The sequence below is a fragment of the Ruditapes philippinarum genome, unplaced genomic scaffold, assembly GCF_026571515.1.
Source record: "Ruditapes philippinarum isolate M1 unplaced genomic scaffold, ASM2657151v2 ctg1445_1_1_1_1, whole genome shotgun sequence".
Classification (NCBI taxonomy): Eukaryota; Metazoa; Mollusca; class Bivalvia; order Venerida; family Veneridae; genus Ruditapes; species Ruditapes philippinarum.
This window is the reverse complement of record NW_026854427.1, coordinates 198,873-261,980: the sequence shown is the minus strand read 5'-3', so window position 1 is coordinate 261,980 and position 63,108 is coordinate 198,873. Positions and strand designations below refer to the sequence as shown.

General features: G+C 31.7%; 3 protein-coding genes across 3 annotated transcripts; 1 reads left to right on the top strand and 2 right to left on the bottom strand.

The window, feature by feature from the left end:
* Positions 1-3,524: 3,524 nt before the first annotated feature.
* LOC132740115 (lysosomal alpha-glucosidase-like) lies at positions 3,525-15,345 on the bottom strand. Its single transcript, XM_060727968.1, has 15 exons — positions 15,190-15,345; positions 14,025-14,687; positions 12,913-13,064; positions 12,320-12,488; positions 10,021-10,117; positions 9,388-9,626; positions 9,013-9,144; positions 8,418-8,528; positions 7,982-8,095; positions 7,612-7,722; positions 7,129-7,140; positions 6,061-6,300; positions 5,025-5,176; positions 4,310-4,574; positions 3,525-3,629 (listed from the first exon to the last, which is right to left on the bottom strand). Exons 2-15 carry the CDS (start codon positions 14,676-14,678, stop codon positions 3,525-3,527), a joined length of 2,553 nt encoding a protein of 850 aa, XP_060583951.1. The 5' UTR covers positions 14,679-14,687; positions 15,190-15,345.
* A 7,078-nt stretch (positions 15,346-22,423) lies between these two features.
* On the bottom strand, positions 22,424-53,140 carry LOC132740114 (lysosomal alpha-glucosidase-like). The gene is made up of 12 exons (XM_060727967.1): positions 52,931-53,140; positions 44,021-44,119; positions 42,175-42,259; positions 40,568-40,756; positions 37,395-37,546; positions 36,128-36,279; positions 35,018-35,102; positions 33,038-33,222; positions 32,650-32,738; positions 31,666-31,715; positions 30,787-30,933; positions 22,424-26,047 (listed from the first exon to the last, which is right to left on the bottom strand). Exons 1-12 carry the CDS (start codon positions 53,138-53,140, stop codon positions 25,979-25,981), a joined length of 1,512 nt encoding a protein of 503 aa, XP_060583950.1. The 3' UTR covers positions 22,424-25,978.
* A 4,977-nt stretch (positions 53,141-58,117) lies between these two features.
* LOC132740106 (short-chain collagen C4-like) lies at positions 58,118-61,489 on the top strand. Its single transcript, XM_060727962.1, has 4 exons — positions 58,118-58,269; positions 59,871-59,937; positions 60,693-60,770; positions 60,978-61,489. The coding sequence occupies exons 1-4, from the start codon at positions 58,141-58,143 to the stop codon at positions 61,466-61,468; spliced, it is 765 nt and encodes a 254-aa protein (XP_060583945.1). The 5' UTR covers positions 58,118-58,140; the 3' UTR covers positions 61,469-61,489.
* Positions 61,490-63,108: the final 1,619 nt, after the last annotated feature.

Below are 63,108 nucleotides of genomic sequence, written 5' to 3'. Positions count from 1 at the left end.
CTTTATACTATATGTTTATAAATAAGTGATTTGATATTGGCCCTGTTATTTGTCCGAGAGCAGTCGTATTGGTCCAAGGCCGGAGGCCGAGGGCCAATACGACTGACCCGAGGACAAATAACAGGGCCAATATCAAATCATTTATTTATTGACAATTTTATTAAATAACTACATGTACTTATAATATTTCACATTTAATCCTCGGATATTTCTTCTTATTTTAATTCTAACATATTTTAATTATAACAAAGAACAACTGTAAAAATAACTACAATTTATCAGTTTGTATGGAAAACCTACATTTTGTAACTTATATTGTACATGTACAACACAATGTTAGACTGTGCATGTTTAGAAATGAGAATATTTTTCTTCATTTATGCAACCTGTCGGCGTCTACACATAGACCGAGTTAAAACAAAATGGCTGCCATTTCCCAGTTTCTTGCAGATATCTATATCATTTATGGCCCTGCTATATAAGCCAATCAAATTACTTTAAATGCGGGCTTTATATCTATATCACTTTTCGGCCCGGGGCCGAAAAAGTGATATAGATATTGGCCCTGTTTTAAGGCTGGCCATTGTGTTAATGAACATGGCAGGTGCTTTTTTATAGGACTAATAACGTATAGTTATTTAAAAAAGGAAATAAAATTTAAGTTTTCTTTTGTAAAATTACAATGCAAAGACCTTAGATATTAATATTTGGCATGAATCATTGCCATTTGGACCTCTACTATTTAAAGTTATATGAGTCATTCCCCATGCCCCTAAAGTTAAAATGACCCCGCCCTAGGGGTCACTAACGTACCAATAATACAGCCTGGAGAAGAATGTGACAAACCAGTGTGACCTCATTTAAACCTTTTCTTGCAATGTATCTCTTCTTTTTTTGCGACCCAGGGTTGTTTTGTCCACAACGTAACTCGAACAGTTTTTTGGAATATCAATTTTGACACTATATGGGAATAGTATAGTTCACTAAGGAGCAGTGTAGTGCTCAAGTATAATAACTCTTTGCTTCATTTATGTTATTTCTCCTGAATTATTTTTGTTCAGACCATAACTTATAAAGCTTTACATATATTAATCCGAAACTTCATTGGTAGATAGATGACATACAGTAAGAAGGAATGGAGTTGACCATAATAACTCTCCTCGTAAAAATTTTGAAGTTATTGCCCTTTATTATTTTTTCATGCTTTATTTGCATTTTTTTCTGGCTATAACACAAAATATGTAAGAGATATAAGCTTAAAATTTCATTACAAGCCATGTACTTTTTGGGTTATTGACCTTTGATACGTATTTAAATGTCAGAGTGTGGAAGTGGACTATCCTCTTTGTATTACTTCTCTCCAGGTCTGCAGGGAATTTGCCATCAGTGACTTTTTCATTTACTACTACATTGATACTTAATATTAAGCTTTAATCAAGTGATTTTGTATCATACAGTTGGGACATCACTTAAAAAGTGTGCTTATTCTATAAAAATCATCATAGTTTTACATGTAGTAGGCAATGAATAAACTGGTCTACCCATGTATTAAATTTATTTGTTTTTAATATAATACATATATTTATGTATAGTTATATCCAGTTAAAACAGAATAAATTGTAAATGATTTATTATTACTTGTACTCGTAACATGAACATTTTGCTATATTTAAGTTGGGACAAATATTGTATCACTATGTATGTTGTGCACAACTAGTTCTGTATATAGCAATATGGAAGAGTTGAAACTTCCCTTATATTGGCAGATATTTAGATAGCAGTTAAGTCAACTCAGTAATTGCATCTTGCTGGGGATATACTTCTTCTATTGAGTTAAAGAGGCGGTTGGGAAGGTTACTTGGTTAAGTGTAATTATAAAGTTAAGACAAAATAATACACAACACCTTTATCGTGAAAACACCACTATTATAGACATGTTGCATTTGTTTCTAAAATATTTAAAGCTTAACATCGGTACAATTGCACCTGACAAAAATATTGCAAGAATTCAAACAAACGAAAAATCTTTGATCAATACATGTATAAATCAAATGGCATACACATTAAAATGCATATAAGATATATAAACTCATAAAATTTCAGTAGATCCAGATAAATGTTAGTGGGTGGGGATTTCATAAAAATATCACAAAACACATCTATACAATTGCATTTGGAAACAAAAGTTGGGCTTTATATTCCGTTCCATTACTATCACAATTTATGTTTACTATACACTGTACGTACTTTATTCACTTATGGCAAGTTTTTCCTGCATCCACATGTACGACATTATCAAAAAGACAAAAGTCAAGTATATATTTGTAGATAATTGAGGATTTCATCAATGAAGTATTAAGCACAAAGTTTTATGGTTTATATTCCCATTTCATAATGAATTCCTTTGACAAGCTGACCTTTGGTTTTAACTCGGAGATCACAAAAACCTGCAATTAAAAACGGAATCTGATTTACATACTGGTCTGCGTACATTAAGCAAACCATTCTATACTGCATAAAGCAAACAACAATATTCACGTTTATGTCCTACTAAAATTTGCATTTATATAAATATCAAAATATTTTGAATTTCAGCGAGTGTCAAATACAAATTTTATTTAATTTCAAAAGCACAAATGTTTATTATTATTTCAATACAATTAAAATGCACGAGGCAATTATGATTACAGACTCAATATAATGAGGGATTATAACTTGCCTTATTGTCTACATTGTATGTAAACGCCTGTGGGACCCCGTCCACTGATACGTTAAACGGAGTCTTGTTTACTCCATATACTGTAACATTTTTAAGCAGTTGGTCCACATATCTTGCCGCATGCACTTTTGACTGCAGCAAATTCCCCTGAAATATTATTGTCGTGACAGGTTATATGTACAGAGACATATGAATACATTGTAACGTCTCAACGTACAACATTTTTGTGAGAATATTTTAAACATTACACAAATTATTCCTCGTTGTAAAAAGATCATTACAATTATTTAAATATAATGGCTATCACTGGAAACTTGTTATTTTTCAGTGATGGTTTCCTTAAACACCAACATAATAAATACTAAATGTAATTTAGCAAACGTTCTGGATAACCGTATTTAATTACTAAAGAAATTAAAGTGCGCCTGAGAATATGCTTTAAATATACTTTAAATATGCTTTGAATATGCTTTGAATAAACTTTAAAAGTATACCTCTGTCAGAGCAAAATCTACCAGGTTATATGTTTCCTGTTCTAGAGATGCTGTAAAATGAATGGACAATATTGTATATCTTAAGTTACCAATAAAACATTGAACGAGTGGTATACAAATCAAATTAAAAGAAGATAAATCATATAATGTACTATTAGTTAGTTTTATTGATATAGGCATTTAATGTTTTCATTGATTGTTATTTGCAGATTATCACGTTGTCGAGATGTCTTATTAAAATAGCTGGACATCAATAAAAATGTCAATGTTTGATAATGGTACTGACAGTAATTTTATCGTAATAGAAATTTTCAGTGTGTACCTTGTGTTATTCCATCATCCCAAAACAGAGAGCCGAACGCTGTACCATTGGTTCCCATTGATACCAAGAGAGAGAAGTCATTCTTTCGGCTGCAATATTAACCGTTACTTAAAAAGTTAACTAAATCATACATTACGTTTTGAAATAGCTCATACTTTCATCTGTTCATGTTATCAAATCTTAACTCTTAATCTTCTTTAACCAGATTTGAATAGCATTGCCACCAAAATATAAAACTAAACTAGCCCGCACATCAATGAAATTTGACTTGTTTCTAGACAACTGCTTTTATTTTTAAAGAATGGTGTTTATTGCAAAAAAGACAGTACTGCATAATGGTTTCTGTTATTTTGTTGCAATTTATGTTTTAGTTCTGATCATTTTCAACTATCTAATTCGTTAGTTTAGCTTATTGAAATATTAAATAACTTCTAGTGTGGTAATTGCGGTTCCTGTAGCGGAGTATAACAGTTCAGCCTGTAAAGGAGATTAAAAGTTAGAATGGTGCCGGCAATGTCGAACTTTTATTGACCAAGTATTCGTTTCACCAGCAAGTAGTAAAATTGTACCATAGCACTGTTCCATGGGCAAGAATTAAAAAACGTTTTCCACCGTTTGATCCTGGAATATAAAATACACGACGTATATTATCATTTAACATTAATTCTGTAGAAAACCAAATGTCGAATGAAGCACAAGAGACCACTTTTTCAGACTTGTTAGAGATGTTACAGGAAAAGGAATCATTTCAAATGCTGTTCTTTGCAATCAAAATAACTGCATGGATAAATAAAATGCATAGTTAGTTGCTTTAAACCATAAACAAATCTTCAACAATAATTTATTAAGTACCTTATATTTTACCAAAGTATAAGAAAGGTTATAAAATAATATGATTGATTGATATAATATATAGGTCAGTAAGAGTAATAAAGTGTAGGATAAAATAGATACATTTATGAGAACAGGAGCAATGAGAAGTGCAGATCCCCACATAAACTGATAGTCAATCTGATATGTCTCTTTATTTTGTGGAAACCTGAAAACATAATCAATCAATTCTAGATTATTAACTCTAACTTTTAAAGATCCTGTAACTCAATATTTTTATGGTTTTATATCATAAATATACAATGCGCAAATGAATATTTTTTCATATTTTTGGATGTTTGGAAATTGTTTTAGAAGAATAATTATATACATATAGAAAAAAATTGACTTGAGTGTTTTTTACATCCTTAATTACAAAATACAGGATCTTTAAGGTTATATGAATAATGTAAACGTTGACAATAATTATATTATATTGTTTGAATAAAATATATCATTAGTTATTGTGTTACGTTCTCTTCAAATACATAGTTTAAAAATAAGATGATTAATACTTTTCTTTAAGCAACTTTACACAGGTTGTTTCTTTTAAAAAGACACTGCAATTAACCCTGCTTTAGAATACACATTCGGTGAGTGACTAAATTTTTAATCTTACTCATAAAACATTGCCCTGGCAACTGGTGTCCCTGATGTGTGGCTTTCATAAAACAATGTATATAAATAAGGCAGTAAGGCATATCTTGTCCTATAAACTTCCCTTACACTCACAGCAAAAAATTCATCAAACGCACCCGGATCCTGGTATATCTATAAAATACAAATTGCCGAATAGATTGAAATTCTCAAAATGAGGTAAATGCTAAATGACATATGAGTTACCTACTGATGTGTTCTCGAACAATCGCTTAAGATTTCTCATTTGAAATAAATTATCTTTCAGAGTTGGAAAACATAATTAACATTTTGTTGTTTTTTCTGACTAAAGCTGGTAGAATGAATTTTATGTATACCTTATGGTATTACACATGTACGAGTATTTGTACAGTTAGTGTCAAAACGTAGTTCTCTCGTAAGCTAAGTAATATACTTAAATGATACGGGCATGGTCAAAAATTCGAATTTAATTATATAAGAAATTCTGGAACATGAACAAAATATTCAGATTCAATTCTTTAAGATATTCCAATAAATTTGTAGCACAGCCTTGTATTATAATCACTCATGGATTTAAAAAAAGAACTGGCCATTTTTACCAGTTCACAATATTATTGGATATATATGTACTTATAATACTGCACGTTTGTAACGTCCTTTTTCATTGGATAATCGTGACGTTTATATATAGTTTTATAAACACGTCTGCATGCTGTCAATTTATAAAGAAATCTCACTTTTTTCTCTGAAAAAGGAAGTTTGCAGTATTGCAAAATCGTCATAAAGATTGCTGTCAGGTTATATGGCCGAATATAAACGGTTGTTTGCAATATAACCCTCGACTTGTGGCTCGGGTTATATATACAAACAACCGTTTATATAGGGCCATATAACCTGTCAAGAATCTTTATAACTAATAATATATTTAGCATGAAAGGAGGAATACAAAGTTTAATTGTCGTTTCAGTTTTTATGTTATATGTTTGTGCTTAAATATCGCGCAACTGCTTGTTTATGAAACATGTTATATGATATACCGTTATTCTATCACTGTGAGTACGGGAAAACGGATAGAATGCTCCGAGTTGATACCATCTCAAACACAGTTCGTAAGTTGTATCATGCTGGAAACCGCAAATGTCAGCTCCAACCATCGGTATACCGGCCACATTGAACGTGAGAATAACTGAATAAAAGAAATATGAGCCGCGTTTGCGACCAGCATGGATCAAGACCAGCCTGCGCATCCGCGCAGTCTGATCAGGATCCATACTGTTCGCTTACAAACCCTATAACAAGAAGAGAAACTAATAGCGAACAGCATGGATCATGATCAGAGACTGTACGGATGCGCAGGCTGATCTGGATCCATGCTGGTCGCAAACGTCATTAGGTGGTGTTTCAGTGGCGCGGCTCATAAGATATTTATTTTTAGGTTCCTAAATATTATAGGAGTTAAGATCCTACTGAAACTGACTGATATTGCATTAACTCCTTGGAAATGATATTGATGGTTAATTTAAGAAATTTAATCTATAGCGCAGTATTTAATCATAATCTACTTAATATATAATAGATGAGTTTTTTATTTTTTTTTAGATTGGCTGCATCATTGTTTTTTACTGTGCAGTTAATTTGTAACTTCATATTTTTTTTATATTAGCAGTCCTCTGTAAACTTTGGTAAAAATTGTAACCTGATTTGATTTGTACATATGAAAAAGTAGCTATGTTTAGCCAGTCCATTGACTCATATTATGACTTTGAAACTGAGATAAGTTGACCTTGAGATGACGAAGGGTCTCCTTAAGGTAAATGCTTTTTATTTTCACCACATATTTTGAACGTCATGTATATAATAAAACTACATGTTTGCATACTAGAAATTATATAAAAGAGATATATATGAAACGGTTACAATTCGTATGACAAAATACCTGGCTACAAAATATTCATACCTTGACGGCTAGCCTCGGTAAATTGTAAACAAAATGTACAAATCTTTTTGACCAATAAAAAGCAAATATTAAAAACTTGGTTGTTATGTTACATGCAAAGCACCAACACACAGTGATTATTCTTTATTAAACTTAGTTCATAAAATACCATTAAGTCAACCTGTAATATAATTCAGTAAATTCATGCAATGGTGCTAATATTAACAAATAATAACATGAATACAACAAAAAATGTATATTAAACAGCCATTACATGCTATTATGGTAAGAATAAGCGTTACTGAATAGTTTAAGCGACTTACTTGATATTTGCTATAGTTTTCCATCATGCATATTCAAATTATGAAAGATTAATGTTGTAGATAGTTATGCCTTGCTGGAGGGACAAATTTGTCGCTATAAATACATGTGTCACGATTTACAGTGGAATTCATAAATGAAAATGAAACATGCTAATTAAATAAAACATATAAAGAGTTTTAGTATTGAAACTACTATTCTATTTGCAGGCATTGCGACGAGTATGACTTGTGATGATAAATTGTTATAAAGATGTACTGAGGAAATACATGATTAATTACATTTTTAAAAGGGTATCATGGCATATGTGTCTTTCTAACAAGTCAGTTACAATCGTTAAATCGCTATATTTACCAGGTAAGTATGGTGGTGAATTTAATTCTGAGCTGGTATCACAACCATTTATAGAACCATCAGCAAATGTTCCAAGTTCATCCATATCCTGAACAAAACAAAACATATATGTTAAGCCGTTACTTGCAATGAAGACATAGAATATGTAGAACTTTTGCAATGAACAATGATTAGACTAATTTCCTCGACAGTTTTCCTTAAAAGTTGAGTCTGAATAGTAAGGATTTTTAAGAAAACATAACTGACGAATTATTGCAGTAACATCAGCTATACTTCATACTTTAACAACGTAATCAGTATCAATCTGACTATAAATGCAGCGATACAAGTAAATTAAATATACTTACAATCCACAAACCATCAATAGCTATGTATTTCCAAAATTCTCCAATCACAGTTGCCCAGTATAGCTGGGATTTCTCATTGCTCCAGTCAGGAAACACCGTGGGTCCTGGCCATAACTAGAAATCGTAAAAGACATTCATTCTTGACTTATGTTGTACATATATAAAGTTTATATTTTAAGTTACGTTCAAATAGTTTTGGTCGTTTGGCATCGAAAACATTTGCAAAACTATAAGTCTCCATTCATACTTGTTAACATCTGAAAGAGGAAATAACTGGCAATAACTTTAACAAAAAAGTTACGTTGTTAGTTCTTGGTGAATAAAAACGTTATGTAAGATCGCCATATTAAATCAAAAGTAACTGCTTAAACGCAACGGAAGCTTTAATTGGAAGAAGATATTACAAAGATTATATCATAATAAAATTAATACTCACCCGACCAACGAAAAGCTTGTTCAATTCATTCTTTATGAAAATGTCCATCTCAACTCCAAGGTCGTACGGACGATAAGCTCCTCTTGGTTGGGTATAGCTAATACCGGGATCCTATTATATAAATGATTTTACTTTTAACCTTTTTATAAACGCAATATGTGTAAATTGACATCAATTATTAATCACAAAAGTCACCTTACGTATTTTTGGAACACTGCTTCAAATGTGTCTCTAAATCATTTAAATCTAATATTGGAGTAAAACGTCAACGTTTGATTTGCTTTTTACAAATTGATTAGATTTAAAGATCCTATTTATTTATATATCTTGTTTTTTTTTTATCTTTCTTTTTGCTTTAAAGTTGTCTTTTTAAGTTAAAATATGAAAACAATTGGTATCGCGGGCGTGTTGCAATGAAGTCCTATGGATAATATGACAACGGTTGTACACGTGTTAATAATAATACATTACAGTCGCACATTATTATAAGACTAAGAAAGGAAGTGAAGAGAAAAAACTTTTTATTTCCTCAAGATACAAAACGTTGTCAGTTTTATATTCTATTCCTACCACATTTGTTAAAGCTTAAACATACCGTAATTATTATATATTTCATCCCTCGGTTATGGAGTTCATCTATCATGGCTCTTTGGTCACCAAATCTTTCTACATCTGTAGTAAAATCCAGCTGTCCCACAGCATAATCAATGTCGTTCCACTGTGTATCCTGTTTTATACAAATGGTTAAAATAGTGTTATATGAAACATTAATATCGTTCCACACAGCACAAATGACATACATTTGCGTACAGATTGTTTTATATAAACGATATATACCTCTAATCACAGAAGATATCTAGTCATATAAGAGTATATAATATGGTAATAGTATAGAATCAGTTATACAAGTATGGTAATAGTACTAGTAACGGATAATGCTCTATAAAGTCCTAACATTATCTAGTCTTACATGAGTGTAATCTCCGCTTTCTACTCTGTTAACAACCATCATCGTGTCATTCACAGACTTGTATCCAAATTTACAAATATGAAATCCGAGACTCCAATATGGCGGCATGAAAGTGCGACCCACTATATTTGTATAATCTTTGACGACATCAGCAGGCCTATCACCAACAATAACATAGAAATCTAGTATACCACCGATAGTTCTCCATGTTACAGCAGGATATGGCTGCAGTATCACATCTAAAAAGAACAACACACAAATACATTACAAACATCAAAATCTTTGACTTTATGTAACGAGTAAAATTCATTCAGATATGTAAGAACACTCAAAAATGGTTGTGACAGCAAACTTGATACAATATTCTTGCATAAAAACTGCGCACGCATGTATACATTTACGCAGAAGAAAACACGAATTAATGGATAGACTCTCATGACCACGCACCGTTGGTGCACGTGCTTAATATCTCGGGGCACGGGCTTTAAATGCACCCTCGTGCTTCTGCATGTGTAACTGCACAACAAACTGTCAACGATTAAGGCAGTGTATTGAAGTAACTCGGACATATATAATAATGCGTTTTCTTTTTAATGATAGAAACCGTCAAAGCATCATTACAAATGATCTCACCCATTCCATTACTGTTCAACAGAAAGAAACCATTTGCTTTTCCACTTTCTTCCATGACTAGATAGTAAGGATGTGATCCATACATGTTCCTATTTTCCTAACAATAGAATTGCTACATTATGTACATGCATGTACGAATGTTAAAAGGATTAAAATTAAATGCATTTAAGGTTTAAACTCATGTCTTCATAATAAAGGATGAACTAAGCGTAAAGTTTGAATCGGCCCCGAAGGGCGTTTTAAATGCATATACATCTGGCCTTTATCGTAATGAAGTCTACAAATTTCCTGTACTTTTTTTCTTTTTATAGATACATAATTGTAACCTTACACGAACGCTTTTATGATACACTATCACGTGAAACTGCAATGACCTTGATAAACTAAAACTTCTCTAATTTCAACATATTAACTTTTATAACATAATGTTACTATAAATAAATGAAGGTAAAGTAGTATTTTACAACACACACTTAAACTTTACAATAAAACGTAGAATATTGTTTATAACCATCATTCATTAAAACAAGAGGGCCATGATGGCCCTGAAGTCGCTCACCTGTACATAGGCCCCCGGACCAGGGCTAGTTTAAAGCCCGGGGCTTTTATTTGAACAAACTTTGAAGACAACCATTAGAAGATGTTTCATGCTAAACATCTAAGGTCTAGCTCGTTGGGATTTTTAAAAGAAGATTTTTTAAAGTTTTTTCTTTACACATATAGTTAAAAACAATGACACAGCTGGGGCAGGGCCAGTTTTGACCCCAGGGCTTTTATTTGAACAATCTTTGTAGACACTTACTAGAAAATGTTTCATGCTTAATATCTAAACTCTAGCTATTGGAGTTTTTTAAAAGAAGATTTTTAAGTTTTTGCTATACTCATATAAGGAAAATCAATGTCCCCCGAGGCGGGCCAATTTTGACTCCAGGGCTTTTATTTGAACAAACTTTGAAGACACTCACTAGAAGATGCTTCGTGTTTAATATCTAAACTCTTGCTATTTGAGTTTTTTCAAAGAAGAATTTTCAATTTTTGCTAAGGTTTTACACATATAGGGAAAATGAATGACCTCCGGGGTAGGGCCAATTTTGACCCCAGGGCTTTTATTTGAACAAACTTTGTAGACAATCACTAGAAGATGTTTCATGCTTAATATCTAAACTCTAGCTATTTAGTTTTTTCCAAAGAAGATTTTTTAAGTTTTTCCTATACACATATAAGGAAATTTAGAAAAATCAATGACCCCTAGGGCCGGGCAAATTTTGACCCCAGAGCTTTTATTTGAACAAACTTGGTAGAAACCCATTAGAAGATGTTTCATGCTAAATAACTTAGCTCTAGCTCTTTGGGTTCTTTAAAAGAAGTTTTTACTATATGTATAAATGGAAAATCAATGACCCCCTGGGGTGGGGCCAACTTTGACCCCAGGGCTTTTATTTGAACAATCTTGGTAGACATCCATTAGAAGATGTTTCATGCTAAATATCTTAGCTCTAGCTCTTTTGGTTCTTTAAAAGAAGTTTTTTTTTAGTTTTTACTATATCTATAAATGGAAAATCAATGACCCCTGGGGTGGGGCCAACTTTGACCCCAGGGCTTTTATTTGAACAATCTTGGTAGACATCCATTAGAAGATGTTTCATGCTAAATATCTTAGCTCTAGCTCTTTTGGTTCTTTAAAAGAAGATTTTTTAAAAGTTTTTACTATATGTATATAGGGAAAATCAATGACCCCCTGGGGCGGGGGCCAATTTTGACCCAGGGCTTTTATTTGAACAAACTTGGTAGACATCCATTAGAAGATGTTTCATGCTAAATATCTTAGCTCTAGGTCTTTTGGTTTTTTAAAAGAAGTTTTTTTAAGTTTTTACTATATATGCATATAGGGAAAATCAATGACCCCCTGGGGCGGGGCCAATTTTGACCCAAGGGCTTTTATTTGAACAAACTTGGTAGACACTCACCAGAAGATGTTTCATGCCAAAAATCTAAGCTCTAGCTCTTTGGGTTTTTTAGAAGAAGATATTTTAAGTTTTTTCTTTTGGTTGCCATGGCAACCAGAGTTCTGCTTGGAATTAAATTCTTTGAACAATTTTCAAAGGTGACCACCAAAGGAACATTCCTGTGAAGTTTGGATGAAATTGGCTTAGTGGTTTATGAGGAGATGTCATTTAAAGTAAAAGTTTACGGACGCCGGACGGACGCCGGACAAAAAGCGATCACAAAAGCTCACCCTGTCACTTTGTGACAAGTGAGCTAAAAAGGGATTTATAAAAGTTTGCTTTTATATACGAACAATTGGATACTGGTCCCTGTTCCACAGTGTTTTCCTAGTCCAGTTTACATTCAACATGAGATTATTTCTATGTTCACCAATACCATAAATATATGATGAGGGAAGTAGAGATGATAGTTGAAGAAATTGATCTGTAAAAATCAATGGTGCCGCTCCTTTTGTTGAAAATCTGTAAAGAAAAAATCATTACAGCTAAGAAAATACTAGTAGTGCCAAGTGAAAATACAAAGCGCGAATTCATATGGTCTGTCATTCTCTATTTGTAGACCAGTAGACCAAATCTTGATTTACTAGTACCTAATATTAGCTGTTTCTATAATAAACTTTAAAATCAGGCAAATTACAATAGTTTTGTGTAATATATTAATAAGTTGACTTTTTAAACCTTAAACATGCTTTTCAAGAAATTGGCATTTACAGCGTTCAATTCCGCTTCCTCGTTTGCAATAGAACTGTGATCATGATGAAGCATGGTGGTGACCAGCCTAGGATTCGAACCCTCGATCCTTGTACAGAGTGAATATAATGTAGTGAGAACTGTTATAAGTTTTAGAGTTTAGGAAGCTGAAACATGCTTCTAGTATATTACTTACATGACAGTGTTATCAGATCGTCTAGTGACACTAAGCCAAAAAGGTGTTCCTGTCTCACTTACATTTACTACATAGCTGGGAGCAGTTGCTTTTTTGTCAGGTCGGGGAACTCTTATGGGAACTTCATAACGTTTGTTATTGGGATCATAAACCTTCGATAGAAATGATAAAACTGTTATTCTTCAACAATTACATAACAATTTTATGTATGCAAATTGCATTTTTGTTGTCCTTTCGATTGCCCGACATGGGAACAAGAACAATTCATTTTCTCTGTTTATTTACGGCAGAAAAATAAACATTAACAGATATAAATTTGACATTTTAAGTTCCTGTGAAACAAGTACTTATGTGTTTAAACTTGTACTTTCACAAAATACAACTTTATCAGCTTTTTATAGGTTTATGCACCTTAAAAGCATAAATGATCTCTCATAAAACGTTTCAATAAAATGGATGAATAAAGAAGGCGATGTGAATAAAGATATGGACATATAAAACAGGTTCACTTACTGAGGGAAGTCACTTGATATCTGATGACATGTAATAACTACATGAAATGTTGAGCAACAATATTTGAGCCGAGCCGCGTCACGACAAAACCAACATAATGGGTTTGCGACCAGCATGGATCCAGACCAGCCTGCGCGTCCGCGCAGTCTGATCAGGATCCATGCTGTTCGCTATCAATTTTTTTTACTTGTTATTGGGTCTTAAGCGAACAGCATGGATCCTGATCAGACTGCGCGGATGCGCAGGCTGGTCTGGATCCATGCTGGTCGCAAACACATTATGTTGGTTTTGTCGTGACGCGGCTCATTTTATAAATACAGAAAAAGGATAACAAACACCTGTATTGATCGTGGTTTGAGAATACATGTATATGGGAAACAATATATTGTTACAGTGCTATGCTGTTGGAGCTGAAAAATATAAATAGCTCCTTGAATATCTGAGACAAAAAAGTCCGAACATATTCTTAATAAGATATGTGATTAAACTTCCTGAATTAATTTATTTACAGAGATATGCATGCTTATAAATAAATAAATATATAAATAAATACAATGTATTTAGTTTCAATAAATAACAAAATAAATAAATAAATTTACCTTGACATGTAACCTTTGATCCGTCTCATAACTAACGTCTACAGCCAGTTGTGTAACACCTTTAGGATAATATGTCGGAGGTTTCCCTGTAAGTTTCATACTAAATCCTAGTGGTGTATCTGTTCTTTCATCCACAGAATATCCAGGAAAGTTTCTGGGATAGAAGCAGTATGGTACGTCTACAGGTGATTGTGTGTCATTTTCGTTCATTGACTGTATGGGTAATCGTCTGCTTAAATCTTTTTGCCAACAACATCCCCTATCTAAACAACCCTCTTCAGTAACAGACTTCTCAGGGAAACAGTCAAATTTCTGTGATGGGATTTGTATGTCGCATTGTTTTTCTGATAATGTTTGATCTAACATATAACGTTCCTTATCTTTAATGTTACTTGTGTTTACGATATTAAAACGTAAGTCTTCACTCACGTGGTAATATATCGTATTTTCTGCTGAATCACCCCCGTACCTTGGTATTTGAATAGTGAGCACTTTGTTGTTAACGTTGTCTTCTTCAGAATTCTGAGATGTTGTCTTTGTCATCCATGTTACATCAACAGTCATTCCAAATAAAAAGTTAACCATCAGGAAGGATACCATTACACCTATACCTACCAACGTCAACCTTTGGATATCTATAGAACTTTCTGTCATGTTTTACACCTAAAATTTATTGACCTGAGATTTAAGTTTAGGATAGGATATTTTTTTAATACTCTAACATTAAATGTATATGTATAAACAATAAACGAAAATAAAATGACGAGGAGAAAACGAAATAAGTGATGAAACGTTTATTAATAGTTGTAAATAAGGTGTTCACTTCCTGATATTACTAATATTGAATATAATATCGAACATATACTGTATATATATGTATATTGAACATTTCGCATAACTATATAACATGCCATTCAACTTTTCACCTTTGATGGTGTTTTGATATTTACATCATATATACTATGTACTACATGTACTAGAGCTACTGTAAGTACTGTTTTCCAGTACATTATATAATGTAAACAATCTAATTACTTCCCTCCCTTTCTGGTTAGCGTGCATGACGAGGTTAAACCTGCGTTGATGTTAGATCTAGTTTCCGAATCCTATCTATTATATCGTTTTTAAAACAAAACAAAAAAACTGCTTGTAGAACTGCACATACCTTTGTTAGTTAAATCCACAAATAAGATACACAAGAAGTTAAACCATATCATACGTACAGACTCTCTATTTGTTTATCTTTATAGTTGAAATTACATATACACATATATGTTTTACTGTAATATAATGTAGTCAACATGTAATTTATAGCAAACAACCATCATGCCCCACTGATTAGCTTGACTGTTTAGTTCATCGATTTCTACCGTCACGCTGAAACTACACATAGAAATTGGTGTTAAGTTTCACAAATTGTTTTAATAAACCAATGTATTCTTGTATCTCTTATTTGCAACATAACAATGTATAGATACATATTTAATAAATGCATATTAAGGAACTTAAAACCCGTGTCAATTAACAATGCTACATGTAAAAATCGATGAATTAGCTATTTTCTCTTTGTCATAAAGCGTTTAATATCCTTTAAAGCTACATTAAATAAAATTTCATAAAAACAGAAATAGCGACATTTCATTAACAAATTTGGGGTTTCGACCCCAGATCTTACTTTGGTGTCCAGACAACCAAAAAATGAGTTTTTATAAGCATAAAAAGGGTGCATCCTCATTGTGGCGAAATTGGAAGTACAATTTCAGTTTGCATGAGAAACTCCGCCTGTCAGATCATCTGTACATCAATATCAAATCAACAAACATGACTATTAGTAGCAGTCCTAATTTATAGTCTGATTTTATTGACCTGTCAATTCTGAATACATTACAGGACTCATTTAAATATTCGATCCCACTTCGGTTTGGTCCGTGTAGTTTACGAGAATTAATGTGGAGTATATTAGTCATGGATTGAAAGTCACACCAGCTTAATGTGAAGGTTTTCGTTAATTCACAATAGGACAGTCGGTTAAGAGAATGCCTGATAATTGAGAGGTCTGTGGTTCGATCCTTACTGTTGCCACTAATACTCTTTCTTTATTTTTGCAGTATATTTTAATGGAACAAATTTGTAGTGTGTTTTACGGCATTGAAAAGACATTTATTGATTTTAATCCGTTCTAATTTTTTAACATGAATTCTTAAAACATGTTATTTAAATGATTATAGAATAACAAAATTAAGTAAAACATAATAAAACAAAACGGACAATATAAAATAATCATATATAGCATCAATAATGCTGAAAGTATTAATTAGAAAAAAAAACATGGACCAACGCGGTCTCGAACTTAAAACACGTGTGGCAGTTAGATTATAAACTCGTGCCTTACCCTATTGCGCTATAACGCTGAGTTCACTTAGTTTATGGATACAAATTAAATTAAATTCCATCGTACAACGTACATCTCACGGAACTTACCGAAAATCTACAGAAGATTAATATACTGTGTGCATCGACCGTGTAATCAGTATGTAATTGACAGGTTAATAAAACCAAACAATAACGGTACTTTTCAGCATTGTAACGGATGTTTTCATACAAATTTAATCTTTTTTTTATGAGATGATTTCTTTTTTCTGAACCCCAGGCCTAGTGCACCGTGAAGCTAAAACGGTTTAAGTGTAATCTCATATTTGTTGTGTTCCGGATAGCAGCTATAAGACCGTGACGAAGCGCATACACGAGCTGATTATAGTCTTCATTTGCATGTTAAAATTCGTATACGAACTTTAGTGTTACCGTGTAGTTTTCCGTTTAAAATCCCAATTTATGAATAGTATTTGATGAAATTTACATAATTATTGTTAAAAAGGTTAATGAAACTGTAGAATGCTTGGTTTTTAGGCAGACGGCAAAATAATTTTACATATTTATTTAATGTAGCTTTAAACATGGACAGATTGCGAATTTACTATTGATAGCTTACTTCTGATATTGTTTTTTTTTCATTTCATTTTCTCTTTAAATTACTTATAACAAAAACAGGTTAATCCTGGAACGTGAACAGTTACACCAATACTATTACTCTGTGGCAATAATGAAAGATATGAGATATGTAAAATCATTTCTAAGATGGGAGCAGAATGGTCGGGGGGGGGGGGGGGGGGGGAGAGTGAGGGAGTGAGGTGTGGAAGGATTATGCATCATTTATCTTTGCATGAAGCATATATCACAACGTGGAATGTAATTGGAGAACTATATCCTTACAGAAGTAATTGTTTCTTTAGAAGTATTCATACTTCATGATATTTTAAAAGATAATGTTACAATAAACTCTAAAAGTACAAAAATACAGGAACACAATGACAGCTATAAAATCCATCCTCTATAAACTTTTCTACAAAGTTTAATTTTTGGATTGATAGTAATTCTGGAATAACGGCGTGAGCAAATGATCAAATTTTTTGCACAGAAGTTATTTGTCCATACCTACATCAATTAAATGGTACACAATTCTCAAAAAATAATCCAGTCTCGTCATGTCAAAAACAAGAGCGAGTAGTGATCACATGTGTCGCCTTATGATAGCCATAACTCGGCAAAATATCATTCCACCTAAAAACTTATGTAATATGCATAAGGACTTAATTAAGCTACTGATCACTCCTGAAAAGTTTCATTGAAATTCAATAAGTGGTATAATAGGAGTAGTCCGAACAAATTTAAAAAAATTAAAATCATTAACTCTGACAAAAGAACCGGAAAATGTTGAAGAGATGCACAACTAGACATATGCATTGTATTGATCATTCCCCTAAAGTTTTGATGAAATTGCACCAGTAGTTCATTAGGAGTAGCCCAGTGGCTGGCAACACAAGAAAACAACACCTTTTTAATTCAAGGGCAATACCTCAAAAAGTCAAAAATCGTTCAAGTGCAAAACTTGTATATTATGCACAATAACTTGACCTACCAATCAATCCTGTAAAGTTTCAATGAAATTACATAAGTGGCATAAGAGGAGCAGTCAATAAACTTTATTAACACCCTTTTCATTCAAGGCCCATAAGTCAGCCAAAAATCATTCAAGCGGAGTATCCGTGTAATATGCGCAAGTACTTAACCTACCAATGAATCCTGTAAAGTTTCATTGAAATTGCTTTAATGATATAAGAGGAATAATCCGGGCAATCATTAAAAATAAAAATAATTAAAACAAGAGGGCCATGATGGCCCTGGATCGCTCACCTGACACAACCGCATCCAAGCAATGTCTTAAACAAGCATCATGGCCAAGTGTGATGACAACTGAGTCAAACATGTGACCTCTAGTGTGTTATAAAGATTTTTACATATTTGGGCAATGTGACCTAATTTTTGACCGGACACGACCCATATTCAAACTTGACCTAGAAATCATCAAAACAACCTTCCTGACAAATTTCTTGAATTTTTGACTCAATACTGCAGCCACTAGAGTGTTTACAAGCTTTTTCTATTTTTAACTCCTGTGACCTAGTTTTTGACCGGAGATAACCCATCTTTGAACTTGAATTAGAAATCATCAAAACAACCTTCTTGACAAATTTCCAGAATATTTAGATGAAAACTGCAGCCACAAGAGTGTTAACAAGCTTTTTCTATTTTTTGCTCATGTGACCTAGTTTTTGACCTGAGATGACCCATCTTCGAACTTGACCTAGAAATCATCAAAACAACCTTCCTGAAATATTTCCAAATTGTTTGGATGAAAACTGCAGCCAGTAGAGTGTTAACAAGCTTTTTTCTATTTTTAGCTCCTGTGACCTAGTTTTTGACCGGAGATGACCCATCTTCAAACTTGACCTAGAAATCATCAAAACAACTTTCCTGACAAATTTCCAGAATATTTGGATGAAAACTGCAGCCACCAGAGTGTTAACAAGCTTTTCCTATTTTTAGCTCCTGTGACCTAGTTTTTGACCGGAGATGACCCATCTTCGAACTTGACCTAGATATCATCAAAACAACCTTCCTGACAAATTTCCAGAATATTTGGATGAAAACTGCAGCCTCTAGAGTGTTAACAAGCTTTTTTTATTTTTAGCTCCTGTGACCTAGTTTTTGACCCGAGATAACCCATCTTCGAACTCGATCTGTATTTCATTGAGACAAACATTCTGACAAAGTTTGATGATGATCCAATCAAAACTGTGACTGCTAGACTGTTAACAACCCAATTGTTGACGACGAACAACGCACGACGACGGACGCCGGACATAGCCCCATCACTATACCTCATCATGACCACTTCGTGGTCAGGTGAGCTAAAAATCATTTGAGTCCCCTCAATATTGAAATCAAGGGAGTCAGCTTATCACATATAAAATACAGAAAACACGAAAATATTTCTATAGTTTGTTTATTGCTCGTTTTTCATATACGTGTATTACAAAAATAAATGCATTCCCAGCTCAAATAGCGTATATTTAACAGAAAACTACAACAAGTAGATTTTATTACAATTATTCCAGTATGAATATGATAAATGAAAAATATTTCTTTAAGATACAAACATGAATAAATGCTCTTAAATCATGAAGCTTTAAATACCACTTACAACAGTTAGTGTAAACACTTATGTGGCTAATAAAAGAACCTGTTTTTGTTTTCAATGACAGAGCTAATGTCTAACGTGAAATATAGAATATAAACAAGAGGGCCATGATGGTCCTGAGGTCGCTCACCTGTATATAGGCCCCCACCCCCGCAGGGCCAATTTTAACCCAAGGGCTTTTATTTGAACAAACTTGGTAGACACCCATAAGAAGATGTTTCATGCTAAACATCTAAGCTCTAGCTCATTGGGTTTTTAAAAGAAGATTTTTTAAAGTTTTTACTATACACATATAGTTAAAAACAATGACACCCCTGGGGCCGGGCCAGTTTTGACCCCAGGGCTTTTATTTGAACAAACTTTGTAGACACTTACTAGAAGATGTTTCATGCTTAATATCTAAACTCTAGCTATTTGGGGTTTTTAAAAGAAGATTTTAAGTTTTTGCTATACACATATAAGGAAAATCAACGGGGCGGGGCCAATTTTGACCCTAGGGCTTTTATTTGAGCAAACTTGGTAGACACCCATTAGAACATGTTTCATGCTAAATATCTTAGCTCTAGGTCTTTGAGTTCTTTAATAGAAGATTTTTTAAAGTTTTTACTATATATGCATATAGGGAAAACCAATGACCCCCTGGGGAGGGGCCAATTTTGACCGCAGGGCTTTTATTTGAACAAACTTGGTAGACACTCATTAGAAGATGTTTCATGCTAAATATCTTAGCTCTAGCTGTTTGGGTTCTTTAAAAGAAGATTTTTTAAGTTTTTACTATATGCATATAGGGAAAATCAATGACCCCCTGCGGCAGGGCCAATTTTGACCCCAGGGCTTATATTTGAACAAACTTAGTAGACACTCACTAGAAGATGTTTCATGCCAAATATCTAAGCTCTAGCTCTTAGGGTTTTTTTAAAAGAAGATATTGAAAGTTTTTTCTTTCGGTTGCCATGGCAACCAGAGTTCTGCATGGAATTAAATTCTTTGAACAATTTTTTAAATGTGACCACCAAAGGAACATTCCTGTGAAGTTTGGATGAAATTGGCTTAGTGGTTTATGAGGAGATGTCATTTAAAGTAAAAGTTTACAGACGGACGGACGCCGGACGGACACTGGACGAAAAGCGATCACAAAAGCTCACCCTGTCACTTTGTGACAGGTGAGCTAAAAATGTATCAACATCAATCATACCCAATCTTCTATTTTACCTTCATTAAGCCACTCTTCAACCAAATGCTTTTATCATTGCATTTTCAAATTAAACAAGTCAGTCTGAAGGACAGCTAAATCCCCTTCTGAAGTGGACATGCATGTGTTCTTCTTGACCTTTAACAAACCATAACCTTGATGTTGTGCAATGCATATCATAAGTACATAGTCCTATGATGGTAATTTTTTGTGCCAAGTTTTTAAAAATGGGTCAAAGACAGAAAAGGCCGGGTTGCATTTGTACACCAAATATCATGAGGCTGTGATGTTACGAAAAAAATTTTCCACTGACCCATTAATGTCGAAAATTTAATTCAGTAGGTAAACAGGAAGTGGACTAGCTACACACCTAAAATCGAATCCCAAAGTATGGGACCATGTGTTAATGCTGTATGCCAAATATCAAGAGGCTGTGATTAGTAGTTTCTGAGAAAAATGTTAGGAAAATTTCCTACCATTGACCATTAATGTGAACAGGAAGTGGATGAGCTGCAGACTTGAAATCGAATCCCACAGTATGGGACCATGTGTCAATGCTGCATGCCAAATATCAAGAGGCTGTGATAAGTAGTTGCTGAGAAAACTGTTACGAAAATTTCCTAGCATTGACCATTAATGTCAAAAAAATCTAACTAATTTAACTAAGTGGATAAACAGGAAGTGGATGAGCGACAGACCTGAAATCAAATCCCACGGTATGGGACGTTGTGTCAATGCTGTATGCCAAATATCAAGAGACTGTGATAAGTAGTTGCAGAGAAAACTGTTACGAAAATTTCCTAGCATTGACCATTAATGTCGAAAAATCTAACTAATTTAACTAAGTGGATAAACAGGAAGTGGATGAGCGACAGACCTGAAATCAAATCCCACAGTATGGGACCATGTGTCGATGCTGTATGCCAAATATCAAGAGGCTGTGATAAGTAGTTGCAGAGAAAACTGTTACAAAATTTCCTAGCATTGACCATTAATGTCAAAAAATCTAACTAATTTAACTAAGTGGATAAACAGGAAGTGGAATAAGCAACAGACCTGAAATCAGATCCCACAGTATGGGACCATGTGTCAATGCTGTATGCCAAATATCAAGAGGCTGTGATAAGTAGTTGCTGAGAAAACTGTTACGAAAATTTCCTACCATTGACCATTAATGTCAAAAAATCTAACTAATTTAACTAAGTGGATAAACAGGAAGTGGATGAGCGACAGACCTGAAATCAAATCCCACGGTATGGGACAATGTGTCAATGCTGTATGCCAAATATCAAGAGACTGTGATAAGTAGTTGCTGAGAAAACTGTTACGAAAATTTCCTAGCATTGGCCATTAATGTCGAAAAATCTAACTAATTTAACTAAGTGGATAAACAGGAAGTGGATGAGTGACAGACCTGAAATCAGATCCCACAGTATGGGACTATGTGTCAATGCTGTATGCCAAATATCAAGAGGCTGTGATAAGTAGTTGCTGAGAAAACTGTTACGAAAGTTTTTTTCCCCGCCAGCCCGTCGCCCGGACGCCCGCCCGCCCGCCGCCCAACATTCACCATACTATAACCCGGGTTTGCACCAGTGCAACCCGGCCAAAAATATTCCATAAAGTCAAACAATTATGGAAAACATATAACCTTGACCTTGGGGGTAGCAACATGGATGTAACTTGGGGGTAGCAGCCTTGATGTTGCCCTCTGCATATTTTGTCATGATGGAATCATTGGTGGGAAGTAATTTAAAAACCTTTGAATTATCAGTAAGCTACAGAGTGGACATGAAATATAGATGTTTTGAGTGTACCCCGGACCTTAAAGGTAGTGACTTGATTGTTGTATTCTGCACATGGTGTCATACTGGTGATCACTTGTTCTAAGTTATTTCAAATTTTTTACAGTGGTTTAAAAGTTCAAGGGAGGAAAAGAAATGTAGACTTTTTAACACTTGACCTTTAAGTGTGATCTTGACCTTGTGGGTAACAACCAAGATATTGTGCTCTGCACATCATCCCAGAATGGTGACACTTGTGCCAAGTTATTTCAAAAAAATTTCAGCGGTTTAAAAGTTATGGAGCGGAAATGAAAGTGTTATGGATTGACAGACAGAGGCCATTCCTATAATTTGCTCCCCTCTTTGTAGAAGGGGATTAAACAATAAATAAATGTATGACAACTAAAGTAAATAGCCTGTTAAATTATATACTGTAAAATGTGTGCTTTCATGTATGTATATGCAGTTAACATAAACCTAGCACCATAAGAATAAACAAACATTTAATCATATATCATTAAAAAAACAAATAACGACTCAAACCACATTAAAAGTCGCTAGATGTATATGGCACAAACAATTCTAGGCAAATAAAGAAACAGATCTAACAGTAATTGTAGATCATTATAAAGACCAAAATCACTCATACACACACCCATGTGAGCAATGTAAACTCACACAGACACACACTTGCACAGGCACTCATATATACAATCAAAACACCTTATATCATATAAAACAAGCATTTGATAGTATTGCGGGCAATACAGTAGTCCCCTACCGGTCCCTCAAAAAGTTCTTTAATTGTCATACACTCCTGTGTATTGCCATTTATAATGAATTTGAGGATGAAGTCTGTATTTGAAAATATCGACCACAAAACATAATAAAATAAGTTTGTCTATATCACAGTAATGTGTTAAGTTTCCATGCTTAGTAAGGAAATTATGTTTATACAACCTTGTCATATTATTACGATGTGGGATTTTAAAGTAAATCCTATAAGGATTAAAGAAGTTGGAGTGAAAATACCAGTTTCTCGAAAAAAATCTAAGTTCAAGAGGGACATAATGCTGGAAATAGTCTTGCTAGAGTATTTAACCTTCTCAAAAATGTTGAGTGATAATAAGAAACATATATATGAAGTTTGAAGTAGATACATCAGGAAATAAAGAAGTTATTTAAACAAGAGCTGTCCGTAAGACAGCGCGCTCGACTTTTTTATTGCTTGCCAATAAAAAAAGTTTTTGCAGTAAAAGGCAATACAAGAATCTCTGTATTTTTAAAGTGAACAATGGCCATGAGCATTAAGATATTTAGTGAAGAATTATTTTATTATGACATAATTTATGGTAAAGTGAACAAGTGGATAGGAATGAATTTTTTTAGATTTTTTAAGTTTTTTAGTGCTTGCCTATAATACAAAACATTGACAGTTAAGGGCCATAATTCAAATAAAATCTTTGACAGAATTACCTTCTCCTGGACATGTTTGGGAATCATGATTGTAAACAAGTATTCCAACTTTCAAATTAATATCTCAAACAGTTCAGTCAAAAAGTGGACTGGTACTAAAAACTTAACCAAGATTCTAAGTCGATAAAAGGCCTTAATTTTTAAAACAAATCCTTGACAGAGTTACCTTCTCTTGCGTACAGATGGGGGTAATGATGTGAAATAGCATTAAAAGTTTCAAAGCAATATCTCAAAGGGTTAAGGCAATAAGTGGATTTTACCCATATTCAATGTATTTTCTAAGTCAAAAAAGGGCCATAATTCTGTCAAAAACCTTGACAGAGTTATGTCCTCTTGTCTGTTGATGAAGGTCGTGATGGTAAACAAGTATGGTCAGTTTCAAAGCAATACCTCCAATGGTTTTGAAATAAAGTGAGGTGGTACAAAAAACTTAACCAAGCTCAATACACTTTCTAAGTCAAAAAAGGGCCATAATTCTGTCAAAAACCTTGACAGAGTTATGTACTCTTGTCTGTAGATGGAGGTTATGATGGTGAACAAGTATGGTAAGTTTCAAAGCCATACTTGTAATACTTCTGAAATAAAGTGGGGTGGTACGAAAAACTTAACCAAGGTGTGACGCCAACGCCGACGCCGACGCCGGGGCGAGTAGGATAGCTCCCCTTTTCATAGAAAAGTCGAGCTAAAAAGACAACATTTTTTTCCCCTAAAAAATCTAAGTTCAAGGGAGGTAATACTGATATTTTTTGTGCTAGAGTTATAAACCTTGTCACATATGATGTGGTTGATGACCAGAAACTTATATTTAAAGTTTGAAGTAAACACCTTAAGAAATAAAGAACATATAGTGAAAAAGCTGAAAAATTTAAATCAGAAAATCTTGAAATTCAGGCTATTTGTTGCCATAGCAACCAGAATTTTCAACATAGGAAGAAAAAAAAGATGTGCATAATCTCCAGACTGCCATCTACCCATATTTCAAGTTTCATAAAAATATTTTCAGTACTTTTTGAGTTATCACTGGATCCAGTTTATGTGTTAAATTTGCCATATTTTCAGACTATTTGTTGCCATAGCAACCAGAATTTTCAACATAGGAAGAAAAAAAAAAGACGTGCATAATCTCCATACTGCCATCTATCCATATATCAAGTTTCATAAAAATATTTTCAGTACTTTTTGCGTTGTCCCGGGATCCAGTTTTGTGGACGGACGGACTGACAGACAGACGGACGGACAGACGGACGGAGGGTAAACCTAAAGTCCCCTCCGGTTAAACCGGTAGGGGACTAAAAATAAGTGAACATATACATTATATACATATGAAGTATGAGCATTGGCTTGCTATCTGCAATTTACGACAAATTAAATATAAAGATAGAAAGAAGTGGGTCATGATGATCCCAGATTGCTCACCAAGAGAGCCTACTAAACATCACTTGTGAAGTTTGGTCAAAATCTACTGGTGGTTAAGAAGATGTAGGTGGATTGCTACATGGCTGATGCAGACAACTAAGAATGGACGGCAATCAGAAATGCTAACCTCTGTTCTCAAATGAGCTTAAAAGTATTATTTTCATAAATTTTGCAAATTTAATAATGCATTGTGTTGAACACAAGTATTTCTATTGTAATAAGTAAATAATAAATGTTCACAAATGGTTAATTTAAAAAAGCTGCTAAATTGTTACATATAACACAACTGATAAAACAACCCTTATTTAATGTTAAACCATATACAACTGTAAACAATCAATCATTCCATGTAATTCAGTTTTTTTCTCTTATGAAGAAATAGAATGGCCCCAAAGCAATTTTTGTTAACAAAATTATGAAATAAAATGTTTAATGTTATTTCTATCACAGATCTCTGATTATCAAATTACACACTTGGATACACTGTTTACATCCAATCCAGTACAAATGGTTTCATCATAAACACTTTAGGATTCAAGGAAGGTACTTTTAAAACCTGTAATATAAGATAAAGTCACAGATTATTAATGAATTATCAATAAGGATATCTGAAACAGTAATTATATATTTGTCCATCAATAACACATTACAAAATACTGGCTGTCATTTAATATCTATCAAATATTAGTTGTCATTCACCAAATAATATATGTATCTAGCAAATATTAGTTTTCATTCACCAAATAACATATGTATCTATCAAATATTAGTTGTCATTCACCAAATATCATATGTATCTAGAAAATATTGGCTTCCAGTCACCAAATAACACACGTATCTAGCAAATACTGGCTTCCATTCACCAAATATCACATGTATCTAGCAAATGATGGCTTCCATTCACCAATTATCACATGTATCTAGCAAATACTGGCTTCCAGTCACCAAATAACACATGTATCAAGCAAATACTGGCTTCCAGTCACCAAATAACACATGTATCAAGCAAATACTGGCTTCCATTCACCAATTATCACATGTATCTAGCAAATGATTGGCTTCCATTCACCAAATATCACATGTATCTAGCAAATGATGGCTTCCATTCACCAATTATCACATGTATCTAGCAAATACTGGCTTCCATTCATCAAATAGCACATGTATCAAGCAAATACTGGCTTCCAGTCACCAAATAACACATGTATCTAGCAAATGATGGCTTCCATTCACCAATTATCACATGTATCTAGCAAATGATGGCTTCCATTCACCAATTATCACATGTATCTAGCAAATTCTGGCTTCCATTCATCAAATAGCACATGTATCAAGCAAATACTGGCTTCCAGTCACCAAATATCACATGTATCTAGCAAATGATGGCTTCCAGTCACCAAATAACACATGTATCAAGCAAATACTGGCTTCCATTCACAAATTATCACATGTATCTAGCAAATTCTGGCTTCCATTCATCAAATAGCACATGTATCTAGCAAATATTGGCTTCCAGTCACCAATTATCACATGTATCTAGCAAATACTGGCTTCCAGTCACCAAATAACACATGTATCTAGCAAATACTGGCTTCCATTCACCAATTATCACATGTATCTAGCAAATACTGGCTTCCATTCACCAATTATCACATGTATCTAGCAAATACTGGCTTCCAGTCACCAATTATCACATGTATCTAGCAAATACTGGCTTCCAGTCACCAAATAACACATGTATCTAGCAAATACTAGCTTCCATTCACCAAATAACACATGTATCTAGCAAATACTGGCTTCCATTCACCAAATAACACAAGTATCTAGCAAATACTGGATTCCATTCACCAATTATCACATGTATCTATCAAATATTGGGTTCCAGTCACCAAATAACACATGTATCTAGCAAATACTGGCTTCCATTCACCAATTATCACATGTATCTAGCAAATACTGGCTTCCAGTCACCAAATAACACATGTATCTATCAAATATTGGTTGCCATTCACCAAATATCACATGTATCTAGCAAATACTGATTGCCATTCATCAAATAAATACATGAACTTGTTAAAATCAATAACATGTTTGGTAATGCACTCAGCTCAGATTCTTGTCAGTAATAAATTTTCAAAAAAAGTTTACCCATTCACTCAGTTATGGACAGAGAGATTGCCAAAAATATTGGAAACACATTTCTATAACTTGACAGAGTCATGACAGACCTTTTGTTCTTACCAAAAATATAAGTTTGCTTGTCATTGCTTTTTGATAAAGTTGAAAATATTCAGCATACCAATAAAAATATATACATGTACGTATATATAAATGCAAGACTTTGACCTTAAACACAGTGACTCCACACAAACTTAAAGGACAACCTGAGGTATGTTCCTTCCAATAGAGACGGTGAGACATTGATAAGAAATAAAGGCTTTACAAAATCTATTGTTAGCACAGGTGACATTGACCATGTCATTCCTAACATTGGACCATCCAATGTATTTCCTTCAAAATATGAAAAACATCAGTCAATAAATAAAGTATGTATAAGCAAATGTGTAAGAATCTATTTTTGGCACCCTTGACATTGACCCACTGACCCCTAACTCAATCCAAAGAAAGAAGACCATGCAAGCTATCTTCCTACCAAATATGAAAGGCATCTGTCAATGAATAAAGGCTGTATGAGAATAATTGAGCAAATGTGTAATTTAAAATCTATTTCTATCCCTGGTAACCTAGACCCAACTAACCCCTTACTCCATCCAAAGGTAGAAGACAATTTATGTTCTTACCAAATATTAAAAGTCAACTGTAAATACATAAATGTTATTCCTGTTAAAGTGTAAAAATTTATTTTTGGCATTGTTGATCTTGATATAAATCACCCCTTAGTTAACCTGAAGGAACAGGACCTCCCAAGGTATGTCCTTCTTAAACATGAAAGCTATAAATTTAAGAATAAAGGCTGTATGAGCAAAAATGTAAAAAACATTTTTTTACACCATGTACCCCTTGAGACAAGTGACCCACTAACTCTACAAAACAAGAGGGCCATGATGGCCCTGAAGTCGCTCACCTGTATCCAGTTTAAACCCCAGGGCTTTTATTTGAACAAACTTGGTTGACACCCATTAGAAGATGTTTCATGCTGAACATCTAAGGTCTAGCCTGTTGGGTTTTTTAAAAGAAGATTTTTTAAGTTTTTTTCTTTACACATATATTTAAAAACAATGACACCCCTGGGGCAGGGCCAGTTTTGACCCCAGGGCTTTTATTTGAACAGTCTTTGTAGAAACTTACTAGAAGATGTTTCATGCTTAATATCTAAACTCTAGCTATTCCAGTTTTTTCGAAAAAGATTTTTAAGTTTTTGCTATACACATATAAGGAAAATCAAAGACCCCCTGGGGCAGGGCCAATTTTGACCCCAGGGCTTTTATTTGAACAAACTTGGTAGACACTCACTAGAAGATGTTTCATGCTTAATATCTAAATTCTAGCTATTTGGGTTTTTTCAAAGATTTTTTAAGTTTTTGCTATACACATTTAAGGAAAATCAATGACCCCCCGGGGCGGGCCCATTTTGACCCCAGGGCTTTTATTTGAACAAACTTGGTAGACACCCATTAGAAGATGTTTCATGCTGAACATCTAAGGTCTAGCATGTTGGGTTTTTTAAAAGAAGATTTTTTAAGTTTTTTTCTTTACACATATATTTAAAAACAATGACACCCCTGGGGCAGGGCCAGTTTTGACCCCAGGGCTTTTATTTGAACAGTCTTTGTAGAAACTTACTAGAAGATGTTTCATGCTTAATATCTAAACTCTAGCTATTCCAGTTTTTTCGAAAAAGATTTTTAAGTTTTTGCTATACACATATAAGGAAAATCAAAGACCCCCTGGGGCAGGGCCAATTTTGACCCCAGGGCTTTTATTTGAACAAACTTGGTAGACACTCACTAGAAGATGTTTCATGCTTAATATCTAAATTCTAGCTATTTGGGTTTTTTCAAAGATTTTTTAAGTTTTTGCTATACACATTTAAGGAAAATCAATGACCCCCCGGGGCGGGCCCATTTTGACCCCAGGGCTTTTATTTGAACAAACTTGGTAGACACCCATTAGAACATGTTTCATGCTAAAGATCTTAGCTCTAGCTCTTTGAGTTCTTTAAAAGAAGATTTTTTAAGTTTTTACTATATGCATATAGGGAAAATCAATGACCCTCTGGGGCGGGGCCAATTTTGACCCCAGGGCTTTTATTTGAAAACTTGATAGACACTCATTAGAAGATGTTTCATGCCAAATATCTAAGCTCTAGCTCTTAGGGTTTTTTAAAAGAAGATATTTAAAGTTTTTTCTTTCGGTTGCCATGACAACCAGAGTTCTGCATGGAATTAAATTCTTTGAACAATTTTTAAAGGTGACCACCAAAGGAACATTACTGTGAAGTTTGGATGAAATTGGCTTAGTGGTTTATGAGGAGATGTCATTTAAAGTAAAAGTTTACGGACGGACGAAAAGCGATCACAAAAGCTCACCTTGTCACTTTGTGACAGGTGAGCTAAAAATGGAGGACCATTAAAGGTATCCACCTACCAAATATGGAAGATATCATTAAAGAACTGAAGTAATGAGGAGAAATTAAAAAAAAATCTAACTTGCTGGAATAGGTTAAGTTAACCATATCAGGCCCAATTTTCAAAGTGATAAAAAAGGGAAATAACTGGGTAAAATAGATGGCACAGCTACATAACTTGGCAATATCATGTACTTTTTTTGATGAGAAATTGTGGAAACTATGAAGCCATTAGTACAGATAGAACTTTGATATATCTTAAGATTAATCATATCCACTTTCAAAGTGCTGAAAAGGGCAATAACTTGGAAAAAATGAAGGCAATAATTATGTAACTTGCCAAGATCATGTACTTTGTATTGACTATTTAGTGTAAAAATTATGAAGCAATTGGTACATGAGAAGTGTAAATAATGAAGCCAATTGTAGAACAAAAGATAAATTCAACTTGACGGTTTAGGTTAACCTCTCAGTGACTGACGAATGGACGGACAGACAGACAGATGAACGGTTCAATTACCTTAGGCCAGGTACATGTAAATTACTCAGTAATCACTGCATTAAATAACATGACATAAAAGTGGCCCATATTGCTAGATCACTATTATAATACTTTAGTTTGGGAACCAAGGCAACATGCTATGACAACAAATACCCAAATTCCTTTGTTCAAACTTTGTAGTACATAATCTAATGACAAGAGTTACCTTTAAAGTCGTATTATAACTGAATACTTGAGAAGCTCCATTCATGATCACTTTCTCTGGTGTTGCATCAATTCCAAATATAGTTATGTTCTTTAGCATTGTATTGAATAAATAACTTGCTTTTACAATTGTGGACTGTAAACGTTTCTGTAAATACAAATATGATGTTTCAGTAACATAAACAATGCATGTAAATACATGTATATATCATACTAGTGCAAAGGTCAATGGTAAGTGTTGTCCCAGCAAGAATTCTAGCAATTATCTATTGCAAAAGGTCTTCTCATGATAGAAACAATAGATACAATTTTAAAGTACATGTGGTAGACTCACATGAAGCTTGTTATTTGGTAAAACCTTACTGTGAAATTACTAACAATGAAAACTACTCACTTATTCAAAACACTTTAAATATTTCTCTTTTGTAACTAACAACAATCCATACTGACCAACATTTAGAATTACAGTTCTTTTTATTTATGTACCTAACCTTTGCACATAATTCACATTACGAATCTAAAGATCAGTTTAAATTGAAACAAAATACATGTACATACATATAGCTGCTGACTTTGTGTAATGGATTTGCCAATCTTTAAATTTAGAACAGTTCATTCAAAGTTTAATGAATTTCAATATCAAAATACAAAAAAAAACGGAGCTACCAACAGTGCTGAGCCTGGTGGGATTTTACAGATGTGCTGGCTGGCCTGACTGTATGCAGATGATAAAGGCTCATCATGTTCTGAGTTCCAGCAGGTTAAGGGTTAACTATTCTGAGACTACTAGTACATTTGTAACATACATCATGACATGTTCATAAAGTTCTAAATCTAGACAAATGTTGGTGTTTATAAATTGAAAGTTTGTTAAACTTACATTTGACACATGAAATGTGATGAATGTATGTATTTCTGCCTCCAATGATTCTGAAAATTATTAAAGATTGATTCAATAAATATTATTTATTTTCTTTTTCATGACATTTAAACTAATCTGTTTCACTGTGACAGGTCTACTTCAAAGCAGTTCAATTATAACAACCTCAATTTAAAATTTGTTCTGTTTAAATAAGGTAGTACACAATTATCTTATTTTAGAATATAATGAAATTGATAACCTAACAAAAATTGTTCTGATGCACTTGAATCCATTCATCTTAAATATAATGGTTGATGACATTAAATAATACACATACATGTATTTTGTTACTTTTGTCAAGCCTATGGATTCTACAAACTTTCACTGCATAATTTATAAAACATTTTCTCTTTACAACAATATATAATTATTATTTAATTTTACCTATGAAATATGGTGCTATATCAGTTGAAAATATTTCTTATTATTTAAAAAATAAATATGTTATATAAATATGAAAGTGGACAGAGTCAAAACTCATATTTATTTTAAGGGACTTCTTGTGCCATTTTGTTTGAAAAGTCTGATAAATAAAAAACAATTTTTTGATGAATTTTGTTTTCAAAACTATTAACAATGATAGAAAATTGTCTAACCGAACACCAATATCTTTAATTCAGTCATTAACGCTGGACAGACGTTTAAAGAGTTGTTTACATGACGTCACAATGTAGCGCCAAACAGTCAAATCCAGATCGTGGTAATGAAATTAAATTAAAAGGTTATTTTTTGTTTTTTCGTGAAATATGGTTCATATTTTCACGAAACATGATGTCACATATTTTCACTTGCTGTTGTGGCTCGTGAAAATATGTGGCATTTTATCATGTTTCGTGAAAGTATATATTCCATATTTCACACAAACCAAAAAATACATTCTTAGTATTTAACATGAAGAATTTTATTGACAGCAATATAAACGGTGTATTTAAGATATCTTACTTTGAGAATCTCCATCATCTTTGTATAAAGAACCACAGGCAGTGCCATTAAAACCAAGTGACACCAGCAAAGAAAACTCATTCTGTATACTGCAATCATCAACAAAAAGTGGTAATTTTTATATCATCCTATCAAGAATGATACGTTTTGTGTAATTCTATTTGTAACAATTGCATCAGAGAATATGTTTTTTTATTGTAGAGTATCTCTCGACATATTCTCACAAATGCCAGTCAAGATCACAAAATTGAATATGATAACATCTTACATAAACTATTTATCTTGGAAACATCCTTTTTTTGAATGAAAACAGCTCATCAATTGCAAATGTTATGAGTGAAATTAATTACTATAATTTGATAGCTTTGGGAGAAAAAAATGAACTTACCTCTGAGAGGTTGTAAGACCTGGTTCCTGCATTGGTATGATGGTTCCCCCTTTTACAAGAAGATTTATACTGTTAAGCGGTGCAGATAGTGTGATATTTTCACCTTTACCCTTAAATCTTAATCCAGAGTAAAAAGAGTACCACAGACTATCAGCTGGTAAATATGCCTCCACTTTTCTGGAATTCTGGAAATATGTAACAAATGACAGTTAAACATCATCTTGATTTATAAATCTATTAATTATGATGTGTATCAGAAATGTTCTTTTATTGTACCTACAAATATAAAGAATATGTTTTTTTTTCCATTTCGTCAGAGAATTTCAAACATTTTAGAAAAATTAAGTATATCGAATTTTATGCAATTAACCAAAACAACATCTAACAAGAGGTCACATCAGTATTTGTATTTTGTGTATAACAATGAAACAATTCATTACATCCTGGTAACTTAATGATAGATCTTGAAAAAAACATCTTGGTAACAAACCAACATATCTCATATAAAACATGCACCACATCTTGGTAACAAACCAACATATCTCATATAAAACATGCTCCACATCTTGGTAACAAATCAACATGTCTTATATATAACATGCACCACATCTTGAGAACAAAACAACATGTCTTATATATAACATGCACCACATCTTGAGAACAAAACAACATGTCTTATATATAACATGCTCCACATCTTGGTAACAAACCAACATGTCTTATATAAAACATGCACCACATCTTGGTAACAAACCAACATATCTCATATAAAACATGCTCCACATCTTGAGAACAAAACAACATGTCTTATATATAACATGCACCACATCTTGAGAACAAAACAACATGTCTTATATATAACATGCTCCACATCTTGGTAACAAACCAACATGTCTTATATATAACATGCTCCACATCTTGGTAACAAACCAACATGTCTTATATATAACATGCACCACATCTTGGTAACAAACCAACATGTCTTATATATAACATGCACCACATCTTGAGAACAAAACAACATGTCTTATATATAACATGCACCACATCTTGAGAACAAAACAACATGTCTTATATATAACATGCACCACATCTTGGTAACAAACCAACATGTCTTATATATAACATGCTCCACATCTTGGTAACAAACCAACATGTCTTATATATAACATGCACCACATCTTGAGAACAAACCAACATATCTTATATAAAACATGCTCCACATCTTGGTAACAAACCAACATGTCTTATATAAAACATGCTCCACATCTTGGTAACAAACAAACATGTCTTATATATAACATGCTCCACATCTTGGTAACAAACAAACATGTCTTATATATAACATGCTCCACATCTTGGTAACAAACAAACATGTCTTATATATAACATGCACCACATCTTGAGAACAAACCAACATATCTTATATAAAACATGCTCCACATCTTGGTAACAAACCAACATGTCTTATATAAAACATGCTCCACATCTTGGTAACAAACCAACATGTCTTATATATAACATGCTCCACATCTTGGTAACAAACAAACATGTCTTATATATAACATGCTCCACATCTTGGTAACAAACAAACATGTCTTATATATAACATGCTCCACATCTTGGTAACAAACAAACATGTCTTATATATAACATGCTCCACATCTTGGTAACAAACAAACATGTCTTATATAAAACATGCAACAAATCTTGGGAACTAACCAACATGTCTTAAAGAAAAAATGCAAAAAAACCCACATGTCTTTTATAAAAATTTTAATATGCACCACATCTTGGTAACAAACCAACATATCTTTTATAAAACATTCCTTATAACTTGGTAAGAAGTGACAATTTTTATATAAAACATGCACCACATCTTGGTAACTAAGTGACAAATATTATACAGAACATGCACCACACCTGAGCCACTACCATCATGACTTGTATGCATGTAATAATTACACACACTGAAATTACCTTGGTTATCACTGGAACAATAAGGAGAGCTGGTCCCCACATAAACTGACTATCAATATGGTATGTGTCTTTATGACTGGGAAACCTGAAACACAAACACAATAAAACAGCCATGTTTACACCTGTATTTTTAAAGTATTCTCTAAAATTCATTACATATAAGTGATAAACCTATCATCTAAAAGTAAAGAGTTGAGTCTGTTTATTATTACAAATATGTTGTTTGCAATGTTACAACCAACTCAACAAAATTAGATACAAATACATTTTACTTTAGCCTCATACCAATACTAATTGTGCTCTTTCCATTCATTTTGCTTGTTCTGTCCTTTCTGATCCTTCCATGAAATTCAAAGCTCAAATATTTTCATTTTGGAAATGCCCCATTATGACTAACCAATATGTGAAATATGATCTTTGAACTAGTGATTCCAAATCAATAGGGGTCATAAACTGCATATGACTATTCAATATGTGAAATATGAAGAATTTCTGATAAATACTTTTCAAGATAATGAGCAGAAACCATTCTGATATTTAAGGCCCTTGTGACCTTGACCTTTGAACAAGTGACCCAAAAATCTGTAGGGATCCTCTACTACAAATGAACAATCAATATGTGAAATATCAAGACTCTGTGATAAATATTTTTCAAGATAATGAGCAGAAACCATTCTAACCTTCAACGCAGCTGTGACCTTGACCTTTGAAGTAGTGAACCCAAAATCATTAGGGGTCATCTACTTCATATAACCAATCAATACATGAAATATGAATGCTTTGTGATAAATTGTTTTCAAGATAACAAGCGGAAACCATTCTAACATTCAAGGCCCCTGTGACCTTGACTTTTGACCTTGTGACCCTAAAATCATTAGAGGTCATCTACTAGTTATGACCAATCAGTATGTGAAATATGTTGACTTTGTGATAAAAAGTTTTTAAGATAATCAGAGTAACCATGTGGTCTACCAATGAACAGACTGACAAAAAGATTGACATTAGCAAAGCAATATACCACCTCTTCTTTGAAGGTAGACATAATTATATGATTATCCTGCTTAATTAGATCATTATTTATTAATGTTTAAAGCACATCAAGAAACTTACTCATAAAACATTGCCCTGGCAACTGGTGTTCCATTCTTGTAGCTCTCATAAAACAGTGTATATAAATAAGGTAATAATGAATATCTTATCATATAAACATCCCTAACACTTGTAGCAAAATAGTCATCAAATGCCCCAGGATCCTGGTCTTTCTGTAAAAGAAAATTAATATACTTCATTGTATTTGGTGTTACTTTCCATATTCAGACACATTTTTAAGAATGATATGAAATGTGATGTAAAAAATTCAATTTTCTTAACAGTTTTAGTATATTTCCCTAAACACTTCTACCTTAAGACTTTAAGCAGACTTCATATCACGAGATAAATGTGAGTCTGGTACTGTCCATTGTGACATTCCAGGAGACTCTTACTAGACAGCACAGGCTCTATGACTTTCATCATCCATTATCACCAGCATCAAAGAGTTAACCTATGTTAATGTTATGTATATAACAATAATATCTGATATGCCATAAGTACAAACATTGCCTTACTATGAGCTTCACTACATTTCCCTAAACCTGATTTAACTAAAACCTAATCCAAGGATAAATGTCCCTAGAAAGTACTAAATATGTCAGATATCAGTTAATCAATAAAGGTGTGTCAAGGAATAGTAAGTAAATGTGATGGATATGAGAGGAAAAACAAGTAGCTACAATTATGCTCAACCACCAACATTTGAAGTAATATAAAAAAATTAGCATTCTAATATAAATCAATTTTACGTAATTGGAGAATATATTAAGAAAACAATAACCTATAAGTTAATACTTAAAAGTTACACTGCATTGATGAGTATATACTGGAAAATTACATTTGTTCGGCAGGGTCAATTGATGCCAACTTTATTAGTGCTATTTTCCTGCACTTCAATGAAAACAGTCAAAAGTTGTTGCTGTAATTTTTCTTAATAGGCTTTACTTTTTCTTACTTTTTTAAAATCTTTGGCTATTCATATATTTAAACATTTACTGACTAATGAGCCATTGAATATGACATGATACTCTCTAGAAGAATGCCTCCCTTATAGTAATAAATTGTGTAATAATTTGTCACATGAATCTGAAACTATGTGAAGTTAAAATTAAGCTACCAAAATAACAATCCATCATAAAACCATTGACCAAACAATTCTTTCAAAATCTAACAAGGTGGATACTATTGTATTCTTAAAGTTCTGAAGGTAATATTTATTTGAATAATTTCAATGTATTTTCTCAATATTAACTAATTACAAAAGCTGTAATAAAATGAAACAAACCAGTATTGTATCGCTATTGTGACTGCGAGAAAATGGATAAAATGCTCCAAGTTGGTACCATCTTAGACATAACTCATATGTAGTGTTGCCATTAAAACCACATATATCTGCACCAACCATTGGTATACCAGCTAGATTCATCGTCAATATCGCTAAAATACATGATCATGTCAATTCACCCTTTTTTGTTATGATTTATTGTTAATATACACTGTCTATGAACTAGAGTCAATATTTAATGTTTATGACTACCGTATTTCTCCTCATGAAAGTTAATTGGTCTATAATGGAAGGTCTGTTTTACAATGAACTGTTACGTTGTATTATTATAGTATTAAGTACCATAAACGACAACAAACCACAAATGAAACATGTATATATGGATATTGTCTGTAAGTATAAGATTTACATACCTTACTTACAGTACGCTCCGCGCGGCTTTTTCAAAACCCGCGTGACCCAGCGGATGAGGTTTACTGCGGACGAAAATTTGCTCAGATATTGTCCGCGTGACCCCGCGGACAGAAAATTTTCACCACCGCGGACATAAATCGGCGGCTGAAACCGTTTCCCCCGCGGAACGCAGTGGTAAATTGCGGAGGAACGCGGCAGTCAATCACCGGTCAACGCTGTGGAAACCTTAAATTAATTACTGTATTTAAACATCAGTATACGTACGTACTGTAACATGTACTGTACATATAACTATATGTAAAATTTCTTTGTTTGTTTTCTTTTTCGTTGTAATAAAAGTACATGTAAAAATGCAGTGTATTTCTTGTTCTTCTTCTTGTTATTGTGTTGGGTAATGTATAATATGTATTCGACATCAAGATAAATCATTGTCGTCGCAACTTCATGGTAGTGAGAAACTTGAAGTCAAATAATGAAAAATTCGGCATATGACATTTATGAAAAAGATACTACAACAATTTATATGCCAGCTTTTGTTTCTTATTTAAAAACTTTGAAAACGTAACCCTCAACAATTTATTCAGGCAATATTCCAGGACGTCTCTTTCAACTGTCAGATGCGTTTTACTGTTTCTGTTTATTTGCATGTTGATCATAAAGTCTTATATTTTATTTGGAACATTAAAAGAAAGCGTTTATTTCACCAAAATATACATTAAATGGTATTCTTGATTTATCTAATTACAGGTGTGAGCGTAATGTATAGGTTTTGAAGTTTGAAGTAGCACCTAGAATTTCATTGGTGAAAAACGTTTTCTCCATTATACCACCAAACACAACTAATTCTGTCGTACCTCGGAGACTTATCCCGCCCCAAACATGTAGCTGTGGTGGGTGCTTTGGCTTGGGTATAACAATGTTGGCTGTACCTTCTGGATGGTAAGCTGCTGGTTTATGGTGGTGAAGAAAGACGGTGCTTTCGTCACTAAATATCATGTCGTCAAGGGAATCATTCCGGTTGATAAGTCTTTGACAAAATAAAACACGTTTCTCTTTATTTACATCTCACACCATATGTCCGTATCTCAGCACAAATGTCCTTTTTTACTAAGTATCATATTTATGGCTCCCATATAGTTTAACAGCAATAGAACCACAAGGAATGAAAAAGTAAAGATGACAGTGATAAATGACGATTTCAGTTGTAAAAATATTGGTATGTGGACGAATAGTTTTGTGGACGTTTATACATGTAACAAAAATATTAAAAACAACAACAAAAACAGGTACAGCTGTAATTATTTTTATTTCAAATTCCGTTCAAATAATTTAACGTATAATAACATTTAAGGAGACGATTGTGGTCAATTTTCAAGTCATTGTGTAAAAAAGATGACGTTATAAAATAATAAAACGTCTATTATTTTTGGAGGTTAATTTATACTGACCATGGCGTTCCCCCGCGGGAAACGGGTGACTGATTTTATCGATGAATGAAGAACGGTCGTCAGAAGTTTGTCCGCGGTGGAAACAACTGAACACCGGGGATCGCGGGGAAATTAGGCTTCTCATCGCGGACGCGGGGTTCGTCCGCGATAAAAAAAATCGTCCGCGGTGGTATCGCGGAAAAAGCAAAACCCGCGGTGAGCGTACTGTATAAAAGATAATAAATTGTTCTAGAACAAATGAACATTGTTCATACTAACAAACCACTTATAAAAGATAATAAATTGTTCTTCATTCTTTTCAAGCTGACACTGGAGATAGAACTTCAACATTAAATCTGGAAATGTTGACCCTGTGACAAATGAGCATTGTGATACAATACATGTACAGTAAAAATTCTGAAAACCGGACCCTCTGAAAACCGGAATCCTCTGAAAACCGGACCTTTTCAAAAGTCCCGTATTTTCTCCTTATAAATTCATTGAAAAAAAATCCTCTGAATACCGGAACCTCTGAATTCCGAAAACTGGACGATTTTCTATGGTTTCTAATGCTAAAAATGCATAAAAAATCCTCTGAAAACCGGACAGCAATTTTAAGTGTCAGCTTTCCGTGTACACTGTATTTTAATGTATATTAAAACATAATCTCAACAGGGGACATGTTCAATGACCAGTTAATGATCACCTTTTTTATCTATGCAGGTGTGAAAACACTTCTTAGTGTGTGCTAATTTCTCATTGGCAATTAAATTATTGCTCTTCCATTATAATTGTGCCTTTCTCTGTATAGGTATGATTTTTCTAAATGTTTTTAATTTGTTGTGTTGTTTTTTTAAATATAAAATGTCTAAAAGAATTGTGAAACTTTTGTAAAATGATTCCTGCTTTGCTAAAAATTTTGATATTTGTTTGGATATTTATTATATGCAAAAATAGTAATACTGAATTCCATTAATTACATATTTCAAAAGCCAACTAAAAAGATATATTTCAGACAATGTGTTGTTTTTATTTCTGATTTTTTGAATGATATCATGGATTTGCATAATAAAATTACTAAAGACATTTATTGCTAAAAGAAATTGAAAAATAACAGAAGTGTTAAAAAGTAAATACAAAATGTTTTAACAAAGTCATAGTTTAAACACATCATAATTATCAATTAAAGTATAAAACCTCTGAAAACCAGAATCCTCTGAAAACCGGACTTTTGGTCAAGTCCGGAGAGGGTCCGGTTTTCAGAGTTTTTACTGTATAGGGGTTAACATAAGCAGCAAACAATGGATTAATAAAGGCAGAATTGTGACCTACCAGAGATAGACCTGTATAAATCATGAAATGTTGCCACATTATCTCCAGTCCAGTGACCTCCATAATGACCTTGACCTGCAAATGTTGCCCTAGAAATGATGAAAGGCCTCTTCCCAGATGGTAATTCTTTTAATGCACTGAAATATTTTAGATATAAAATAATAGAAAAAGTTATAACAAACAAAAAGCCTTAAAAATCACCTGTGTTCAATAGCTGTAGTTTCATAGTTTTAGTTGCATGAAAATAATATATTTTGAGTTAGGGGTTATTACTCAATACCTGTGATGGAATTAGTTAAGTAACAAAAATTTGGTTAAAGTTGAATAAAATGCAATCATGCGTCACTGTGGCCTTGACCTAAAGTGAATGATAGAAATTCATGGAATATATCTAAATTATCTGTCAATATTTTAAGGCCCTTATTTCTTAACAGAAGTGACCTCAAAAACCAACATAAATGTTGAAGTACTGGTCATGTATTTACATCCCAAATATTTTTTAACCTCATTGCTAGGGTTTGAATATTTTTTATAGTGTTAAACTATGCCACGTGACATATAAAATATCTAAACAATAAGTAATGAATTACATTAAAAATGCCTATTTGATTCTTTACAGGTCAACAACACTAGAACTCAGGACTTAATCTGACAAATTGTTAAATTAACAAAGATTTATTGATGATCAATGCTATGTATATAAATGGTACTGAAAATAGAACCGTTTCTAAGCAGTCAAGGCTTATATGACTATTTTGACCATTTCAATGAAGTTAATATACAAGTATACAAAATAATAAATATTCTTCAAATACTTTATACAGTACTATAAACTTTAGTAAGAAATGAATTGAAATATCTTAAAACAACAAATATTTTCACAATTTCTAATTTTTAGTTCTTTGATAAAAAACCTGAAAAGTAACATTTTGCACAAGGGGGTTCTTTTTTCAAAAAAAATCTGTATCAAAAAAAAACCCTTTTCGGGAAAGAAAACTTTTCCAATTTTACTAGTATTTGCCTTTTTCCTTTAAAAACCAAAAAGATTGTAAAGGGGTTATAATTACTGACAATTTTTTTTAAAACCCCGGGATGCACATATGGCCCCTTAGGTGTAAAAACTTTCCCCCCTGAAAAACACCTGAAATAAAAAAAAACCCAATATTGCAGCATGAATGTTGACAACAAGCACCACCAACATAGCTCTAATATGTTTGAGATATTTGGGAGTATAACTACATTGTACTTAACCTCTTAATGATAAAGTAATCAATATTCAATTTTATCAAGATAATTTTTAAACAAATATCTCTTGGTTTTTGAAAGCAGTGTTATGTATAAATTTAGCCGCGTCATGACAAAACCAACATAGTGCGTTTGCGCGTCCGCGCAGTCTGATCAGGATCCATGCTGTTCGCTTACCAACTCTATTACAAGTAGAGAAACTGATAGCGAACAGCATGGATCCTGATCAGACTGCGCAGATGCGCAGGCTGGTCTGGATCCATGCTGGTGGCAAACCCATTATGTTGGTTTTGTCATGACGCGGCTCAATTGTCATTTCTTTATTTCAAAGAACTGAATGAAAGATAAGGGACAATGAAGACCTGGTGTATATGGAGGATGATCATACTGTGAGATAGGACATCCATCTATAGAACCATCAACAAATGCTGCTATCTCATTCATATCCTAAATGTTAAATAAAAAAGAAAAATCTAAAACCCAAAAAAGCGTTTGTTTAAAAAAGGGTTCCATGAAAAATTTTTTACAAAATTTATTTATTTCTGTTTCCCAATAATAAAAAAGAAAAATTAAACTTCAAAAAGTAACGCTAACATTCCAAAAATTTTCAAAACAATAACCCATGAGAAAACAATAGGGTAAAAAAACCCTTTAGTGAAATTTTTTATAAAGTTTTACTAAAAAAAAAATATGGTCAAAAACTAAAATGTATGATTGCAAAAACTAATTTGTTTTTGTGCGTTTTTCCCATTTATTTTATTAGCAGGTAAAATAAAAAAATTTAAATAAATTTATTTTAAAAAAAAAATTGACCCTAAACTGACAATTGACTTAAAATTTCCAATTACCCAAACAAAAATTTATTTTTTTACTCTTTTATAAAAGGGGGCCCATATTTATCCTTTCTCATTGCGGGAAATCAGGAAAACCTGGGCCCCGGGCCAAACCTAAAAAAAAAATGATAAAATTCTTTATTCCCTTTAAAAAGGGTATGGGCAAAAAATTAATGTATGAAGATACACTTGTTTCATTTTTTAAGCAAAAAAATTTTATAAAATCCGGGAAATTCCTAGGAATTTTCAAATTTTGGAAAAAGAATTGAAATAAAATTTATTTTATGGGAAGGCAATTCTTTTTAACTATCAATTTAATTTATTTTTCCCTTTTTAAAAAAAACGCAAGTTTGCAAAGGGAAATTAGGGTTTAAGACCCCACACAAGGCATAATAACCACCCGCAACCCCGGTTTTAAATGAAAAAAAAAGAAATAAGTAAAAAATATTTTCCCCTTTAACTTAAAAAATAATTTTTTAAAACCCCGTATCAAGTTCCATGAAAAATTTTCATTTTCCCAAAATTTTTGCCCCTGATTCATTTTTAAATGAAAATACCAGGGGTTTTAAAAACCAAAAAAATTCCAAAAAATGTCAAAATTGAACCGGGGGGTTTTCCCGGTACCCCAAACCCGGGAATCCTGTAACAAAAATTTGGGAAACCCATCTTTATACACTTAATTTTAAAAACAAAATCATCCCAAAGAAAAAAATTAAAAAATTTAATATGTTTTTGTAATCATATGAAAACAAAAAGTCCCAGCCCAAAATTTTAAAATTTAAATTTTTTTTAAACCTGAAGAACAAAGTAAAAAAAAACTGAAAAAAAACTAAAAAAGGGAAAGAAAATCCCTTTTTCACATTTTCCTGAATAACGGTTTAAAATTTTTTTTGAAAATTAAAAAAACCCTTACCTGCTTTTGGGGTTTAAAAAGGGAAAATTATTTTAAAGGTTCCAAAATTTGTAGGGGGTTTTCAAAAGAGGTAAATTTTCGTTTAAAAGGAAAACAACATTTTGCCCCTGTTTGGATTTAACCCCCATGCAGCTACGATCTTTTAGATTTAAATCTACGCTTTAACCATTTGACCTTTGCCGCCACTGCATTTGTTTTCATTGAACATCAAAAAATACATGTATGTTCTAACACAATTAACTTTTTTTTTATCTTACATGAAGGAGGTTAAAAAGACAATCTATGTTTTGAAAGGCAAGAATGTTGCCATGTCACATTAGCAAAGTCATATAAATTTTATATCATGGCTTTACAGTCGCTGCAAATTTATTTAGTGCATTACTTCTCCTTTAACTTTTTGTCTCTGAGCAAGTAAGGATTTATATAAACAACAATCCAGGTTAAAATTGTTATATTACATACCACTATAACAATGTACTTCATCCCTCGTCTATGAATCTCATCAACCATGGCAGCTTGATCTCCAAATCTTTCTACATCTGTTGTAAAATCTCTTTTCCCCTATTGAAAATTCAAATATCATTCCACTTACATCCATCTTGACTTTATGCTTGTGTTTAACTAATAAATAAATGCAAAAAACTTAAAATCACACAATTATTATTTTTTAAAATTTAAATTTTTAGTTAAAATTGCTTGGAAGCTAAAATTTTACGGGAAAAACACTCTCAAATCCTTTCCCTTGGAAACCCAAAACCCATTACTGAGCAACGATTTATAAATTTTTTGCTTATGGAAAGAAAAAAATTATCCCAAACGGGGTTTTGAAACCACCCCGGGCAGCAACCCTTTAAAGTTTTATGCTTTAAACCAACTTTGTTTTTAACCACTCAGTACGCCCCCCAAACCAAAAAAAAAAATTTTAGATACTAAAACAAATTAGAAAAATTTAATTTAAATAAAAAAACTTTATATTATTTTTGGGCCCTACATGAGAGATAATATGCGGGAAAAGGGCAATGGGAAAAGGGGTAACCCAAAAGATTGTGATTGGTTTTGTTTTTTCATGCCCAATGCCGGGTTTTTTAACATAAAATTCCCAAAATACTGACTATTTTGGGAAAACAAACGACGAAAAAAAAATAAACTTTTTTTGCAAGAATTTATTTCCAATAGAAAAAGGTTTAAAAAAAATTTTAAAACTGTACAATTACTATTTCAGAAACACCCTTCTTTTCACCCCCCAGAACAATTTCTTTCTTTACCCTTTAAAAATAGCTTCTGCTCTTTTAAAAAGAATTTTTTTTGTAGGGTGGGTTTAAATAAAAAAAAAAATCAAAGTCATTGATTTCTTGCAAACTCTTCTTTAAAATCTTAGAGCAGAGAGAATTAACTACTAGACCATATCTACCCTTACACCATCTTCCCCCTTCCTACAGTTTTCATTTTTTAGGGAATAGATTAAATAGATTATTAATCAGCAATCTTAATAATCTGAAATCAGAGAATTAAAAAACATATACTGGTAATTATTTTTAATTACAAGAATACAATTAAACCAATAACACAATGTAGTCCAAAGAATAATTTCTGCTGAACTCAGTATCTAAGCTGTATGAAATCATGTGTGAACTCAGTATCTGAGCTGAATGAAATCATGTGTGAACTCAGTATCTGAGCTGAATGAAATCATGCGTGATCTCAGTATCTGAGCTGTACGAAGTTATGTGTGAACTTGTGAACATTGTATGAAATCATGTGTGAACTCAGTATCTGAGCTGTATGAAATCATGTGTGAACTCAGTATCTGGGCTGAATGAAATCATGCATGAACTCAGTATCTGAGCTGAATGAAATCATGCGTGAACTCAGTATCTGAGCTGAATGAAATCATGCGTGAACTCAGTATCTGAGCTGAATGAAATCATGCGTGAACTCAGTATCTGAGCTGAATGAAATCATGCGTGAACTCAGTATCTGAGCTGAATATGAATCATGCGTGAACTCAGTATCTGAGCTGAATGAAATCATGCGTGAACTCAGTATTCTGAGCTGTACGAAATCATGTGTGAAATCAGTATCTGAGCTGTATTGAAATCATGCCGTGAACTCAGTATCTGAGCTGAATGAAATCATGCGTGAACTCAGTATCTGAGGCTGAATGAAATCAATGTGTGAATCTCAGAATAAAATTTAAGGGTTTGAAAAGAAATTAAAGTTTTAAAAATTTTTAAATGTGTAAAATTTGAAAAAAATTTGATAAAAAAAAATGTGTAAAATAAGTATCTGAGTTATGAAATAATTGTAAACGTAAAATTGAGCGGGATGAAATAATTTAAAATAATTATTGAAAATGTATGAAAATAATGTGTAATAAGAATTGGTTTTATAAATAATTGTGAAGTAAATTGAGTGATAAAATGGTTAAATAAGTTTTGGAGTGTATAAATAATGGGGAAATTTTTAATTAAATTTTATGAAAAATCAAATTAAAATTTGGAATTTTTGTTTTTAAAAAATTTTAAAAAAAATTTTAATTGTATTTTTAAAAGGGGAATTAAAAAACCCAAAATGAAAAAAAATTTTAAAAGGAAAAAATGGGGGAATTAAATTTAAAGAAAAATAAAATTGGGGGTATTTTTCCAATTAAAGCGGATTTGAAAAATGAAAATGTTAAGAAAAGGAGAATTATTTTTTTGTTTAGGTAAATGGGGGATATGGTGTAAAAAAAAATAGAAAAAAAAAAAAAAAAAGGTAAAAAAATAAGCAAAAAAGGGAAAAAATGGGGGGTTAAATTTTAAAAGAATATTTTATTTTGAAAAAAAAAGGAAAAATTGTTTTAAAAGGGAAAAATTTTTGGAAAAAATAAGTTTTAAAATTTGAAAAAAAAGATTTTGGAAAAGAAAAAAAAAATTTTAAATTGGGTTATAAAAAGTTTAAAAAAAAAAGAAAAAAAATTTTTGATGAAAAAAAGGGAAAAAATTAAAAAAGATGGGTATTTGAAAATAAAATATTTTTAAAAATTTTAAAATTTTTTTAAAATGAAAAGAAATGAAAGAATTTTTTAATTTTTAATAAAAAAAAATATAATGGGTTTAAAAATTTAATATATTAAAAATTTTTAATTAAGTTTTGAAATGAAAAATTTATGTGTGAAAGGGAAATGGAGAAAAAAATTTTAAATTAAATTTATATGGGGAAATTTTAATAGTTTGTTTTTTAAAAAATTTAAAGGGTTTAAATATAAAAAATTTTTTAAAAAAAGGTTGGTAATAATAGGGAATTTAGGGAAAATTTTTGAGGGAAATAGAAAAAAAAATTTTGAAAAAAAGATTTTAAAAAAAATTTTTTTAAAAAGAAAAATTGGAAAGAAACCCCCAAATTTTGAAAAGGGATATGTATTTTAAAAAAATTAATATTAAAATATTTATATGTTTTTATTGGGAAATTGTAAAAAATTTTAGAAGGGAAAAACGAGAAAAAGTTTTTTAATTTTTATTTTTTTGAAAATTTGGTTTTTATAGTAAATTATGTTGTTTTTAAAAAAAATAATTTTGGAATTAATAAAAAAATGAAAAAAGTTATGAAAAAATTTTAAAAATAGAAAAAAATTAAAAACTTTTATTAAAATTTATAAAAATATATGAAAAAAAATAAAAAAGAATAAATTATGTAAATTTTTTTATAAATTTTAAAATTTTGAGAAAATTTTTTGAAAAAAAAAAAAAAATTAGGGGAAATTTATAGAGAAGAAAAAAATTTTTTTTTTAAATTAAAAAATTAAAGGGTAAAATAAGAATTAAAGGCTATTAAAAATGTTTAAAAAATTTATGAAAATGGGGTTATAATTAAATTAGGAAATTTTTTATTTAAAAAAAAATAAAGAATATAAAAAAAATTTTTTAAAGGAGAAAAAAAAATTAGATTTAAATTTTTAAATAAAAAAATGAATGGATGTGAAAAATAAATTTTAAATTTAAAAAATTAAAAAAAAGATATAAATAAAATTAAATAAATTTGTGTATTTTTATTTAAAAATAAAAAAAATTTTAAAATATTAAAAGAAGATATATAAATGTAGGAAAAAAAAGGAAAGGGAAAAATTTAATAAATGTATTTTAAATAAAAAAAAAATTTGAAAAATTTTTTTTAAATTGAAAAATGAAAAAAAATAAAAAAGAAGAAAATTTTTTTTAATAAAAAAATGATAAAAAAAATAATATATAGATTAAAAATTTGGGTTTTAAAAAATTTTAAAAAAATAAAAAAAATTTTGGTTAAAAAAAAATGAAAAATTAAATTTAATAAAAAAATTTTTAAAATTGATTTTTTAAATTGTTAAAAAAAATTGGAAAGTTTGTTTTTAAAAATTTAAAAAAAAAAAGGGTTTGTTTGTATAATAAAAAGTTTGAAGTTATTAAATAAATTTAAAATTTTTAAAGGAAATATAATAAAATAGGAATTAATTGGGGGTATTGTTTTAAAAAAATTTTTTAAATTAAAAAATAAAAAAGAATATGAATTAAAAAAGTTTGAAGAAAAATTTTTTTTAAAAAAATTTTAAAAACAATTTTTTGTTTTTTATTTAATTTTTTTTTTTTTTCTTTATTTTTCTTTTTTAACTTTGGTTTTTTTCTTTACCTAAAAAAATTTTTTTTTAATTTTAAAGTTTTTTTATTTTAATACCCAAAAACTTTTTCAAGGGAAAATTTTTCCCTTTTCTTAAAAAAATTTTCCCTCCCAAAAAAATTTTTCATTACTTTTTTTTTGTTTTTATTTTTTGAATTAAAATTTTAATCTTTTTTTTTCCTTTTTTTAAATTTTATTTTATTTTCAAATAATTTTACCCTTATCCTTTTAATCTTTTATTTTTGGGAAAAAAACCCTTTTTTTTGTTTTTTCCTTGGTTAAAAACTTTTATGGTTTTTTTAATTTATTTTTTTTTTAAAAGGGGAATTTTTTTTTTTTTTTTTTTTTTTGGCTTTTTGTTTAAAACTTTTTTAAAATTTTTTATTTTTGGCCTTTTTCCCAAGTGTTTTTTTTGGGGAAAGAACATATTTTTTGTTTTCCCTTCTTTTAAAAATTTATTTGTTGTTTTCCCCTCTGCTTTTTTCCCCTTATTTTTTTTTAAAAAAGCCCCATTCAAAAATACAAAATCGTTGGCTTATTAAAAATTTATTAACCTTGTTTACTAAAAATTTCCATTAAAAAAAATTATTTTATAAATGTTATTAATATAACCAATTTACTAATAATCATTTTTTTAATATTTATTCATTAATATCATTATTAATTTTTTTTTTCTGATAATTGAAAATTTTTAAAAACTTTTAGATAATTAAAGGGGAAAATAATGATACAATTTTGGTTTTTTAAAAATGTAAAAAACAAAAAAATAATTAAACATAAAAATTTATGAATGCTATTTCCAAACCCAAAATTTGATATTTTCCGTAAGGGAAAAACTCCCAAACTTAAAACGCAATAAAAATTTTAGACTTCAATTTAATATTGGACACAATTTTTTTAAAAATTTTTTAATAATAAAAAAGCACACGGGAAAACAGTTTTTTAAAAACAAACTAAATTTATTATTTTTAAATGGTGCTGAAAAAAGATGTTAAAAATACTATGGTTTCCCCGTAAACAAATTCCCTTTGGGACTATTTGTTTAAAACTGTGCACTTCTTTTTTCATCGAAAAAATTTTTCCCATTTTTAAAACCAATCTTTTCATTTTAAATTTTTAAAAATTAACTAGGGAATTAAAGTCCATTAAAATGAATTTTATTGTTTTAAAAAATAATTAACTTTTTCCCGTAACAAATGTTTCAAAAAAGGAAAAAAAAAAATAAATAGTAAACTTCTACTTTTTGATTTGGGGTTTTTTGGTTTGAAAAAAGCTTCCCAACCATTTTTATCAGAAAAATTTCTCGTGAAAATTTAACAAAATTGGGGAAAACATTGTTATCAAATAAAAAAGGGGTTTTGCCAAAATTAAGAACAGTGAGCCAATTAAACCTCCGGGTTGGGCCTAATTGTATTCAAAAAAGTCAATTAAGATTTTTCATGAACCCTCTTATAAAGTATCTTTGGGGCCCCCTTGAATAAAAAAAGTCCACTTTTTCCCATTTGAACCGAAAAATTTTCCCCAAAATTTTTTTCCTTCTTTTTGTTAGGGAAAAAAAAGTCGGCCTTTATGGAAAGCCCATTATTTTCCCCAGTAAGACTTCTCGGGGTCAAAAATTAACCCTTTTTTGTGCAAACGAATCTCTTTTTTGGTGTTTTCTTTAAAGAAATAAAACAAAAATTTTTAAAAATTTTTTTAATTTTGATTGTATAATGTATTTTTAAAAAAGTATCCCGCCCGTTACGGGGGTTTCCCATTTTAAAACGGGGACATTTTTGGAATTATTTTTCAATAAAAGGGTTTTTGGTTTTAAAAAATTATCACCCGGCAGGAGCCCAAATTTTAAAAAATTTTTCCAAATAGTATTTTTGAAAATTGGGTTTTAAAGTAAAAAATTTTTAAAAAAATAAACGCATCTCAAAAACCCTTCATTCCATTTTTTAAAATCGTTTGGGTACCATAGTTGCATTTCGGCGACGGCAGCTTTTAAAGGGAAATTTTGGAAAAAAAGGGGTCTCTGTCTCGAATTCTTTTTTTAATTCTTTATTTTTAATTTTTTCATATTGTATTGATTTTGGGGAAAAAAATTTTTGGGGGAAAACATAAAAATTTGGATTTTTTTTTAAAACCAATTTCTTAAATTTTAAAATTGGGGTAAAGCGAACCCGTTTTTTTGGGCAGTTCTTAGGTTTTATTTTTAAAAAAAAAAGGGAAAAAACGAGGAGAAATTCCACGCTACAAAATTTAAAAAGTTAAGTTGTTGAGAAATCCCAGGTAAAATTTTAAAAATTTTTTGGTCACAAAGGTTTAAAGGTGGGGCCTGTACATTTTACTACGGTTTTTAAAAAATGGAGACAAGGAAATTTTTAAAAAAAAGCTTCAAATTTTAGGAGAATGGCTGTTTAATTTACCCAAAAAAAAATTTGCTAAATACAAAAAAAAAATGTGGGGTGGTTATTGGGGGAATTTCAAAAACCCGGACATTTTAAAAAAAGGAAAATTGCCACAAAATACTGTCAGGTTGTATAAAGAGTTGGGAGTGGCCTTACAATTTAAACATTAAGAAAAAACCTTTCATAAATAAAAAAAAAATAAACTAAAGTAACTTTCCAAAATTTAAATTTAAAAAAACACCCAAAAATTTAAATTTTTCAAGGGCCAATATTTAAAATTTTTTTTTTTAGGGCAAGTCTGAAAAACTTGGTTTTTTTGATTAGATTTATTTGCCAAAAATGGACAAACATTTCCCTTTTTAAAAAGAACCCTTAAAATTCAACTTAAATTTTAAAGCAAATAAATTTGTAAAATCTTTCAGTTCAAAAGAAAATTTAAATTTTTCTTGTTAAAATCTAATTTTTAAATTTATTTTTAAAACTTTTGAACTGAATTTAAAAAATAAAACTTGGGTCAGGAAATTTTAAACTTAAAATTCCCCAGTTTTTCCCGGGCCAGTTTTTCCTTTAGAAGAGATTTTTTTCTTGTTCACCAAAAACCATTAAAAATATGGTGAGGGGAAGGGAGAGATAAAAAGTTGAAAAAATTGTTGTTTTAAAATCAATTTTGCCCTTTTTGAAAAAACTAAAATTTTTAAAAAGTTTTTTAATTTTATTCATCTTTTTAACAATCAAAAAACATTGTATATTTTGTATTGTTTTAACTTTTAAACTTATTTTTGTTATAAATTTTACTATACATAAAATTTTTTATACTATTTTATTAAACTATGAAAAGTAGGCTGGGATGAAACCCTTTTTTTCCCACAAAAGAAAAGGGAAATAAGTGAAGGGGAGTTTTATAATTTTTTGCTATGAGAAAAAAACATTTCACCCTTGTGGATCACTTGTTCTTTTTACGCTAAGCCAAAAAGCCGCCCTGGTTTCTAATGGTGTGTTTTACCAAAGGTTCTGTTGGGTTTCCTTTTTTACACTTTGGGAATCTAATGGTACCTCATAACGCTTGTTTAATGGATCAAATATCTGGGGGAAAATTATAAATCTTTTATGCAACTATTATGGTAAGAATAAAGGTAACTTATTCTGTAACATTTCAAACTAGTAATTCTGTTACTTCCCTTTAATTGTTATATCTTAACAGCTTTGTATGTGCCTCTCTGGTAAATTATAAATTTTCCATTTGAATAAAAAAAAGAGAACACAGTCACTGAGTCATTGATGTAAAAAAGAAAGTAAATTTGATGACACACTCTGCTAAGATGTCATATCTTGAAAATTATCTTATTAATGCCCTTTGAAAACCGGGAAATAAGAATTTATTAAAAAAGTTAAAAAATTAACATTAAATTATAAAACAATTAAAAAAAAAATAAGCAGAAATTTTGATTTAAATTTAGAAAATTGATAAAAACACAAAAAAAGAAGCATACCGTTTCTTTACTCCAAAATAAAATTAATATTTACAAAGTTTTGTGCCCCATAGAATTAGGGTTGAAGTAATTACTTAAAAAAATTTTCACCCAAACAATTTTTAACCTCTGAGGGGGGATCATAATCTATAAAAGGGTTATCAAAGGGGAATATCATATGGAAACCGCGTCACAACAAAAACCCAAAAATAAAGGGGTTTTCGACTAAACATGGAACTCCAAACCGTCTGCGCATTCGCACAGTGTGATCAGGGGTCCAGCGTTCACTATTTAGTTTCTCTTCTTTTAATAGGTTGGGAAAACTAACAGCATGGGAAACCCCGAAACAGAATTTTCGGCCCCGGAAAAGCCCCCAGGCCGGTCTTTGGAAACCATGGGTGGGTTGGGAAAAACCCATTATGTTTTGGGTTTTTTCGTGGGCCCCCGGCCCAATTAAAGTAATTAAAAAATGAAAATTTAATTTTTAATTACAATAATGTGTTTCCTTACATTTTAATCTTTTTGATTTGATCAAATGAACATCTTCAGCCATTGTTTTTAAACCTTTTAGGGGTAGTTTTGTTTGGGGGTTTTTCCTTTTGTTTTAATACCAATTTCCCAAATGGTGTAAAATTTTTTTCTCTAAATAAATTTAAATTGGGGAAAAATTTCCCTTTGGGGAAAAAACGTTTTGGACGTCAAAATGCTTGTGTGGTTTTTTAATCTTTGACTTCCCAAAGGTTTCTTCTGGCCCTACTTGAAAACCGGGAACAACCCCGAATTTCACAGCCTTTTTCTGAAACATCATTTTCAGGATAACAATCGAATTTTTCTGATGAAATTTTAATATCACACTGTTTTTCTTTCTCACCATACAGAACCTTTAAATCTTTTGAATCAGTGACTGGAGAAGTCCCAAAAGTTGAAGAGTCTATGTTCTCAGAATCAAGAAGCCTATCAGTAACAGTTTTATCTTTACTATCAATAAAATTAGTTGTAACTTTCATATCTGGAGCCAGAGATGTCCATAGTGATTTATCAGTCACTTCAGCCCTCCAAATATTCTCCGCGTCAAGCTCCGGGTAGTACATCCATAGCAGTTTTATTTTCAGGCCAAGCAAAGAATTGAAAGCAAACAGTAAACTGATGGCAATTATGATAATAATGACGGCTCGTGACAGAGTGAATTTCATTTTAAACATTGTAACAAAACAGTATCATACTCCCATCGTTTTCACAGTTTAACTGTTTAAGCAGGTATCGTTACACGAAACGACGTCAATAACTGAGCAAAGTGTGCATATTATAAAAGGGGAACAACTTTGTTTTACTTGTACGCTACATTGTACCACGGTTATAAAGTGCCACGCTTGTAAATAAGTTACAAAAACATTAATTTTGTTCAAGGCATTTACAAATGATTCATTTCATTTTGAAACAATATTTAAATTTACGCAAAAAGCAATTTGTGTTATAATATACAGAGTTGCAAGTCATTTTAATAACTTCTTTACAAATTTTTGCATCTAATTTAGTACAGTACGTAACTCCCGGGTATAGTATGGCATCTGATACAATTAAGAATTTTTATAGGAACATATCACAAAAAGAGTTTCACCTTCATCATGTAAGTGAGGAGTTTGTATATGAAGAATTATGTAGGCTTAATATAAACAAAAGCACTGGATTAGATGGTATCCCTGCAAAATTTCTTAAAGATGGTGCTGATGTGTTAAAAATCCCTATAACTTGTATTGTGAATTCTGCAAAACGATCCAAAAATTATAGCCCAAAACTTGGGTAATCGATTGTTACCTATCAGGAGATAAAATTGTCAAGAGCATTCTTTCAAAGGTGAATGGAAGATTAAATTTTCTATACCGTTACAAAAATTGTTTATCGGAAGAAATAAAGAAACAGTTATGTCCTGCCTTTTTTGCTTTGTCACTTTGATTATTCTTCATCTTCTTGGTACGAAGGACTGAGTAAGTCACTGAAGCACAAACTTTAAGTAGCTTCAAAATTAAGGTTGTGCGGCTTTATAAAGACTATACCCCTAGGACTTCGGTGACAAATAAGGTTTTTGTCTGATCTTAAAATATTGAATGTCAGTGATAGAGTTAGACAGTTAAGACTCAACCACATTCATAAAGTTTATTACAACAAAAACCCTTCTTATTTAAAGGAATTGTTTAAGGTATGTAGAATATCCAATTTAAGATCTAGTAATTTTAATTTTGTTTTGCTCCAAAATGATTCCCATGTTACAAACACATTTTTCTACAACGCCATAAAAGACTTCTTTACCAGACAGCATTAGGTCAATCGACAATATCTAAACATTTAAAACGAAAGTAAAACTTTTTTAAGTAATGGAAATGATAAACAAGTGAATAATATGTTTATTTATTACTCAATTGATGTGTAACTTTACTAACTTATGATAAGGTTTTGTAACATGTTTATGTTGTACTTGATAATGTTTTAGTTTAAACAAAATTTATTTCATTTTGATTGTGTACAATGTACTTGTCTTATTATATTGAAAAATGTGTCTCGATTGTTGAACAATTTTTCAAAAATTGTCATTTATTTTCACTTTTTTATAATTCATTTATTATTATATAAGTTAGTGCGTTAATTTTACAGTAAATGGACCCCATTGGAAATGAGCTTTTAGCTTAATGGGCAATCCTAGGGTAACATAGATAATTCTCATTAATTAATCTTAAAATTATTTTTGTTGCATTTATGTGTGCGTTTTTATATATATGCAAGTTGATATGTGTGATAACATTGTATGTGTTTATGTCTATTCCCTGAATAAATCGATACGATAGGCTTGTGATAATAGTGCGTTTTTTTCACGTTTTTATTCCTGCGTAAGTGTACAGTGTTTCTGCAAAAGTTCAATAAACCTGGGATTGAAGATAACTGGCATGAAAGATCTTTCTGTCCCAGAATAAACCTAGCTCAGGAAACAAATACTATCGGTGAAATTGTGAGCCCATCAGGTGACGTTCAATGTAATCATGTAAATCCCCCATTCCTCTTTGAAGAATACAGAAACTTCATTCAATCTTACTTCAGGGTGCAAATTAATGATGTATGTCGGGTACGTGTAAGTTGGGATCATAATATTATTTATTCAAAAAGTTCATTAAATTCAGTAATGAACTTACACGAATTTAATATTCTATTTATCACATACCAAAAATAAAGACCGCTTGAAGTTAAAAACAAAGACGCTAACATTTAGCTCGTCTTAACGCTATGTTTATATAACTCAAATAGCCTCACGTCAAAATATATGCACTGCCGTGCAATACCATTTGTACGGAGTCGCAAAAGCGGCACGGGTATGTGATACATAGAGGATATTGAATGAGTGTAAATTCAGTACTGAATTTATTGAACGAGTTGAATAAATTTAGTTATATTGTGCGAGCCTCTGGCGAGCATAATATTATTTTATTCAACGAGTTAAATAAATTCAGCATTAAAATTACACGAAAATATAAAGGATATTTGTTTAGGTCAGTGTAAGACCGGAATATTATTTCACCGAGTGAGCACCAATAGGTATATGTCACGTGTGGCGCAGCCACGAGTGAAATATGAATTTGGTGTTCACGAGGTGAAATATATTTTAATCTTACACTAAACTAAACAAATTTTCTTTTTATTATATGCAAAGAAACGTTTAAAAGGGCATTTAACCTAATACTAAATGAAATGCGCGCCAAATAATAATACAACGTGACGTCATTTACGACGTCACGTTATTAAGTTGGTTCCCAGTACTGTGCACGCTGGTATTTCACTGAAAAAACGTAAGGGGCTTAAATTCAAAACAGTGAAATTATCAAATTGGTAATTTCACTGTAACAAACAGTCATAATATCAGTTTTATATTTCACTGATATATTTCTATAAACCACCGGAAAGCATGTAATAAAATAAATGACGTCACGTTTTATTATCATTTGGCGCAATGTACCTTTTCGTGCTCACTCGTTGAAATATTATTAGAATCTTACACTGAACTAAACAAATATCCTCTCTCTATTTATCACATATCCAAAATAAAGAGTGTTTAAATTGAAAAAGAATCATTTTTCAATGACGCGCCTATAGTGTAACGCTATCAAATTTTAGCGCGTCTTTACACTACGTTTATGTAACGCAAATGTCGGCACGTCAAAATATATGCACTACCGTGCAATACCATTTTTACGGAGTCGCAAAATCGGCACGGGAATGTGATACATAGAGGATATTAAATGAGTGTAAGTTCAATACTGAATTTATTGCACGAGTTGAATAAAATTATATTATTCGAGCCTGAGGCTAGCATAATATTATTTTATTCAACGAATTCAATATTCTTTCAATCACATATCTAAATTAAAGACCGTATAAAGTGAAATAAGAATCATTTTTCAATGACGCGCCTATAGTATAACGCTTACATTTAACGCGTCTTTATGCTATGTTTGTATAACGCTAATGACGCCACGTCAAAATATATGCACGGCCGTGCAATACCATTTTTACGGATTCTCAAAATCGGCACGGGTGTGTGATAAACAGAGGATATTGAATGAGTGTAAGTTCAATAGGGAATTTATTGCACGAGTTGAATAAAATTATATTATGCGAGCCTCTGGCGAGCATAAAATTATTTTATTCAACGAGTGCAATAAATTCAATAATGAACTTACACGAATTTAATATTCTATTTTTATTACATGCTTTTCGATGGTTTATAGAAATATATCAGTTAATTAAAACTGGTAATTTCACTGTTTGAAACAGTGAAATTATCAATTTGATAATTTCACTGTTTTGAATTTAAGCCCCTTACGTTGTTTCAGGTAAATACCAGCGTACACAGAACAGGAAACCAACTTAATAAAGTAACGTCGTAAATGACGTCACGTTGTATAATTATTTGGCCCGCTATTCATTCAGTATTAGGTAAAAATTTCCTTTTTAACGTTTGTTTGCATATAATAAAAAGAAAATTTGTTTAGTTTAGTGTAAGATCGAAATATTTTTCACCTCGTGAACACCAAAAGTTCACATTTTACTCGTGGCTGCGCTACTCGTGAAATATAACTTTTGGTGCTCACTCGGTGAAATATATTCCGATCTTACACTGAACTTAACAAATATCCTCTATATCACAAACCCAAAATAAAGACCGTTTCAAGTGAAATAAGAGTCATTTTTCATTGACGCGCCTATAGTATAACGCTAACATTTAGCGCGTCTTTACACTATGTTTGTATAACGCTAATGACGTCACGTCAAAATATATGCACGGCCGTTCAATACCATATTTACGGAGTCGCAAAATCGGCACAGGTATGTGATAAAGTGATATACGTGACTCACTTTCTTTAAATGTGTTCAAAACGAAGCTAAATGATAAGTTCAAACACAAACTATTCTCAAGTTGTTTAAATGCCTCGATAATTAACATTTTGACATTTATCCTGATATTACATGTAGTGAATAAAAGATATGTTGTTGTTGTTGCTGTAGTTCCTAAAAATATTTAATTGGGGAAAGAAAAATATCTGTTTATCATGCACGTTTGAGAAATTATTGATTGGGTTTTTACGACACACCGACACAGTAAGGTCATTGCATTGTTATTGCCCATGCCTTGCGTAACGTGTTTAAACTACATTTCGCTTCGTTGTTTAAGGAAAGGGTAATTGCTAATGTTGCTAGATCTAGAACTTGTTGTTAAACCCTTTTGCCCTTTGTTAAAATTGTTGTTATGTGAAAATAATTTTCTTGAATTGTATTCAAAGAAAAATAAAATATAATTAAACTAAGCTAATAACAGTAATAATTTGGTAAACATAAATCATACAACTACTTTATCGGTACAACTTCTATCTTGTCGTGTCTTCTTTATTGACGACATTTAGAGATACAAATATATTTAATGTCTGGCCTGAATGAAATGATAGATAAACATTTTACGATTTCTCATAATTTAAAGTACATAATCTCACAAAGTTCACCTTATCTCTTATCTATACAATTTTTCATAAAGGATACTCACTTTATAAGGATGTGTTCTATCATTCTCAAAGTAGCTACATTTATAATGTTGATTTCCGTCGTCGTCGCCGGGAAGAAGCGCTTAGTGTTACACAGCAATGATGACTTACTACAGGCTTATCAGACGTTGCTGTCACAGGTTTGAACATTGCCTTCCGGCTACTTACTTTATTCTTTTACAAGTTTTTGTTGCAAAGCAGAGAAAAACACGTTTTTCAGACTTGTAACTATGGCTGAAAACTGAAGCCGTATTAAACAATTTTAAAGTGTGCAATTCTTGCAATGCAATATTAAGACTATAACTTTTTTTATCAATTAAATAAGCAAAATAAAGCACCTTTTATTTATAAGTTCTTAAATTAAAAAAAAATCAAACTTTTATTTTAATTTGTAAGAAAAATAAACATTTTCAATTGATGGGTTGTGAACTACGTAAAGTCTATTTTTTCATAAATACTGATGTATAAGTTCTACAAGCAGAGAGGAGCAATATCATTTATCACAATTTGTTTTACGTAATATTAATTTTCAAACAAATACTTTGTTTTAAACTTATCACAGGTTTCTTGTCTTAATAATCGAAACACATATCAATTGTTTTGCTTTTTAGATAAACGTTAAAAGTGTATAGCCACTTTTATTACATGCTATTCGGTGGTTTAAAGAAATATATCAGTGATATAAAACTGGTAATTTCAGTGTTTGAAACAGTGAAATTACCAATTTGATAATTTCACTGTTTTGAATTTAAGCCCCTTACGTTGTTTCAGTAAAATACCAGCGTGCACAGTACTGGGTCGTAAATGACGTCACGTTGTTTTATCATTTGGCTCGCTTTTCATTCAGTATTAGGTTTAATGTCTTTTTAAAACGTTTCTTTGCATAAAATAAAAAGAAAATTTGTTTAGTTTAGTGTCAGATCGAAATATATTTCACCTTGTGAACACCAAAAGTTCATATTTCACCCGTGGCTGCTTTTTTTCTATAAACCACCGAAAAGCATGTAATAACACTGAAGTAAACAAATATCCTCTATATATTTTTAAAGGCAATATTTACGTGATTAACATTATGAAGCAACGTATTAAACATGCACTGAGATAAACGTTGTCATAATTACTTGACACTCTTGAAATAGAGAGAAGTAAGTCCAAAACGGTAAAGTCGAAAATGTTGCAGGCTAGGTTTGATTTCAGTCTGTTCATGGACAGTATTGGAGAGTGCAAGTTACTGTCCACTCCGGCTAGCACCGGTTTAAACAGTATTTAACATTTAAACATGTTATGGTAAAATGTTGAATTTAGAACCATTTGGAGATGTGTTGGAATAATGTTATCTTAAAAGCCGTATCTCTAACGATATATAGAAAACACATGGTTGATGTCGGGATGGAGAAGGTTTATCCGGTGAGCGAGAAAGTGTATCTTGTCGAGCTTTAGCGAGCCAAGATTCACTTTCGCAGCAAATCGGATAAACCTTTTCCTTCCCGACATCAACCATGTATTTGATTTATCCTCCTTTTTATCATGCTTTTAGAATAATTAAATGGTTTCATTCTTCTTTTTCCCCAATAAAATAACATCTACTTGCTGCTAAACATGTGGCGTCATCATGTGACGTAATGACTGGAGATAGATAAGTTTATCCAGCAAGGCTTTTTTATCCAGCTGATGATATCTTTAGGCAGTAGCAGGATAAATTCTTGATAAAATTATTTGATTTACAACACAAATGTTCCAGATGAAAACCATGGAGACGAAAGTATCAATGATGGAATCTAAGGTGTCTCTGATGCAAAATAATCAAGGTAAATATAATTATGATGCTACAGTCATGAAAATAAATTGAAACATTAATATTCCTAAAAAAAACATATTATTAATGATCCAATTAATTTACTTATAGAACCTATATTGTGTAAAAAGTAATGAATACACTGGTAATCTGCTGTTACATTTTGTAATGTTAAGTTTGATATTTTGATACTTATAAATATTAATTCAATGAAAAGTGCAATGTATAAAACAATTGTACAAAACTGTAAAAAAACAACATTGTACACTCAAGAATAAAGAAGGATAAATTTTGCATCAAGAATAAAATATGTACAAGAAGTGTAACACAGAATTCTAATTTGACTTATTACATCAGTCTCGAAAAACCAATGCTCAGAAAAAATATAAACGTTCTTCTTTTAATGGTCTTCCAAATGGGAGACTGAGTGTTCAACGGATAGCAGAATTCAATTTGCTGTTAACAATTTGAAAATATGTCCAGCGTGAAACGTTCGGACTCAATTTTCCAAACCCCTCCATATTAGATACTAGATTGCTTTACACACATATAAACCCGGAACTAATCACTAACGACAATATGATATTTGTGTTTCAAACATTTGTAATATTTATTGTGATTTGTTTTTCATGTCCATAAATATTGGCCACATTGACTATTTTTATATTTTCTGAAGCTTGCTGATTTGAAATAAATATGTGAACTTCTATACTAACTTTTTTGTAAGAATTATATCTCATGTGTAACAAACATCTTATTTCACACAAGCATCAGATGGTGGAAGTACATACGTTCGGTGGGGAAAACAAACATGTCCTGGAAATGGAACATCGACAATGTATTCTGGTAGGGCATTACTTGTCACGATTTATTTCCTTACTCAAATTTCAAATGGATTTGTTAAGGGTATGTTCCGGGCTCAGGCTTTTGTAGTTGCCCTTTTTAAATATTCGTTCACTTTCATGGGGTTAGGATATAGTTTCCACACATCCTTATTCTGAGACAATACTCTCAGGTGTAAGAAAACAATCATCATTTATGTGAATGTTTTAGGTTATGCTGCAGGATCCTATTGGAGTCACACGGGAAGTGCAGCCAATTACCTCTGCCTACCCGGGGACCCACAATGGGCGTATTATGAAGATTCTGTTGGCTCTGGAGGGAGAGTGTATGGAGGAGAGTATGAGCTTGGTGATAACCATGGTAACGGAGGATCACATTATCTAGGCTCAAATGTACGAGACGAAGATGCACCATGCGCCGTCTGCCAGTCACCAAGGTCAAGTGTCCTCATGATTCCGAGTCGGCTCAATTGTTATCCAGGATGGACAAAAGAATATAGCGGGTATCTTATGTCTGGTCATTACACACATGCGTCTGCTACTGAATTCATTTGCGTGGATTCACATGTTGACGTAGTACCTGGTGGTCACCCGGATCAAGAAGGCCGATTATTTTATCTTGTCGAGGGCATCTGTGGTTCACTGAAATGTCCACCGTATGTGAATGGTCGAGAGCTAACATGTGTTGTTTGTTCAAAATAATGATATAAAACGAAAAGATTCCGTGTCTTTTATTATCTATGATTAGTATTAAACTAGCTAAAATAGAAATTCGTGTTTTTCAAATACTTTTAATACACACCCAAACAAAAACAGGAGAGAGCTCAAAAGCGAAGCACGGACATGGCGCCGATAAAAAACGATTCAATGAAGGAAATTAAAGAAATCGATTTACACATGTAATTTTGCAAACTTTTACGAAATTTTACGAACTTGTGTAAAAATAAAAGACGAAAGGTTATTTTTAATAATATCTTGACCATGTATCAAAGTGAGACAATTAGAAATTATCGATTCTTTGATGAATATCCAACAATCAAAAGAAAAAACTATCACATACTGCTTTCTATTTACTTTTTCGTGAATTGAGCAATTTTAAGCTGTATGCCTTCTTATATTAATATATAGTGGGAAAAGAAAAAAAAAACTGACAGAAACCCCTGAACATAAAATATGGTATACAAGATCAACAAGGAAAGGCGGCGCTCATTGAGCGCAACCCCCACACGACCCAGCATCAAGGACCAGAGGCCAGGAGGACCCCAAACAAGTCGGTTAATCTAAAAAATCCTTGAAAATTGTTGTGTTCAAGTTTAAATATAGTCCATTAAAAATAACAAGGTTATAGCCCTTTACAGCAAAATAAGCAAACATCGCGCAAAATTAAAACATTTGACATTGAAGGTCAAGGTCATTTATGAAAGAAAGTCAAGTTTACTCTAGGCTACTTAAGGGTCTTGTCTAAAGGGTTGTTATGGCCACCAAGTAAGAAGATTATATCCTAAGAACTTAAAATGTTATGATTAACGTTTTGGGGACGGCAATGTCAACAGGAACGCCGATGTCGTATGAGTTTTGCAAATACCATGAGCAATTCAACTTTCCAGAGCTATATGCTATAAGAGTTTAGCTAAATAAGCATTAGCCCAACAAATTGGATTTCATTTTATATTCGATGCAATACACAACCTTCTTATCAGTTGAATCTGTTCAAGACCGCCTCCGTGGTCGAAGGGTTAGAGTCGATGAATTCTAATTCAGTTACCTCTCTGGCGTGGGTTCGATCCCCGGGAGATGCTTTGGTAGTTTAGCGCGGAGGAAGGTAGTCTAGTACTGGTGTAACTCTCCAGGAACGATGGTTAGGAAACTACCCGCCTATATGACTGATATAATGTTGGGAAAAGGCGTAAAATGAAACAAACAAACAAAAAAAAAAACAACAACAAAGAATCTATTCAATTTCCCACACGGTTTTGAATCTTACTGGTTAAGACGTCTCTATGTAATATCAGGTCGTAAAAATTGACAGTCTTGCTGTGAAAATATCGGGACTAAATAATTATAAGCATACAGATCTGCAACTATGTTACAAACTGGAACACATTGTCACAGGTTTTCTTCAGACTTTTTTATTCATGCAGAAAAGGTTTCTTTTTCTTTTTTTAAACTTTCCTAAAATTTCACCATGTTCTGGTCATTCAAGTTTAGTTTTAATTGTATGTAAGTCATCATTAAAAGTATAAAATATCAGCATAAACTGCGAAGGACAGATAATGTAAAAATGATTTTATCCTGATATAGACTTCCTTAATCATTTGTGAATTCGGGGTATTTGTCCCTGG

What these genes read in the sequence shown, in the direction of transcription:
- LOC132740115 (XM_060727968.1), bottom strand. Translation starts at nt 14,678, where the DNA reads ATGACAGAAAGTTCTATAGATATCCAAAGGTTGACGTTGGTAGGTATA. An exon ending in ATCAAAGGTTACATGTCAAG is followed by an intron (nt 13,065 to 14,024) that starts GTAAATTTATTT and finishes TTTCTATCGAAG; the next exon opens with GTTTATGATCCCAATAACAA. An exon ending in CGATCTGATAACACTGTCAT is followed by an intron (nt 12,489 to 12,912) that starts GTAAGTAATATA and finishes TTTTCTTTACAG; the next exon opens with ATTTTCAACAAAAGGAGCGG.
- LOC132740114 (XM_060727967.1), bottom strand. Translation starts at nt 53,140, where the DNA reads ATGTACTACCCGGAGCTTGACGCGGAGAATATTTGGAGGGCTGAAGTG. An exon ending in GCCAGGGCAATGTTTTATGA is followed by an intron (nt 35,103 to 36,127) that starts GTAAGTTTCTTG and finishes TTTGTGTTTCAG; the next exon opens with GTTTCCCAGTCATAAAGACA. An exon ending in TCACATTTCATGTGTCAAAT is followed by an intron (nt 30,934 to 31,665) that starts GTAAGTTTAACA and finishes TTGTATTTACAG; the next exon opens with AAACGTTTACAGTCCACAAT.
- LOC132740106 (XM_060727962.1), top strand. Translation starts at nt 58,141, where the DNA reads ATGTGTTCTATCATTCTCAAAGTAGCTACATTTATAATGTTGATTTCC. An exon ending in TCTGATGCAAAATAATCAAG is followed by an intron (nt 59,938 to 60,692) that starts GTAAATATAATT and finishes ATTTCACACAAG; the next exon opens with CATCAGATGGTGGAAGTACA. An exon ending in AACATCGACAATGTATTCTG is followed by an intron (nt 60,771 to 60,977) that starts GTAGGGCATTAC and finishes TGAATGTTTTAG; the next exon opens with GTTATGCTGCAGGATCCTAT.